Source organism: Phaseolus vulgaris, chromosome 3 (genome assembly GCF_051622355.1).
Source record: "Phaseolus vulgaris cultivar YP4 chromosome 3, ASM5162235v1, whole genome shotgun sequence".
Lineage (NCBI taxonomy): Eukaryota > Viridiplantae > Streptophyta > Magnoliopsida > Fabales > Fabaceae > Phaseolus > Phaseolus vulgaris.
In genome coordinates this window covers 50,037,241-50,106,845 of record NC_143500.1, presented here as the reverse complement: position 1 = coordinate 50,106,845, position 69,605 = coordinate 50,037,241, and the positions used below count along the sequence as shown (strand labels likewise).

The following is a 69,605-nucleotide window of genomic DNA, read 5'->3' as shown; positions in this document are numbered from 1 at the left end:
GATAGGAAATAAAAATGCAGGATTCAGAACAGCAAGTAGAGCTTGCTGCGGAAATGGGGGCCAATTCGCAGGGATAATTCCATGTGGGCCTACTTCGAGTATGTGCAGTGATAGGTACAAGCACGTGTTCTGGGATCCTTATCATCCAAGCGAAGCTGCAAACCTAATCCTGGCTAAGCAGCTACTTGACGGAGACAACAGATACATATCTCCTGTCAATCTTAGGCAGCTCAGGGATCTTTGATCTTTCATCTTCCATCTTCTCTTATTCTTCTCTTCTTTTCCGTACCTCTCTTTCTTTCTCTACCACTACAAAATTACACACACCCTTTTACTTTTCCTTTTTTTTTTTCTTTTCACAACCCCTTTTCTTGTGCCTCCCTTCATTATTTACTGCAATCCACATAAACGTAATTTACGACCGTGATTTCCCCTTTTCTTTTATTATTATTATTATATCTATGCTGTGATTCTGAGTTTTAATTACGTTGACATGTTACCAAACAACGCTTTACCATCGCTTGACGTGGCAAATTTTTTGTTTTCTTGATGCTCACCATTTTGCAATAAGTTTATTTGTATTTTCCACAACTTCCGCGCCTTGGTAGTTTAAAAAGTCGTCTAACCGAACCAACCTATGACTCGCATTATTATCAATCTATTTTTTCTTTTTCGAATTTTATATAAACTCCACTTCATCCATAGAGTTCCACTCACACATTTAATCGTAAATTTATACGTGCTTCATACTTATGATGCTAACCTATTTAGCTAGTTAATTTCTACAAATTATTATTAAAAGAAAAATTGCAGTTTGACTTGTGGTTTTTTTTTGTACCACCGACGTTGTAAATTAGTTTAACCTACGAAGTAGGCAGTTGGGGAATAAGGAGGTGGGTGAAGAGCTGCCATGTAGAAGGAGTGTTGCCAAAATTAAAAATAACAGACCCATAGGCAAAGTGCTATAAATACCATATAACTGCCTACATTTTAAAATTGAGAACCACAATTTTAGGGATATACAAGTGACTCAATAATGACATAAGAGTTCTTATTTTTGTGATTTTTTTCTTAGAAGGTGAACTCAAGATTCATCACTCATTGAGCATTTAATCGAATATACAAAAGATTATGACATTACGTACTCTCAATCTAAAACATTAAAATTAAGTTTTGGTGAATTTTTTTATTTTCTTTTTTTATTTTTTATTTAGTGTCGAACTTTTAACTTGGTACTTAAATTCTTAAGAGTCTCTTCTCCTAAAGATGTTTATCCTCCAATTTATCTCTAAAGTCTTTTTTCTTATATATTTACTTAATTTTTGCATTTCTATTGAATGTAAGATTTTAAACTTAATACTTGAATTCATACTAGTTTGACTCTCAAGTGAGTTGAGTTTTATCACAACTTAAAAAAAAACATGTTTATCTCTCATTTATTTCAACATACTTCTCTTTACTTTAATTTTTTTTATCTTCGGCAACACACGCTCGTGAAAAAATGATGACGAGTTTGGTTTAAGAAAAAAATTAAAGGAAATATAAAGAATAGAAAGAGTCTAAGGTAAATCTTTTAGGTCTGTTTTACTTTTAAAAAAAAAAGTTAAAATGATATTGTATAATAACATTTCTTATTAACTCTTTTTGCAAACCAAAACTTTGACGATTTTGTATTTTTTTTATCGATATTCTTAGTTTTTGAATAATTTTCTAGTTATTTTATGGACTTTAAAAAAACGATGATATGATTAATTGAAACTGGTCTCTTGATGAATTTCTTATGTGTTTGGTGAGAATTAACTAGCCTTAGTATGTTTTTCACAACTCACTTCTTCTTGGTTGATGGGTGGCGGAGTCATACTTTACCACTTCTCTTCAAAAAGATTCTTCCATTTCACCTCTAAATTCTTCTAAGTTATCAAGGTTTGTGTTAGTTTCCAAGTTTGCTTGCACAGAGCTTGACTAATAATTCCTCCACTTATTTTGTCTTTTGTTGCACGAATTTTCGGGCAAGGCAGAGGAAAGACACATAATAGTTCAATGAATGGGATATGTCCCTCAAATTCCATTAAGTTGATGTTTATTAACCATTTTTATATACGTTCTATGCTACAATCTATACGTTGATGAGATTGATTAGGTGGTTGTTTTGGGGTGATTCTAGATTAATATATGTGATGATTGTGATGGAAATTAACGAATATATGTGATTTGGTGAAGTGACAAAAGAAACTTCTTGGCTTGAAAATTTGTTGTATGTCACGAGCATGTGTAGGAAAGGAAAGTCTTGGAATCTTTTTCAATATGCCTATTCCATGTGTTTGAAGATCAAGATTCTAATAATTTTTAAAATTAACCAAGTTTAATATATAATTCGTGAATTACGATGCCTTAAGTGTAGAAATTGAAGAAACCAAAGTAATTAAGGAACTTGATTAAAGTAATTAAAACGAATAATAGATCTTGACTGTAAAACCTTATGTAGACGAGTAATTTGAATGAGAAAATAGTTAGAGTGAGGGAGGTACTTTAATATGTTGGAAAAGTTTAGTAAATCTAGAATAAGGTTTAAGAACAATAAACATGGTAAATAGTTAAAAAGGAAAACCATCTTTTTTGTAATTAGGTAGTGATGTCCGAATGCAAAGACGAAACCAACTGGGCCATTAAAAGATGATATATGTATACATTTTCATTTTATATTTTGAAATTAAATAATGATAAAATTTAATAATGTGTATACATAATATAATATATTCATATTAAAATTAATTTATATTTATTACAATTATTATGAAGATGATATTGTTTTTTTTTTACATAAATGCACTTATTTTCTTTTTTGTAGTTTTTCAAGTAGAGATATATCATTTGTTTACTAACCTTTTGAGGTTCGAGATTCAGTAACATCATTCCTTAGTGCTTTCTTTGCATCTTTCTTTGGTTTAGTTTTAGAATATTGATTACGATGTTTTTATTTTATTAAAATATATCGATTCAAATATGTTAGTATACAAACCTTAAAGAAGGAAACAATATTATCTTTTTTAATTATATATTTCTTAATTTTAATGCATAATAATCAATTTAAAATCTATTAATTAAATTATTCTGCGCTATCATTAAAAAATAACACGTCATTTTTTAATAATATACTTAGCATTACTTTTTCTTAAGAGTTTAGTAGTAACACATAATTTTTAATTAATTTTTTTAATATTTTATGAGCTTGAGGTACCTATTTTATTAGAAGAGTTGGTGAAATTCCTCAAAGATTGTAATTTTTGGTTTATGTACGTACCTTTTTGAGAAATTTAATGTTGTCCTAGATGCTGTAAGCAAAAATAATATTCAAATATTAATATTAATGGATGGAGAATTAGAATTAAATAAAGATGAGAATTATAATATTTTCTTACAACATGAGAATTATAATTTTTTTATGGTAATGGTTGGTTTTTTTTTACCAGCAATGGATGAATTAAATTAAGGAGATACTTTTGGAGTATCTCAACCCTTATACAAGATCGTACATCAAACAAACAGAGCAAACAGATTACAGATAATTATTTATCACCACAACAAGCACCCAAACTGAATCACATATAGCTCTGCTCATTCTGTTTTTTGCTCCATGAAATTTTGTGCAAACACCTTCTTTTCCCATCCTAGAGCACTGCATCGCATATACAACCCACTCCTCCCTATACAATTGTATGGTGCCTTACATAATCTATGAGTGCTATTATTCTCCCAAAACTACCGTTCTAAACCAACATTTTCACAATGGTTTTCCGTCACGCATAACAAAAAAGAATACAATGTTACCACACCAATCTGACATGAATTTTGAGCTTAAATTTAACTTATAAACAAGTCGTAACGATCAAATGATTTTTAGATAAATATCAATTGTTTGAAATTTTATTCTCAACATCTATAGTATCAATGTTTTATTAGAACCTTAAGGAAACAAACAAATCTAATAGAGACAAAAACACTTTAAAGATTCAAATCAAAACTTTCTTATCAAGCGTTTAAGCTATGAAAATTGAAGATTCTCGTTGAAGATTAAGAAATATCAAGTGTTAGATAAACCAAAACTGCAATGGTCATCTTCCAAACCTATGAGTTCAAGTTGAATATGAAGAGCACAACTGCAATATACAATTATTTCAATTATACATTAATGTTACAATATTTCTCGTGGGTGAGTGATAATCTTTATAATTCTTTATATGGTGAAGTATAATAGTGAACTTGAATAGTGCTATCTCTGACAATGTCTTTTCCTTTTAAGAGTTTTCAATCTTAAGGGAAAATTAAGAAGATATATAATCTTGAGTGATTTGTATACTCATCAGAATCATAAATGGTTTGTGTATTTATTTGTAATCAATTGATTCTTTAATGAAACCTCTTAAAAATAATCTTTTTGAAGAAGGAATGAACCAGTAAATTTGTTTGAAGTAATATAAATTTATTTTGTTGTAGTTCTATACCACAAGTTCATATTATATTCTAACTCTTTTTTAAAGTCAATTGTTATAGTAAATTCTTATTCCATTTTAAAGTTAAATAATCTCGTTGATATAAATTAATTTTAAAATAAATTAAATAAAGTCCATAAGATTTATGATGTAACCTAGCAATTATTATATTGTGTACAATTATATATTGATCTAGACATTTAATATTTTACTATTTTTAATTTATTGTATGTAGATGTTTATGCAGCTCCAACAACACGATCTTAAATGTCATGAATTTTGTGTTTAAGACTTTGAAATAAAGTAAATAAGTTATAGTAGTTTCTTTTTTTTTTAAAACGTTAATTATGTAAATTTTGTGGGGAGGAATGTGTATCTGGAATTTTGTTTTAAGACTTGTAAATACAAGTAAATAAGTTATATTAGTTTTTTTGTAAAACTTTAGTCATGTAAATCTTGTGGTGAGTACTTTGAATCTGATATTGAATAATTTGTAGCGGATTGAATAATATATATATATATATATATATATATATTTATATTTATTTATTTTTATTTTTTTAATAGTGAAATCTCTATTAGTACGCTAGTTAGATTATCTAGGATATGACACTACGTTCCCCAATATCTCTCTTTTATATCCTCGATCATTCAATAAAATTAATTACTTTAAGAAATAATTTCTAACTACTCCAATGTCAATGCGTATTTGTTTTTTCATTTTTATTCTGCTAAGTTTTATTGTTGGTTGAAGTAAATTAGTACAGATATGAATTTTGACTACAAATTACCTAAGTCATAATTTTCAGATATCGGGCACATATTGATTGATACTAAATTATTTGGTCTCCACTAGGTTTTCTTAACCATTTTGGTGCAAGTAAAATCTTGGCACGAGATACAACATTATTTTTGGCTAAAAACATAAAAACAAAATGAATGCAGGCTTGAAAGGCCAAAGTTGACCGAGATCTACGTTCAGACATGTTGGCATTGAATTGTAAAAGGGGATATATTTATTTTGTGAGAATGATGATTAATAATTGTTGTTGTAGGAGGAAAAACACGTACCCCACTTGAAGAGGAGAAGCGTGCAAAGAAGCAATTTGATTTTTGAGGGAGCGAAAGAGAATCATGTGCGTGCAGAAAAGGCCAAAAAGAGGTGATTACAGGTCTGAAGCCATGGCATGACTAGGGAGACGCAAGGCAAAGATGCAAAAAATGTCAGTGATTATTATTATTATGGATAAACACAACAAACACAAACACAGGCGCTGTGCGTCGAGAGGAGAGAGAGAGAGAGAGAGAGGATGATAGCGATGGTGGGTGTTTTGGGTGCTCCGAGAAAGAAACAAGGGTCACCACTTTCCAAGTTTCCAAGTTTTGTTTGGGGGAGTGACAGCGACCCATGATTCTTTCTCTCTCAAGGAAGGGAGTTGTGTACAGATAATTTTGAAATGCGCGTGCCTCTTCCGCTCCTTCTATCACCGACAACCACCGGTCTGTCGCTGACAGGTGTCTCTCCCCCTCCTACCCCACCGGACAGGAACACCACCGTCTGATCGCTATCAAACGGTGAGCACAGTGGTGCTTGTGCAGTTGCGGAAACCACACTGTTTGGTAATGGCTACAGTGAAGCGCAAAATCCGGTGGAAGATAGAAAGAATGGGTACGGAGGAGGAATCTGATGCGGACATGACGCGTCCGAAATCAGAGGGAAGACCCAATTATTGCTCCCCACGCTGCCCGACACTCATAATTCTGTCGCTTCTGTCCCCACCCACTCCCTTCTCCCCCCTCTCTCTCACTGTCTCTATCTCATGCTATTCCTATTCCTAATACTATTCCTATTCCTATTCCAATCCTATTCCATCATCTACAACACATTTTATTTTACCCGCCTTCCCCTTCAATTTTTGCACCACTCCCCAACTAAACCATACCAAAATCGCCCTTCCACTGGCCCACCCATCGCACAATCAAAGTTAGGTTTCCAAATTGAAATTCTCCGTCAGCTCAGCGACTAATAACATCTGCATGTCCCTTGCAAAATGAAATTATTCTTATCGTATATGCATTTCTACATGTGCTGGAATGACATTTCCCGAAATGAATTGGGTTACGTTTGCCTAACTAGACGGAAAATTTTGGAAGCTAAAACGAATGGAGTGTGACATTATCCATAGTTGTTAATAGCAACAAAAATCGAACTTCGAGGCATACAGACAGGAAGATGGGGTAGGTCATTAGCGTAGGGCCTAGGAGCTCTACGTCAAACCCGATTGAATAAGGAAAAGACAGGAGAAACGAATATATGCATATAATATTAGAAGATGGCATGATTAGCTTGAGAAGTTGGAAGAAGAGGTAATGGTGAAGGAAATCTATGTTTATTTATTTTTTAATGAAAAACAGTTGGGTAGTTTTGCATTCCATAATTATTACTCGTAGCTCAAAGGCAGAATGCATTATGCATGCATCTAAGTGGCCCTGCAAGCACTATAATACCGGACAAGATAATGCTTGAGCTACTTTATGTATAGTTGTAATTAATTAAGTCGTCCTAAGAAGAAAACAAAATAGTTTGATTGATTGGATTGGATTGGGGGAGAGAGATAGGGGTTTGTGTAAATTGTGTGTGTGGGTTGGTGGTGTGTGTGGGTGCAGAAGGCGCAGCCCTATTAGCCGACCCAAATAGAGAGAGGGTGTTCTGGAGCCGACTGAAATGTCGTGCTTAACAGAACACTGTAAAGCTGATCCCACTCTGCCTCATATAAGCCTCAGAAGATGTCTCTGTTTCCACCACAGATATTCTCTCTGACTCTCTTTCCTTTCTCCTCTCATTTCCTTTCCATCCCCTGTCTCTCTCCTTCCCCATAAAACCCCACCACATTCACCCTTCAACACCCCAACTCAACCCTTCTTCACTCACTACCCCCCACTCACTACCTAACCCCACATTCATCTTCACAAACCAAACCCACCACTCAACTCTTTTCCTTATTGCACAACATGCCATCGTCCAACTCCGGCGAGAGCCGCCGATCGGCCAAGCCCCAGAGCTCTGCCGGAGCGCCGCCACCGCCGGAGCAAGAGAACCTCCCCTGCCCCCGTTGCGAGTCCACCAACACCAAGTTCTGCTACTACAACAACTACAACTACTCCCAGCCGCGCCACTTCTGCAAGTCCTGTCGCCGGTACTGGACCCATGGCGGCACACTCCGCGACATCCCCGTCGGCGGTGGCAGCCGCAAGAACGCCAAGCGCTCCCGCACCCACCACACTGCCACATCCTCCTCCTCCTCCACCATGACGTCACCTCAGGAGCACGCTTTACCCGCATTGGCCCCTGTCCCAACGACCCAAGGAGGGTCCATGCACTTCATGGACGGGGACGTTAATAAACAGAATAACGTTAATGTTTGCGGGAGCTTCACTTCGTTGCTGAACAACACCCAGGGCAACAATGGGTTTCTCGCCCTCGGCGGGTTTGGGCTTGGGCTTGGACACGGGTTCGAGGACATGGGCTTTGGGATTGGCAGGTCAGGCTGGGGCTTCCCCGGAATGGTGGATGGTGCCAACATTGGCGGCGCCGTTCCGTCTTCTGGATTGAGCACGTGGCAGTTAGAGAGTGGCGAAGGTGGGTTTGTTAGTGGAGACTGTTTCTCGTGGCCTGGGCTTGCAATTTCCACACCGGGGAATGGTCTCAAATGAAATGCATCTTTTTATTTTTTGGTTTTTTTTTTTTTCTGGCTTGGGTGCAATGGTGGGTGTGTTTATGGTTCGAGTTTACGGTTACTTTTTCCTGGGTATAATCATCTGTGAAATTTGAACTACAACTATGACTTTCTTTACTATTTTATTTTATTTTTCTTACTTTTATTCCTTTAAATGGTCCAGTACTGTGTATGTCTACTGGCTTACTGTTAATTTTGGCTAAGCTGTGTGATTCAATTAGTGGCTGACTTCATTAGTGTTTTTTACTCTCTAGGTTTTCTAAACATGTCTGAAATTGGATTGATTTTCAAGCGAAATTAAAGCAGCCAATGCTACATGGATGTTTTATAAGGAAAGCATTATACCGTTATTGATTTCTTGTAAATACCAGATAAACGGAAGACACCAATTTCTTATCTAACGGTTGTCCTTTCTTGTTGGAAGAAGGGAAAATAATAGTATCACATCATCGGCTTAAACTTGTTAAGATTATAGATTTAATGAGTTTCCATAAACTTGGTAATTCTTAATAAACTTTGGAAGAAATATTTGAAATCTGTTTGTGTAAGTTTTGAGGCAGTTGAAACGAGAAGGAACCGCAAGCATTTGCTTTATTAGTAGGGAATGTGTAGGGAGGGAGGGGTGTAACTTTGCAGTGTATTTTGACTGTTTTGCTTTCCTAAAGTGTAGCTGAAAAATCTCTTTGTTTGCCTTGTCTTGTTTTGTTTGTTTTTTCAACTTTAGGACACTACTAAAGTTGCTTTTGTTTTCTTTGACAAACTTCTATCTTCAATTCTAAGTTTGGCTTTGGGGGTGCCTGGAAAAACGGCTACATATTAGCATGGGGAAGGGAACCAAAAACAGCAATCTTCATCGCTGTCCAAAATCAAGAAATTTCGTCTTCATTTAATTTTTAGTTTAATCTTTGAAATCTACAGGAACTGTTTGTTTGAAAGACTGAGGGGGGAGATTTAAAAAAAAAAACATTATTATAGTTTTGCCTTGTAAAATGGGTGGAAGAAAAGAAAAAGAAATAGAAAAAAAAAATTATTTTTCATGACTGAGAGTTTCATTGAGCGCTATTGTGTGCAGTGACCTACTCTGAGTTGCCTTGGGCTTCAAAGGCCTTCTTCACATGATTCAAGCACTTTTAAATGCTAAGCATAATTGGTTCTTTCTCAATAGAAGTCATTCCTCATTTTCTGTTGCTTAATTAGTCTTGGTGCTTGGTGTTGGTCTTGGAGCTTAAAGTGCTTAGAAAAACAATTTCTACTGTTTATTTTGACCAGACTAAAATTTCAGTAAGTATCAGAAGAGAAAGAGGAGATTCATTTTCGACATAAATGATTTTCGAGAGAATTGGTATTTGTTTAATGTATCATTATACTATGTTTTGATAAAAAAAAACCCTAAACATAATCTTCCATTCGAAATAATTGTATTGATAGAGATGCATTAAAAATTGTGTGGACAGAAACAGTTGTGAAAATAGATAGTCGACCCAGTGACTTCTGTACTGTTGGATGATTAAATCGTTTGCACTAATAAAAAACTATGTACAGAGAAAATTGAAGAAAATCAACATTATAAATTAGTATTTGCTATGGTTTCATCCTAGGATTATATATGGCATTTAATCTTTGGGTTTGATCAGTAGTCAGTGTTAATTCAGCTTTAACTAGCAGTTAATTTTAGTTTACTTTTGGTTTAGCTTTTATATTTAGATGTTAATGCACACGTAACTAGAATTATTCATATTTTTAGTGTCTACTATTCTGAATGATTATTAGAATTTACTTTGTCGTACATATATATATATTGTATCATTGATTTAAATTTATTTTAATTATAGATTGAAAATTGATAAAAAAAATTAATATTTAAAAAATCTAAATCTAACATAGTAACATAGATGTTCAAATTGATTTGAATTACTAGTTGAGAGATACACCAAACAAAAGTAATATTAAAAAAATGAATATACTACATTGATTACAGCGTAAAGTGATAGTGTATTGGGATTCTTCTATATCATTATGACTTAAATCAATCTTATATGTACTTCTTTACAATGGTTCAAGCTATTATCAATGTACGAGGGCTTTCAATGTAATTTTTGAGCAAATTTTGGTTTGTATATAATAATACATTACATTGTAACTCTAATTAAAGTTATATGTTACAATTTTTGCTATGAGTTTTGATTGATGTAACTTTTTTATTTATTTTTTTACATCAATGACATTTACATAGTGTATTTAAAATGTCAAAAATAACTTATGTTTAAAGTTTTTTGGTAGTAAGATAAATATGTTGTTTGGATATAAAAATTTAAAAAATTATGAAAGTAATTTAATTACTTAAAATAGTACAATTTTATATTTTTTTGATCGATAATATAAAATAATATTATCTTTTTAATAGATGTTAATTATATTTTTTTTTTGTCAACATCAACAATATTTTTCAACTAAGTTTAAACACATTTTTATTTTCAATTAACATCAACATATAACATATATTATGTATGATTATTTTTTAGTTTGGGTTGTTTATTTCATTTATATATGTTAGAACTATTTTTTCACTGTGATATTTTTTTATGTTGGTTAAAACTATTTTTCACTTGATATTTATATTAGTTTTCCTAACTAATGTTAATAGATTATTTTTTTTTTATGTAAACCAAATTTTTTTTAATTAAAATTTATAGTGATTATTTTTTTATTGATATGGCTGAAGTAGTAATGTTTGTATTTAGCGGTAATTGAATTATTCTATCTAAAAAAATAAATTTAATAAATTAAACTATTTTATTTTAAATGAATATTTTAAAAAATTAAAGAATTTAAAATAAAAATAATTCAAATTTAATGTATATATATTTTTAAAAATTATAATTTTTTCTATTGAAGCTGAAATTTTCTTAAGAATAAAAGAATTATTTTTAATTTGTATCACCTAACATGAGTGTAACCCCTTAAATAAAAACTCTGAATGAGCAATCGCCTTTATTTTCCTCTTTTCTTTTTCACGCGCTTTCTCTCTCTATTACTTTTTCTTCTCTCTTCATTTTTTTTCCCATAATTCATCTATTTTAAAATCTGATCACACCATGTTGTAGCTGAGGAGTTATGGTACATTTCTATCCGATCAGATTTTCAAACAGAATAAGTTCATTTTTATCCTAAAGACCCCTTATTCTCTGTTTTCTCTATGATTTAGTCATCATCTTGATGGGGACAATTGAGACAAGTGTTTCTCTAAACTTCTTTTACCATATACTAAAATTTGGTAATATTTGGATAATTTGCTATAGGTTCTTAAATTTTGGAGTGGTTCCTTGTTTGAGGTAGAATTTCAATCAGTGAAATTTTATTAGGTGAGAGAAACTAATTTTAACTTTCAATGGTATTTTAGGCTAAAAGATTTGAATGTGGAGAAAACGTGGTCTCAAGTTTCAATTTCTCTTGTAAGGATGTTAGTTGATAAAATTGTTTGATTTTATGTTGTGTGAACATGCATAAATATTATATTTTGATAGTTTGAAAGTTAAATATTATTTTTGATGTTGGGAAAGTTCTAGAATGGTATGAATTTTTAAATGTTATGTGATTGAATTATATGTATTATATATGAATGATAAAAATTGTATGAAATTTATGTCATACATTTGTGATAATGTATATGAGTTGTTGTTTGATAACATTATGTATGAAAAAACTATGTTTAACAGAGTTTATTTAGCTTAAGTGATGATCTAAGTCATATAAACTAATATATCATGTGGTGAGAAGCTGAGAGGGAGTTCATACACATCGGGTCCCGTTGTAGACACTTGGTATTAGATGTTTGAACTTACCCTGATCCTTTCTCTTGGATTCGCTAGTAATATTTGGATCAGGTGTTAGTCTCTAGTAGGAATATACTTAATGAGTCTTTTGGAAGACGAAGTGAGATTGAAATGAAATCCAATAATTGTGATTGAAAATAGTTCCATGTGTGATCTATGTGAATGATGGAATTGGTATTGAAATTTTATATGTCAACATTTAAAAAAATGTTCATAAATGATTAATTTGATTGATTCTTTTTGCATGAATTAAATGTTATGAAATTTCTTTTCATTATCTTACCCTTATTTTTCTTTTCTTGTTGTGTTGTGAACTACGATGATTGTACTATGTATACAAATAGATGATCATATTGGTGTTGAAGGGTATAGAAAGCTTTGGGATGTAATTTTGAATTTTTGTTAATATTTATATTTTTATAAATCATAATTTTATAATAGAGATATTTTGAAAACACTCTTAAGTATATATATATATAGAAATCGATAGAATATAGTTAGATTTTTTGGGAGGTATTTAGTTCTTCGACTGTAATTTTCTGAATTGTTTTTCATGTAATAAATATTTGAATTAGTAAAAAGATAGATATTAAAAAAAAATGATGTTGAGTAGCGTGTCGGCAAGCAATCGAATTGCTGAACTTTCAAAGTTGTAAACTGGTGAAGTCTATTTTTGTGCAATGATCTTCTGTTACCATCAATTACTTTTTTTCTCATTCATGCAGTAATATTTCTAAATTTCCCACATCAGATATTCTACTTGTTGGTCTTACTGCATGCCACACCTATTATTGTCTTTCTAGATTGCTATTTATAAAACAATGTCACCTAAAATAGTTGCAAATGACATTGCTTCTGTTCATACTGCACAACTACTGTTTTCCTTCATTTCAAACATAACAGGCATGATTTTAACTGTTTAGTAGACAAATGAAAGATAATAATTCAAAACAAAAAATTAATAAATTATTACTTCTTTTGACTTACTATTCTTATAAAATTTATATTTTTTATCACATTTCATGAAATTTACAAGAATTTGCCTGTGTTCAATAATATACAAGTTATGATGTCAATTTTTGTGACATGATAGAAATTTTCGGGCCAATATTTCCTTTTAGGTAAATTGAGTGGACATAGAGAATATTTGGATTTAGATTTGAATTTAATAAGTTAATCAGTTAATTTTATAAACAACAAAGATTGTTTGACATTATCAAGAGAAAAAAATATTTATTTGAAACCTCTTATAATAATAATATATAAATTAAAAAAATTACTATAATTATAATATTAATTTATTGAATTGTTTAGTAGTTGTATTTATTTTTTGAAATGTAAAAGTATGAGTAATTTTAGTTGTCCTTAACCTAATGTTAAACTAATTTATTGAGTTTTAGAAAGGAGCATGATACACTCATAATACATGTTTTTTTTTCATCTTATACCATTTTCAATGTTATTTTTTTAATAATATTTCATATTATTTAATTAAAAATTTATCTTTTATTATATATATATTTTTTTAAAATGATCACAGATGTTATATACAGGTTGTCCAAGTATCATTATTATTTTAGAAATTGTGAAAAATTAATATTTTATGATAATGGTATTTGATCATTTTATTAAATTAAGAGTAGTTGAGATTTAAGTTTTTTTTTTTAAATTTGAATATTTCAATTGAGTTTTTATTATTTTTTAATATAGTTAATATTTGTATTTTTTATTTTATAATCAAATTTCCCTTATTTTTAAAAAAAATTAAATGACGTGATAGCTATCTTATTCATCATCTTATTGACTTAATTTGTGTATTAAGAAATGCGAATTTTATGATTAATATAGAATAATATTATCATTATATTACTTTTAAAAATGTATTCAATAACAAGATACTCTCATTATATATACACTAATGATAATGACCTGACAATCCCTTAGTAGTTGTGAATAATATCAACACAAAAATAAAAATAATAAGGAGAAATTTGTAGAGTTAAATAGTAATATCAAACTCAACATGGTTTTGTTTCCAAAAGCAATTCTGCTTCATGTTCAACATGTCTACTGAACAGCCAACATATGTCAGGTGTGTGGTCTGAATTAATGACTTTACCATTATCCATCCTCTGTGCAAGATTTTATCACTATGGTGTTTTTGGAGGGTGAAAAGTTTTTTTTAACAATATAAGTAGACAATAAAATTTTGTTTATTTAATTTTAGACTATGTTTTTAAGATGTGAAAAAGAAGAAAAAGACAAGAGGTGATACTTTTTTTAATATTTAAATATTGAATCAGTTTTTGCACTAGCTAATATGATAGGAATATCATGGTCTTGCAAAGATATTATCTTAGTCTTAACGTCACTCTTAAGCCACTTTCTCCTAAAAAAAGATGTGAGGATCAAGTGACACTGAGACTCAATAGTGGTTAAAAAAAATAAGGGTGAACAGAACCAGATAACTCATTTGGAATAGATAGAAAAGAGAAGAAGTCGAAACATGCTTGAGAGAAAAGTAGAAAGTCTTTTTTAAAGAAAGTGAGGAGAAAATAGTTTAAATAGGTAGACAATAAGTGATTCAGCACACTGAGTTATAACTTGTATTCTATTCTACTCCCTTTATTCTTGGTTTTCTTAGATTTTACTAAATATTTATATAAGAATTTTCTCATATCACTAAGTCTGTGTTTGGATCAGGGGTAGCCCGTAGCGCGGACGGATTATAGGATGGTCACCCCGTTTGATTCTGTGGGAGGGAGAGAGTGAGGGTGAGGGTGAGTAAAAATGAGAGTGTTTTTTGGGTCATCTGAAATATGAGGAGAAAGGAGAGTCGAAAGCATGAAAAGCCACGTAGGATTAGTTGAATGACAATGGTGCCCTTATTCACGTTACACAACATTAACCTCTTTTACTTTGCATTAGAAGCTAATGAAGCAAATACCACATCTGTCTAGCCTTCACACAAAGAGTTACATTGATATAGGGTGCTTGGAGAGGATCTTCAGTGAGAATAGAGGTAGGAGAGTGAGTTTGGTAGTTCATGTTTGCCTGGATTACATTTTTTTTTAATTTATTCTAGTTTGAAGCATAATCGATTATTATTGAAAAATAAGGCACTACATAATCGATTATGTAGTTAAAAACAGTTCATAATCGATTACAGTGATCACATAATCGGTTGTTTGAGAAGTTTTGGGAACCATAATCGATTATAGGACGTGTGTTATTTTGACCATAATCGATTATGTATTATGCATAATCGATTATGTTAGTTTTTGAACTACAAGCATAATCGATTATGTGACTTTTTGAAGGGAAGTGATAATCGATTATGTTCATAGTTTTCCAGATTTATGATTTTTTGATTTTTTTTTAAAATATTTTTCAGAGACAATTTGACAACTACTTAATATTCATTCTAAATATCTATTTTCTTTTTAAAATATATTCATTTTGTTATTCATAATAATGAAAATCATTATTAAAATTATTTTATATATATATATATATAACATAACATAATTTAAAAAATCATATATAATATTAAAATTATGTAAATAAATTAACTTAAATAAAAAATAAATTTAAATTATTAAAATATTAAATAATAAAATTATACTTAAATTTAAAATTATAATTCATGATTTCTTTCAATTTTACATTTTTTTATTTATAAATGAAACTTAAAATTATTTTAATTAACTAAAATATGAAAAATATTAATCATTATTTTTTTTTTATATACAAGGGTAAATTTGTAATCTTACAAATTTTACTATTCAAAATAATTTATAATATTCTTATAACCATCATATCACTCACAAATTTCAATAAACTTTTCTCACACATTCACTCTAACATATCCCAATCCAGACAACCTCAACTTTCTTTACACTTTCACTCCCCGTCACCCTCAACTTTCCACTCCCTCACACCCTCTAATCCAAACAAAGCATACACTTAGCAAGCACGAGAAATGTACTTGTTGATGACTTGTGAATGAGATATACTTTTCATTCTATTCCTGAAACTCATTTGGTAGTGATATGGGCATAATAAGAAATTATTTGAACATTTGGTAGTGATATGCGCATAATAAGAAATTATTTGAACATCAACACGTCTTCTCGAAGATTCTTGTTGTGAAAAGATTGCGCAAATTAGATTCTATAGGACATCGTGATTATTTATTTAAGGTTGTGCAACCTTGTCAGCCTAAAAAATCCGTGACCTGTAAATTCTAAAAGCTTATGAAGGGAATTAATATCTGTTAAAAAACAAAGAACAAAGAACAAAGAACAAAATTTCATGGAGTGTGCGAACAACAAAGAACAAAGATGTAGTGAAAAAAACAAGTCTAAATATCGCCTCATGAGTTCCAGCAATGTTTGATTATTGTTGGGTTGATTTAACTATTTTTTTGTAGTAGGTAACGAAGGGATTGATATGAAGATAAATAAAATTATCTTATAGGGGTGTTTGATAGAGAGAAGAGAAATATGGAAAATAGAAATAAGTAGATAGAACAGAAATAGATGATAAATAAACTGTAGGAATTTTTAATTTCTTTTTCAGTTTGTTTCATTATGATTCATGATCTCTCCTTCCAATCTAAGTTTCCTTGTAAATACTATATTTTAAGACAGGTTAATTAAAAAACTTATTTTTTATTTTGTTAATTTAAAATATTACTATATTATTATAATAGGTTTTCAAGTAAATATATGGTTTATTTTTACGTATCAAAGTAATTTTTTCATATATATATATTATATTATAAAATATACCTTAAAATATAAATATATTAGACTTTTTTCATTTCTTTTTTTATGCCATCTGATGTTCTTTTGTAAAAGTAAAGAAAATAATATATTTTTTTGATCTTAATATAATATTATAAAAAGTATTTTATTTTTTACTATTTGTACATTATTTATAATTAAATTAATTAAAGGTTAATTGAAGAGTAATATATAATTGAAAAAAATGTTAAACTTTGGAATTTACAAATAAAGAGAAATGAAATGTTTAAAAAAAATGGAGAATTTAAAAGAAAATAATTTATTAAAATATTGAATTGATTTGGCCTTACTACATAATAATACCCAGTGCAAGTTTGAATAAATGATGTAACTAAAATATTTGATTGAATAAAACAAAAGGGAGTTTTTTTTTAGTCTGAAGCTAACCTCATATGGCAATTGCTTTCTGGATTTTCATAATTTATTCTCGTAATTCTCCAATGCAAAACTTTAAAAGATTATTTTTAATTCCAATTCCAATGTATTGGAGGAGTAAGAAGCAATTAATGAGGAATGAGGGAGAGGGGGAGTTGTGCAAATATCGGCTATTGTTTCTAGTCAGTGCAAATTACTCGCCGAAACGGCAGCGTTCTGGATACTCTCTTCGACAACATCGTGCTGTAGCTAGCTGCCAGACACCGCAAACAAATTCAATTCTGAAAATTGCGCCGGTGAGATGTCTCCGGCCGCTGAACTTCGGTGGCTCTGCCGCCTTCTCCACGATTATCTACGCCCCTACACAGTGTGTTTCACTCTTCCACCTCCAACTCTACCCTTTCCTTAGTCTTTTTATTTTATTTTTATAAATCTCAACTCATTCCATTAACCAAACACGCTTTCCTCGTGCCTCAGGAACCATGGGCTTCTGTTGCCATTTCCAAAGAGAAGGAGAAGGAGATTCTAATCGCTTCTTCTCAGGTTTTGCATTCATATATTCAAAACACTGTTAAATGTAGTGCACCTGATTTTTTTTTGCATTTTAGGTCGTGACGAAAATTCAGCTTCGGATTCGTGAATTTGAATTTGATTCTCGTGCAGAGGTGAAACGTGCTCCCAACGAAGAGCTATTGTGTGGTTCGAACCAGCATTCGTCCGTCGATCAATGTCTGCCTAGAATCGTCAGCGAGATGGTAAATGTTAGGACCAGCTTTTGATCGACACGCTTTTGTATAACGTCGTTGTTGCTAATATTATTCCTTGTTATTTTCGGTGGCGTAGATGGTTTTGTTGACTGTCAAGAGCGAGTTTGTTCAACATGTGGCTGTCAATGCTCTTGCCTTAACTTCACAGTTTGTGCACACAACGGTATGAACCTAGAAGTTGGTTTTCCTTGATGAATTTAGGTTACGCATTTGAGTCTACCATGTGATTCCCTGTTTTGTTTATCCTTGCGTGTAATAATGTGCAGGGGAACAATTGGGCGGGGTTCATTAATTTTTTGTGCTGTTGGTTGGAAATGCCGATTACTAAGATGATCTCATGTTCGTCTGGGTCTTCTTTTGGAACTGAAAATAGTGAATTTGATTGTTCTGATGTTGAGTTTCTGATGCAATATGGGATTAAGAATTTTGATTGGTCTACTCTGGCTGGTGTTGTTCGAGTCCTGCGTGTTATATGTAAATATTTGGAGGAGGACTATGACGATGGCCTTGTCAAAGTGTACCATGATTCTGTCAATTCTTGTCTCCTAAAGATGCCGTGGGATTTGTTGGACAAGTACTGGAGTTGTGAGTTTGGTAGCAAGAAAACCAGCTCTTCTATCAATCAAGTGCATCTTAATATGTTCAGTGTTATGGAGCCTGTTATGAATTTTCTTGGGACTTTTCTTCAGTTTCTATGCTCCTTGGTTGACCGGAATGATCTAGTGGAAACTGATTGTGATTCTATTGATAAACATCCACTTTTTGTTACAGTAGTGAATTTTGTACCTAGACTTGCAAAATGGTGTCTCAGCAAGCAAGAAGATAATGCTGATACAGGCATCATTAATTACTTGAATCACAAGCTGCTGGTAAGGTTCATCCACTTGTGCAATGAATGAGCTTGATAATTGAATTTTTTGTCACTTGTATGATTGAATGTTGATATTGGTCATTGTTTCCTCTTTAAATTTAATGGAAGAGTAGGTCGTTACGTTATTATAAAAATGCTTTTTGTCATATGGGGTTGAACAAGTAAAATCTTATTGCTGACAGAGCTTGACAATATGTTCCATTTTAATTTCAAATCTAGTTTTTTTTGGCATGATATTATATAGAGTTGATATATAGTGTCAGTATGCTGTTTATGTTATTAGGACAGATTTGTACTAGTTTTATTGTAATTGACCTTGATTAGTGAAATGTACTCAGAGGCTAGGTTAATCTTTTGGATGGCTATTATTCAGAGTATCATTAGTGAAATATATTCTCCTTTTCCATCTGAACTCTAAAAACTCAGTAGTATGCCTAGTCTTCGGCTATATACTGTTGGAATTTTATGTTCATACATGGGTATCGGTGTCTAGGAAGTTGCACTCAATTAATATTGTCCTAGGAAATAGTCTCCCACTGAGTCTATATGGACTATATGGAGATCGTGTCTACTGAATTATCCTGAAAATAAAACACTCTTATTATCTAACTTTTCTCAAAAAATTGTTCTAACTTATTCTAAACCTCTTCCTCTAATTACAACATATAACATTGGCATAATGAATAGTTGAGTCATCCCCACATTCCAGTGTATAGAAGATATGTTGCATCAATTGAAGCTTCAGTGTGCAACTAGAAGAAAGGTTGTAAAAGCTCGGGCCATTTGGTCTGAGAAAATGCTTTTTGGATTAATTTTTGTTTTTATTTTGAATTACAAAACATCTTGTTTTTATTTTCATTTTGTTTCTTGTTTTCAAATTTTATCTTGGAAACAATGAAAAGAAAAATTGACAAAAGAAAACTTCAAAATTTTCACACTTTTCCTGTATAAATTTTTGAAAATAAGAAAAAAAAGTGATGTTTTTGTAATTAAAGGTGAAAACAGAAATTGATTTTTTTTTGGAGCCAAATAGTCTTTTAAGTTGTCATTCATGTTTGGCAAAAATAATGTCTGGCAAAATAGATTGACCTGCACTGCTGTTGATCTTTCAGAAAACAGTTGCATACCGAAGCCTTGTTTGAAAGTTGGTTGAAAAATAACTCTTAGAATTTGGGTTAAGGGTCTAATTCAACCTTATATTAATTTGTAAGGTGAGGATTGTTCATACTTTATTAATTCTATTCAAGCCCCTTAATAGGGGTTGTTTTGCTGTCAAATTAATATGATTCTAGCGTAGACTTGTCTAACACTAGAGAAATGATAATATAGTTGTGGTCAGATGAGCCCAAGTCGTCTCCCAATGAATCCAATAGTAATTTCAGTGAATAGAATTCAAAACCTATCTGCAAACAATGAAAATTAGCAATAATGGTAAAGAAATAGGGGTTGTGATCGCTTAGCAAGAAAATATAAATGATAATTTGAATCAGTAAAGAATGCAGATTGACTCCCAAGTTCTTCCACCAATGAATTCTTCACAGGCTCTCTAAAGATTATTCTTTTCTCAATCCTCAGCAGAGCTAAACTAGATTGAACATGTGCCAAACCTAATTCAACTGAAGCTCACCAGTAAAGCATGCGTCTACCGGTTTAATCAATACCCACTTTGTTCCATGCGTATACTCCATGGGAATGCTTATCTCCTCTCTCTTGAATCATGCGCCCAAGAAATTAATTAGAACAATACGAACTAACTAAGAAACCAAAGTTTAAGATAAGGAAGACTCTCAATCATGCGTTCAAGTACAACCTCTCACAAAAACTAGTTTTTCAGGAGATTAGACAATAAAAACAACTGCTATAGAGAATTAAAAATAGAAACTTTTATTGATCAAAACCTGAGAACTCAATGGGGAATCACAAAGGAATCAACCAAAAGGTTTAGCTTTCCATGCGGAGGCAAAAGAATTACAAATAAGAAAAGAAACTAAGAAAACCTATGAAGCTCCTTCTTTCTCCTTGATGCTTGTGTCCTTTTATAGGCTTTTCTGCTCCAAGGATCTTGAGAAAATATTGCAGTTTAGATTTTGTAAATAGTTCCCACTTTCCATAATTCTTTTTATTTTGCAGAAGATTTGCTTTCAATTCTGTTTCTGGAATCTTGTAGCTTTTATTTTCTCTTTCTTCTCCTCAGAATTTGTTTTCTGTTTTGATTCAAAGAAGCAACCTGGACTTTTGCATATTTGGCCCATTCACAAGGGTAGATGCTTCAGATCATTTACCCTAAAAACACAAAATTAACAATAATAATATATAAGGCCCAAATAAACCCAATTATAAGAATATTAATTAAAACAATGGATTTATTTATTATTATAGTCCAATAATCTATGATTAAGGCTATTGAGTGTGAATAAATATATGCTCATCACCCCTCTAGTTGATATGGTACTGAATTCGATGCTTGAGGCTACAATTAAATCAATGCCTAAAGAGGGCGCAACTAAGCCTGACTAGGGGAGATACAATCAAGACTGTCCTAAAGCATGCCCTAGCTTGATCTTATAAAACCAACTTGTAAGATAGGATTACCCAAGGTTTATGAGCTCTATTTCAGCCATATTCTTAGTTGATTTAAAACTAAACACCACAGTTGAGACTGCAGTTAAGACAGTCTCCATAAATGCCGCAACTAACAAAGGTTACTGGTGCTCACAATTTAAGACTGCTTTCCAACAATAACCACTTCCCCATTTTGGGTTGGTTGGTGGGTTCACCACCTAACAATTTAAAAATTAAAAGTTATTAATTAAATGAAAAAGGGACAAAATATTTAAAATAGAAAAAAATGAAAATGAGAGAAAAGCTTTTCTTTTAAATATGACAAATCAAATTGGCTATAATAAAATAACAATCAAAGTTATACATCTTTTTAAATTTTTATTTATAAAACTCCAGAAAAAAAAACACCTGAGGTTCAGTTGTCCTGGCCTACTTTGGATGGCGGGTTGGGTGGGGCAGGTTAAGTGGGTCGTAAAACTCGACCCATCTTGCTAAAATTGATGGGTCATGCTGTTGACCTGTTGGGTTGGAATTGTTCTGCTAATCCTATTACTTGTTTGAGTAACTGGTCTGGTATTGGTAATTTATCCTATATCATATCCCTTTCAATATTTCTGTCAATTATGGAGACTATACTGCTAAAGTATTCCTTTTGTCATTTCATTAGCAGGGAGAAATATCTTTATTATCATAAGTTGCTATTCATTATTGCTTTGCTTTTTCAAGACTTCTATAATTGGACAAGTTTAAAGTGAAAAATAAGTGAAATAACTTTAAAATTTAGAATTTTGTTAAAAGACATTTTCTAGGTTGCTATGTTCAGAGTGGAAGGCTCTCTTAAAACTATTTATTTACCATTTTTTATGCAGATCCTTATGATCAGACTTGGTTCACTCACAGGTCTAGACCATCGAATCCGTTTTTCTTGGATTGAACTCCTTCATAACTACTTTGAAGAGTTTTTGCAGCTACCCTTAACTCAATTTCACTCTGATCAAATTAATTGTCTGGAAGGCTCTCCATTTTTATTGAGTTTGTCTGATGGAAAAGCATCTCTGACACATTCTGACCACCTACAAAGACAAGCTGTTTACCTCTTACTGGCTTGTTCTTTCAGTTTGATCAGTCAAAGAGGAGAAAATGCAAACCACTGTAATTGTTCAACTTTGTGCTCCTGTTTTCCCACTAACCCATATTCAGAACATGATTGCTTCTGCATGAGAAAGGGATTTCTAGAACTTTACAAGTGGATTCAAGGACATCTTCCTACTGCAATCTCCATTAACCATGAGAACTACTTGGAGATATGTATGAACTTCATGTCATCTTTTGTCAAGCTATATCTTCGTGAGGTTTGTCTATCCATACTGCTTGCTTGTGTTTATTATTTTATGAGTATGATGCTTGTTTGATATGGCCATTGTTTTCAAAACATTTTTAACTTCTGTAATTATAGGATTTTGTGACTACTATCGGGTATTTGATTTAGTTAACCAGGCAAGTTTGGGTAGCTCATCATGTATTATAAACTGTTAAGCTCAGATAATTTGAAAAAGAGGCTGTGTTCATATCAAATCACTTCAAATCTTAATGGGACGTTTTGAGCCTGTCTCTATCCATACTTCTTAGGTTGGAAGTATATTTGTGAAACTGAGTTACGATGAGAGTCTGAAGTCTTTGTTGTTTTCCTTTATAGTTTTGAAACTTCTAATGACAATATCTTGAAGTTTCTTTGGTTTTATTTATCACTTGAATGGCAGGATGATCTATTGTTTGAAGTGCTTTTGCTATTGTTTAGCATATCATCCTGTCTCCAGCAACAGTAAGAAATTGCATTCATTGTTTTGCTATTTTATCAGCCAGTTAATGGAAGGATCCCCTTTAATGAGATTTGGATGATGTAGGTCTGAAAGAAAGGATGCTGTTTATCAGGATGTAATGAAAGATTTTCCTTTGGCGCTGTCAGACATTTTTAAGCCTGTGTACCTTTTCCATCTGTTCCTTTGCGAGGCTAGTATTATGCACTACCTTAGCTCATGAAGATTGACACCCCATTGCTATCCACTTTATCAATTAGTTTATTTTGTAAAACTGAAAAAGGCTTATTATCTGGTTCTTATTGATCTGCAGATACATTATGATCACCAAGTGCTTCTAGATTATCTCATTTCAAAAGATACTGGAATAAGCTGTGCTAAATATCTTTTAAGGTAGTTCATTGTAACTTTGTTTCCTCTTTCCGTGATTACAAGTAAACTTGAAAGGATTTAATCAGATCTGGTTGTATTGACTAGTTTTCTGTGAGGGCGATACCTTTTGAGCATATTCTACTTTATTTGTGGATATCCCAAGGTTATAGTTTGGTCTCATGTTTTTCCATGATTCATGTAAAAGAAAACTTTGGTCAGCTCCACATTTTACCACATTTTTCCATATGTTCAGGGTTCAGAATCATCTGTTTACATTGTTAGTTGTTTTACTTATCCCGAGTTATTGTTACTTAAAAGTTGGCTTTTACTTTTTCTCTTTTGCACGTTGTAGATGCTTGCATTTGATATGCAACTCATGGAAGTTATTTGTGGAATTTCCATTATTTGGAGAAATTTTGGATCAATCATCTTGCAAGAGAAGAAAAATTGTAGGGGATGGTGTGCAGTTGCTAGCAGCAGATGGAATGCCTACGTCAGTTGACAACAGCGGAAGTACCATGTTGCATATCAAGAATTATAAAGAAGACAGTGGAAGTGGCTTCAAGTGCTACAATATCAAACCATTCAAGAAAGCTGCAGAATGTTTACTATCTTTGAACAATTCTGTTTATAATCTTCATCAAAAGAAGTTGTTTCCTTATAATCCCGAAGTGCTTTTGAAACGGTATGTTTCTTGACAATGTATTTATTGTTCAACAAAAGGGTCAAGCTTTTAGAACTATGATTCTGTGTACCCGAAGAAAAACTAAGTGATGAACTTATTTCTTGTAGTCTAAGAAGATTTCAAGAGTTCTGCTGTCAGGAAAAGGGATTCCACGGACTAAACACTGAGTAATTACCAAAACTGCATCTCTGACCCGCTTGGCTATCTTGTGTTTATTAATGGCTACAGAACTACATTTTTGGGTGAGTAGGATGCTCATGGAATAAAGGCAGGCCTTATCTGCTTGAGTAATTTTAATGTTATATGAAAAATTTGTCTGTTATGTCATGATTAAATTTTTAGTTTACTTGTTGAATAGACTTCTTGCTGTAAACAGGTATTGCTGGCACATATGGGGCAGAGAAAGTGGAGAGTTTTTGTGCTGGTTCAGAATTGTGTGGGTGTCATATGGCCACTGCACTGGCATAGATGGGACTTAGTGCCTCAGCTTTCGACATTTTTGCTGCTTGTGTCATCTGGTAACAGACCGGATTTACTCCAAATCTATCAATTATTCTATGGGTCTGGGGTTACATGTCATCTCCGTAGAGTCTGGTGACCAATGTCATCTTGAATTTATGAAGGTACTGTCCATTCTCTCAACTTTTAGCCAGCAGCATGATCTTCCTTTGCGAGACCTTTTGTACTATATTCTCAGTAATCCAAGCAATTCTTGTGTTGTAGGATGTCTTTCTTGCAGATGCCTTTCTCTCGGTACTTGGAGCTTGCATTTCTTCTTCAAACAAGACCAAAACTGGAAAACATAGTTTCTTTGCTTAAGGTAGTGCACCTTCACTTCAAGGTTGGCGCGAAAATGGTTTCAAGTGCCTTATGTTATAATTTCTTGAAGCATATTAAAGGGCGGGATAAAAAAGGTCAGGAATATGGAATTACGCGAAACGAAGCACGAAAAACTGTGTTCAGATTGAGAAAGTCTCTTGGCCAAATTTGTTTTTTCCAGTTTTGAGAAAGTTTGGATTGAGGAGATCTCCTCCCAAGTCCGTCCTTAGACCGTGATATCGTGGCTGTTTCACCTATTTTTTCTTAGAGAAGACAACAAAGGTTGGTTACGCCGGTCTGTTTAGGTCCATTCTGATTGCAATCCGACGGGCCAATCAAAAGGTGGGACGGATTAGTCTACATAATTTGTAAAAGAAAAAATCTACTAAATTATAATGTTCTTGAAATGAAAGGATACTAATGATGTTTTTAAAATCAAGAAGTTAAGATAATAATTAATTACTATAGCTTTTTAGTTGTTTAGATAATATTCTTTTATTTATTTTTTCATGAAAGATTTAATTTTGACATTTATTTAATTAGATGTTAATTTTATTTTATGTAGGTTATTTAAATTTTATTGTTAATTATAAATTTGTGAGATGTAATAAAGAAGTGAAACATTAAATAAAATTATTGTTGCAATATCTACCTAAATTTTTAAGATTTTTCTTTGTAGGCTAGCTCGTAGGTTACTGGCTAATCAATTAAACTAACTCGAACCCTCATGAGGTACTGAAATGTCCAAAATACCACCGGTTCAGACCTCATTGCCCCCAGCGAGATTAGTTTTTATGGATCTCTTTTCGCTGTGCAGGTTGGTGATCCATTCGTGATCCAGGAAAGTTTTTGATTGCATAATGTGAAATCTATTTTGAAGTTGTGTACATTTTAAATTCATTCAGAATGCTGGAATGTATGTGTTTCTTCTAGACTAGAGGAATTAAACTTTCTGTCATCTCCCTTTTCCATCTGATCTTCATTTGGGTCGTTTGGTTTTCGGGTGTGGCTAAAGATGTTGGTAGCTGATAGCTTTGATCTATGGCGAAAGGACGCTTTTTTCTCTGCGGAAGAAGTGGTTCAGGAATCGGCTGACTGTCAGGCTAAGCTACCGACATCATGGTGATGACAATACATGCAGCAGTAGGCATAGGTAGTTTATTTCTGCCGTTGAAAGCCAAATTATACAAGTTGAAGAAGCACAAAGGGTGGGTAAATCTGGATGAAGAAGAGATAATCTGGTCTGGTTGCGTTTCTATTCGGAACTTGTCTAACCACAAAAAGCACTAATGATGAATCCATGGCGGCTACCTTTGGAATACATATTCTTTATATTTTGGAATGTAAATTCCAACAAATTAAAAATTTAATTTTTATAGGGTGCAATATAAATATATATAGAGATGTATTTAGGATAATGAAATTGGAGTTATTGTCTTTTAGGATAAATACTGTTTTTATATAACTGTTTTTTTTTTCCTTATTTTGCTTAAAATTTGTGTTAATTTAGTGATATTTTAACAATTTATTTATTTATGTGTAATATTTATGTTTTTTATTATTTATATTAATTTTAGTATGTGCATTTTTTTTTATCTGATGTTTATTTCTTATATGAAATTTTAGTATGGTCCAAAGTTTTTTAAAATATTCAATTTTGTCTCAACATATGTAATTCAATATGTATTAAGAATAGACATTGAGGTGAATTTTTTTTATTTTTTTATTTATTTTCTTATTTTAAATTACATATATATATATATATTTAATTATAAAAATTATATTTTTATACACAATAGTGAAAGAAAACGTATCAAATAAATTAACAAAACTTAGAGTGAGATGGAAGAATTTTTGTAGGTTAAATGACTTCAAACAACACTAAATTATTGTATTTCCTACTTAAATAATAATCTAAAATTTATAAAATTTATAAAATTTATAAAATTTTCAAAATCCTAAATAAATATAACCTAAATTATTTAATGTTCTACTGAAATAAAAATCCGAAATATATCAAATTCCTATATTATTCAAAATTGTTAAATAAAAAAAACCCTAAATGTTTAATGTCACGTGTAAATAAAAATACAAAATAAATAAAATTTTGAAATTATTCAAAATATTAAACAAATACAAATCTAAAATATTTAGTGTTCTACCTAAATTAAATATGAAATAAATAAATCAACAAAACATAAGCGAGATAGAAGAATTTTGGTATAATAAATGACTTCAAAGAAGGCGAGAAAATTGTTGATAGTTTTTCTTTTCTTATTACTTACTTTTTCTTAAAATTTGTGTCAGTTTGTTGATAGTTGTACAATTTATTTTGTTTACGTGTATTATTTATGTTTATGCATTGTTTATATTAAGTTTAGTATGTGTAGTTTTATTTATTTATTTGTGTGCTGATGTTTATTTCTTATATATTGATATTTGCTTTTTAATTAGTTAATTTATTTTCTTATTTACATTTACATTCATATATATATATATATATTTAATTATGTAAATTATATTTTTATACAAAATAGTGAAAAATGTGCCAAATAAATCCACAAAACTTGGAGCAGGATGAAAGAATTTATGTATGTTAGATAATTTTAAAGAAGATGGTAAGATTGTTTTTGAAGCAGAAGTTAACCGTAATAAAATTTCAGTTATTCATCTTTTAAGATGAATCCTGCTTTTTACATAACTGTTTATTGTTATTTATTTTCCTCAAACTTTGTGTCAGTTTGTTGATACTTGAACAATTTATTTATTTACGTGTATCATTTATGTTTATGCATTGTTTATATTAATTTTAGTATGTTTAGTTTTTTTTATTGATCAAGATATGTTAATGTTTATTTCTTATATATTAATATTTACTTTGTAATTTTTTTATTTAATTTCTTATTTACATTTAGACTTATATATATATATATATAATTATGTAATTATGTAAATTATATTTTCATACAAAATAGTGAAAAAAATACGGCAAATAAATCAACAAAACTTGGAGTGGGATGAAAGAATTTGTGTATGTTAAATGACTTCAAAGAAGACGATAAAATTATTTTTGAAACAGAGGTTAACTGATGTGAATCAAAAAGATGTTATCAATAGAAGAAATGGACAAGGACCAAAGCATTTAAAGTTCTTCTTATTAGTCTTTGCAAAAGATAAGGCCCAACCCCACAGCCCAAGCCCAAGAAGACCAAGTCCAAACCATGAGGGGCAAGGCCAAGCATTAAATAAAAGAGCATCATTTGAATTACTCTTGTATAGTTGTAGGAGGTGTGAATATTAAATAAAGGGGTGTGAATATGTAAAACAAAGTCACATTGTCCATGTGACTTAGGAGAGTAGGTGTAGGTGTAGTTTTTAGGAAGTGTCATAGTAGAAAAATGTCACATTGTCATAGTAGTTTTGGTAATGAAATTCTATTTATTTGCCTTTTATGATGATTTTTTTTACATAACTTTTTATTGTTACTCACTTTTCTCAAATATATATGTCAGTTTATTAATATTTGAACAATTTATTTATGGCAGTTTCTCCCTGCACCATATTATTTTAAACATGTACCCAACATAAATTTTAAAATCAATATTGTCCTTAACTTTTTTTGAAATGCTACAAAGAAGTATTATCTTACCGTGGTGTGCGTTTTGAAACCTTTATATTTTTTGAAATGCTATAGAGGAGTGTTGTGTTAATGTGGTATGGGTTTTGAATGGAAGTGGTGATGGTGTAGTGAGTTGCAACAGTGACAATGGTGTAGTGATTTTTTTTTTTGTAACAGTGGCAATGGTGCTCACTTCTCCTTCTCTCTAAGCAACCATCTTCCTCTTTGCTGCTACCTTGCAACAAGCTTAGTGATGGGTTGGGTGCAAATACAATGTTGTTGGGGTGTAGGGTTGTATGGTTCATACAATGTTCATTGCTAATGGGTTGGGTGCAAATACAGTGTTATTGAGGTGTATGGTTTTATGGTTCATACAGTGTTCATTGCTAATGGGTTGGGTGCAAATACAATATTGTTGGGTGTAAGATTTTATATCATTAAGGACAAATAAGTCTTTTAAAATAATATTATTGGGTGCAGTCTTAATTGATAGGGTGCAGGAAGAATCTGCCTTTATTTATTTACGTCTATCGTTTATCTTTATGCATTGTTTAGATTAATTTTAGATTAATTTTAGTATGTTTAGTTTTTTAATTACTCATGCTGATGTTTATTTCTTATACATTAATAGTTACTTTATTTATTTAGAATAATTTATTTATTTATTAATATATTAATAATAGTTTATAAATAATTAATACATTGCATTTCTTTGCACTGGTTAAAAAATCTAGTTTCAAACAAATGTAAATTCATTTTAATTAAAATTAATTAAAAAAGGTTGTATAAGTTTGACTTCCAGCATTGACAAATATTTTTTGGAAGTTAATTATACAACTTTATTTATATATATATATATAACTTTATTTATATATATATAGGACATTGTAATAAGAGTTCAGAGTTTACCAGTGAGATAAATTTTGTGTGTTTGTTCAATTTTTTTTATGAATTTTTTATTGTGGATGTAGACTTGATTTAAGTCGAACCATATATATTTATCTGTGTGATTCTTGCTTTATCTTTTCATATTTATCTTTGTTATCGGATAGAGTTTGTAAGTTTTAGACGGTCAAATGAATTGTGAGTTTTTTCCTTACAAGAAAAAAAGTAGTTCAGAAATATCCCTTTATTTATTTATTTGGTGGAGCAGTGAGATCTTATAGTTCTTAGACACGTCAAATTCAAAGCAAAAAGAAGTAAAAGTAAATTAAAGCTTGCGTGATGGATTTATACATATTTAGTTACTATCTTCTGGAGAGAATCAAGTAGTTGGCGAGGCTTGCTATTCATAACCATATGATTTGCGCCTTCGATATGTACAACGTTATTGATTCCAGCATTTTGGATCATCCAGCGTTGATAATCCAAAGTAATTGCAAGGTCTATAGTGCAAACAATATAGGAACGTGGAACTGACCCATATCTCTCTTTCGAGAATTTCTTTTGCCTTGACAAGTCTTCCAAAAAGAGTGATGATGGCCTTACTAAAGTCTTGGCCAATTCAAGATCCTGAAAAATCCAATTATCATATGATTTTCCTTCATGACTTGAAACTTCGAGGGTCTTTCACCAAATATAATATACTTTGTTTTATGAAATTTTCATAACTAAAATAATTATGTAATTGATATCTGATCGTAACAAGTAATTACCTGAGTTGGGGAGAGTTGATAGAGCTTGTTGGCCAAAAACTTGGGACCAAATAACAGTGTTGTTTTGTTTCCACTTTGTTCAAATTCAGTGTCCATCCATGCAGACGAAGGGGTCATCTCACCGTACTTTTCAAAAAAAATAAAAAAAATATTTGAGAATTCTTTGTAACATCAATGAAGTATTTGACAATTTAAATTTGATGAAATTTCACATTATATCTTTGATGAAATTTGACACATTGCACTTCTTACTATACTACGTAACACTTTTAGTTTTTCATCATCCCGTTAAAATTATTATTTTGCAATCTTTAAAGCATCTTAACCAAAATATCTCTTCACGATATTAGGAACACAATTATAACTGTAATTTAAAATTTTAGATAGATTTCTCTAATGTTAGCCTGTTACATAAGTTCTGTTGTCATGAAACTATATAATTTGTACTCACAAAAAATAACTTATATACCGTCTATATTTATATATATTATGATAACTGTGCTCAAGGAGAAATTTAATGTTTGACTAATTGTTCCTTTCCTTTTCAAGTTCCTTATGTTATTTTTTTTATAACTTTTGAGGTCTTTTTTCTATTCCTAATAGCATCAAATTTATTTGATTTTAAATTTAAATCTTTTAAATAATATTTTAAATTGAAACAAAGTTAAATCTAAATCTTATAGTTTCTATAATTAAAAAACATTTCTTTTTAGTTTTTCACGCATACTATTTTTAATCCATTATAATTTTTGTTGAAGAGATTAAAAAAAATATTAAAAATATATATGAATAGATTAAAATAAATTAAAACTAATATATATATAAACTAAAAAAAGTTAAGTATAAACTAAAAAGAAATCTTGTTATATCGATATGAAAACAAAAGGTGTAGTTAAGACTCACCAGCATATACCTTTTCTAATACATAAGAAGGGTTGTGTTCAGTATCTGGAACAAAAGCTGTTACGAAAACACCAGCTAGAATTTTTTCTGGGAATTTCTCCATGGCAAGTGCTATGTTGAGTCCCCCAGAGCCATGACCCACTAGAATCACCTTCTCATTAGGGGGAATTTTTGCCAATAGCAGCAACAAAGGCTCAGTGTACTGTGAGAAAGTATGAACATCTTCAATTTTCTGCATGTTAATGCCAGATGCTGCAAGGTCGAGTGCTGTGACCTTGTGGCCTGCAGATTCCAAAAGTGGCTTGAGCTTGTACCAACTCCAAGCTCCATGGCAACCCCCATGCACCAGAACATAATGCTTCCTATCTTTACAATGTCCTGAACTTATCAAGCTCATACACAAAATAAAAATGAACACAATTTTTTCTGAACTCATAGTTGTTTTCTTCTCGTGGTTCCTTCTCGTGATTCCTTCTCGTGATTCCTTTCTCGCTATATATAGACTGAAAAGGGTTTGGTTTATGTCTTGTAGGCGAAAGGTTATTAAGTACAACAGTTGTTTTTTTACAGAGTCAAATTACTGCTTTTTTATAATTAATACACTATTCAACTATTTTACATTTTAGGAAAATTTGTGGAGACTGACCGATGTTTCTGAGAGTAAAAAAAACTTATTTCAACTGAAAACTTAAATTATTTCTTATATTCTAGAAAAAGTTTTACAAAGAGAAGTACAAATACAAATTGTAAAATGACTTTTTTTTTTTACAAGATAATAGAATTAAGTTATCATATATTGTGAAAGGGCAAAATTATGACATTATAGTTGGGACATGATTCAAATGATTCTCTAGAACACACTTTATTTTTTTTTTATAATGATACTTCAATTTGTTTTTCTTACGATGATGTATGTCACTTTGCAAAACAAAAGAAACAATCTTTTTCTCTGAACAATACAAAGCTTACAAAATTTATTAGAATATTACATGTTGATATTTGAATAATTTGTTCTTAGCTACTATATGGAGGACTTTACTCGATTTCATTGGATATGTTTCTTAAAAGGAAAATACTAAGAAAAATAAGTTTACAAAAACTTTATATGAAAGCAAGTAAAATTCGCAAGAAGGACGATTTTAATCGGATATAAAAAAATTACAATAATTAACAAAAACAACTTCTGATATGGTAAAAGAGATTTTTAAGGTTAATGATATATAGAAGACTGTTTCTGTGTTGATTTTCCCGTACTTAGCAAAAATCAAGGAGATAACATAAATAGAAATAACCCCAGGGTTTGGTAATGGTTAGACATAGAAAATAGGTAATCGTAATGGTAATGGTAGTAAACATATCTGTTTGGCAAAATAACTTCTTGGAAGACATTTTGAATTTCCAATATCCAGAGCCGAATTAATTTTTATACTGTTTTGATAGGTCTGCACAACCGAGATTATTATTCGGTATCCAATCATTATGTTGATCAACACCACAAACTATCATGTTTAAGTAGAATTAGTGAGGTTAATCAACAATCAAGAGTTAGGTAATATACCTCTAAACATGACTCAACTCCTTAGCCTGACCCAATAAGAAATGATACAACAATAATATAAATAGACACAAAATCCAAGAATAAGATACGTCATTATACAGTGCTCAGAATACCGAGTACTGAATACTCAATTCTGACTTCAGTGCTATAGTGCCTTTTGTAAATACATCCGAGTTTGAACTTGTGGAGACCGAGAGACAGAGAGATAAGAGAAGAGTAAAGAATTCGCTTGGAGAAAAATAAAAGAAGTGTAGACCGATCGACCAAAGAAGTAGAGGAATAGTTCGAATAGTTCTCTTGATTCCAATTCCGTTCAAGAACATATGCAATAAAGTTGAAAGATATATGAAAAAAAATAAAATATGCAATAAAGTTGAAAGATATATGAAAAAAAATAAAATTAATTGTATAACCGTATGCACGTATATTAACGAATATTCAAGTGGAACATAAATAAGTAAGGCTCTAAAAAAATCCTTGATTGAAATAAAATAATTCTTAGATAGTTATTTAAGTTAAGGGAGGGAGCTATAGTCTTAAAAGTTTGGCAGTTAATTAATGTTGGTCCCAGGGTTAATTGAAGTTATTGAATGACCCTTAATACATTATATAATATCTTCTTTGTTAGTTTGATTTCTCTACTTAAATATGATTATTGATCGAGATTGAAACAGTTTTAATTTTATCTTCTCTTCTAAAGTATCTTATTTGTGACCCGTTCTTTTTAGGACAATTTTGTAAGCAATAAAAGATTCTTCAAAATGGAGAGAAAGGTCGGGGAATGTTCTTGCATGGTTTGGAACGTGTTTTTCGAGTATTTCAAGTTAGCAACGTATTTTAGCTTTAGTTTTTGATAGGATACTTGCAAAAAAATACTTCAATTTTTAAATTAAATCTTGATATATGATAGATAAGAATAATAAATATTGTTTGATGTATATTTTTGTCTTGATTGATATACATATTTATAAGATTATAAATATTTATTGGATCGTAATTAATTTTTTATGTTAAATTTGAATTAAGGTAGTGGTGGATGGCAATGGAAGAAGAGTTTTTTTATCAGCAATAAAAAATAAATAAATAAAAATCACTTTAGAGATGATCCAACTCATACACAAACGAATGAAGAACTCCTTCTTCCCGAAATTTGTTATTAATTTCCTACTAAAATAAATACAGTCTGACCAAACTAAATAATAAAAGAACAGTAACTTTATTTGTTTAAAAATCTCGTGTTTGAATTTTATGCTTTTGTGTATTTTTCTAATCACATGCACTTGATCTAGTTTTCCTATTTTATAGATTTTGTTTTGGTGCAAGGTTTTTTTCCCCTAGTATCGTTAAACTAGAAATAGTACATATTTAGCATCCAGAGAGTACAAAAGAATCTTGTAAATGAGGAAAAATACAAAGTCTTTTTAATCGGTTCTTTAAGCACTGTGAGCACTTTACGTGTCATAATGATGGTTAAGTTTATAGGTAATCAAGCCGCAATGCGTCGTGAAGCGTAAATAAATACTAACAAGTTATGTCTTTGGTAAAAAACCGTATACACTTTCGCGGAGCGTAACAAAATAATATCGAGTTATGGATTGGTAAAAAACTGTAAACGTTTCTCGGAGTGTAATGAAATTAATGATAACAAATTATGGATTAGGAAAAAATCGTAAACACTTCGCGGAGCATAATGAAATAGTAACAAGTTATGGATCGGTAAAAAACCATAAACACTTCATGAAGCGAAATGAAATAATAAGTAATGGATCGATCAAAAACCATGAACACTTTCGGAAGCGCAATGAAATAATATAAAATATTGGATCGGTAAAAAATGGTAAACACTTCGCAGAGCGGAATGAAATAATATCGTTATGGATCGATAACAAAGTAAACTCTTCGTGGAGCGTAATGAAAATATGCTTTCTTTTCTTTTAAATGGCTTTACGTTCATTGGTCAACTACTGATTCCAAAAGTTTTAGGTCAAGCTCAATCACTTAGTGATTCCAATGTTTTTTAATCACGCTCATGGTCAACTGGAGATTGTTGTAATAAAAGTCGTTAGTGGGATAGACTTTATGTGCTCATGATCAACTGAAGATTGTTGTAATAAAAGTTTAAAGTTCCGTAGTGAGATAGACTTTATGTTGTAATCTCACAATTTTTGTCGACTCAGTTTCAGCTGAACTACATATTCGTTTATTTTTTTATATTTATCTTTTATCTCTTCTTATGATTATTTTGTTATTATGTAACGTTTATGAGTGTTAGATGGTCTAGTTAACAAGTTCATTCATGATAAAACAAGAAAAAAATAGTTCAAAAAGTAACAGATAACCCTTTATTTATTCGTTTAGTGGAATAGTGTGATCTTATAGTTCTTAGATGCAACAAATTCAAAGCAACAAGAAGTAAAAGTAAATTAAAGTTTGGCTGATGGGTTTATGCATATTTAGTTGCTATCTTCCGGAGAGAATCAAGTAGTTGGCGAGGCTTGCTATTCATAACCATATGATCTGCGCCTTTGATATATACAACGTCACTGATTGCAGCATTTTTGATCATCCATCGTTGGTAATCCAAAGTAATTCCAAGGTCCTCAGTGCAAACAATATAGGAACGTGGAACTGACCCATATCCCTCTTTCGAAAAATTCTTTTGCCTTGACAAGTCTTCCACGAAGAGTGATGATGGCCTTACTAAAGTCTTGGCCAATTCAAGATCCTGAAAAATCCAATTATCATATGATTCTTGTTTATGACTTGAAACTTCGAGGGTCTTTTAGCACATAATATACTTTGTTTTATGAAATTTTTATAACTAAAACGATGTTGTAATTGAATATCTGATCGTAACAAGTAATTACCTGAGCAGGGGAAAGTTGATAGAGCTTGTTGGCCAAAAACTTGGGACCAAAGAACATTGATGTTTTGTTTCCACTTGGTTCAAATTTAGTATCCATCCATGCAGACAAGGGGGTCCTCTCACCATACTTTTCAAAAATAAAATAATAATGATGGTAAATATGAATGCAATTTATTATATTTATTTTTCTTCACGTGTCTATTCTTTATAACATCAATGAAGTATTTGACAATTTAATTTTTAAGAAATTTCATATTATCTTTGATGAGTTATATAAAGTTGAGAGTCATCGGCTATAGTTCATCTATATTAATATTAAGAAAAGTATTTTTTACACATTGCACTTCTTTCTATACTACGCAACACTATTTTATTTTTTCATTATCCCGTTAAAATTATTATTTTGCAATCTTTAAAGAACCTTAACCAAATTATGTCTTCACGATATTAGGAACACAATTTTGACTATAATTTAAAATTTTAGATAGATTTCTCTAATGTTAGCCTGTTACATAACATGTTTTTATAAGTTTTTTTTGTCATGAAACTATATATATACCTTATACTCACAAATAATAACTTTCAAATATATAACATCTATATTTATATATATATATAATAATAATAATAATTGTGCTCAAGGAGAAATTTAATGTTTGACTAATTGTTCCTTTACTTTTCAAGTTCCTTATGTTATTTTTTTTTATAACTGTTGAGTTCTTTTTTCTACCCGAACAGCATCAAATTTATTTGAATTTAAATTTAAATCTTTTAAATAATATTTTAAATTTAAACAAAGAAAAAAATTTGTATAAATAAATATATTAAAAAATATATCAAAATCAATATAAGTATAAAATAATAAAAACTACAATAATAATTATAACAGTTAAATTTTAACTCGACAAAAATGCGGATAGTCATACTAGTGCTTTTGCTGTATATATCTAACTAGCATCGCATACAAGTTTGTTAATTTAAGTAAAAAATATATAATTAGTATATTAATTAATATAAATAGCTTAAAATTATGTTAAAAGAGAAATAACTTCTAAAAAAAATACAAGTAACAGAATTTTAAGATGGAGAACACATGTTTTAGTGATCAAGTTTTTCAAACTAATTAGTGTTAATGTTTGAGCTCAAAAATTAAGGTAAAAACAAAATTTTACATATAGTTAATAGAGAAATAAGATATAAATTGATAATATAAAAACTTTTACGCTGTCAATACATTCCTATTAAACTTCAGTTAATAATTTAAAACTTATTTGAGATATAAAATATTAAATAATGATAAATTACATATTACAAAAATAATAAGATCAAATATACTCTTACGTTTACGACAAAGTTTTCAAATTTAATTTATAATATAAAAAACAATATAATTAAAATTAATTTCTCGATAGATATAATACTTTGATATTGTAGTTTCTATAAATAAAAAGCATTTCTTTTTAGTTTTTTACGCACACTATTTAATCCATTATAGTTTTTGTTCAAGAGATTAAAAATATATATGTATAGATAAAAAAATAAATTAAAATTAATATACAGACGAAAAAAAAAACATCTTCCAATATAGTGGTATGTTCCAATATTTTGAATAATTTTGTATCAATAACTTTTTTATAATATTTAGTTGTTTTATTATACTGTGTTTTTTTAACTATTATTATTATTATTATTCATTTGTGAATTTGTACTTTATTTTATTGGAAACTCAACAAGTTTTATCTATGTTACATGTCAAATATGTTTACTCTTTTAATTGCTGAGATATATTCTGATAAAGTTAATCAATATTATAGATTAATACTTTTATAGGTAAATGTTTTATTCAGTCTGTTTCAAGCACAAGTTCAAAAATTTTAAACTCATATTCATATTACATTGTTCTTAATAATAGGAGTCTTAATAATAATAATCAATTAAAATTAGAATATAATGATATAAAAAACAAAATATATTGATTAATGAATAAACAATTTCCAAACAACAAAATTACGATAATCCATATTATTTTATTTAAAAATTTATTATAATAATAATTATTATTCTAAAATTATATAATAGTAAATATTTATATATATATATATACTATACATGTTATTTATTATTATTATTTTAAATCCTTTTATTTTTATCAAACGAAACTTGTATAATTAATATATTATATTTTAAATAAATTCTATAAATATATTATATTTTCAAAGTAAATTTCATGAATATATTATATTTTAAAAATAAATCCCGTGGACGGTAAAAGATACTAGTAAACTACAAAGAAAACTTGTTATATCGATATGAAAACAATAGGTGTAGTTAAGACTCAGAAGCATATACCTTTTCCAATACATAAGAAGGGCTGTGTTCAGTATCTGGAACAAAAGCTGTTACGAAAACACCAGCTAGAATTTTTTCTGGGAATTTCTCCATGGCAAGTGCTATGTTGAGTCCCCCAAGGCTATGACCCACTAGAATCACCTTTTCGTTCGGGGGAATTTTTGCCAATAGCTGCAACAAAGGCTCAGTGTACTGTGAGAAAGTATGAACATCTTCAATTTTCTGCATGTTAATGCCAGATGCTGCAAGGTCGAGTACTGTGACCTTGTGGCCTGCAGATTCCAAGAGTGGCTTGAGCTTGTACCAACTCCAAGCTCCATGGCAACCCCCATGCACCAGAACATAATGCTTGTTATCTTTACAATGTCCTGAACTCATCATGCTCATACACAAAATAAAAATTAACACAACTTTTTCTGAACTCATAGTTGTTTTCTTCTCGTGGTTCCTTCTCGTGATTCCTTTCTCGCTATATATAGACTTAAAAGGGTTTGGTTTATGTCTTGTCAGCGAAAGGTTATGTTAAGTACAACGGTTGTTTTTTTCACAGAGTCAAATTACTGTTTTTTTTATAAATACACTCGTTAAAATGTTTTACTAAAATATAATTGAAATAACAATTTTGTAAATCATACTTCTTATTAATAAATTTATCGAACAGTAGTGTATGTTAAAACAAAAAATCTCTCAATAACATCTTTCACGTTTAATGCATGTTTGGATTACACTTTAGAAAGCTATAATTTGAGTACATTATTTCTTTAAATTTAAGATAAATAAGAATTTAGAAACTTTTGCATGAAATTCAAAAAAATTATTAGTTATTTAATTACATTTTTCATAGAATTATTAAATAAGTAATTATTAAGCATAAGATAAATTAATTCATGCATATACACTTAAATTATTTGCAAATTTATGAATGTGTTTCACAAGTCACTCTAATAACTTAAGTCTTGAATTAATTTATAAATTTTTATGTTTTCTTTTATGTTTGTATATGAACGCATTCTCTTCTCTTGGATATTTAGAAATTAATATGAGAAAAATAATAATTCATACTATAAGAAAAAAAATGGTTTTAATAGGAATTATTTTTACATTATCATAGATTAAAACCTCAATTAAGTCATTTATTCAAGGTTGTAGTTTCCCGCTAATTTTTTTTTTAAATATCGAAAAAAGTCTTTCAGAACCCCTGTTAAATACCATGAGTTTAATAACTTCCGTAAAATACCATGAGTTTCAAAACTTCTGTTAATTACAATGTGTTTAAAACCTCTGGAAAATACCATGAGTTTCAAATTTTTCATAAAATCACTTGCCGTTTGAAATAATCTTCAACCTCATTTTCCACCATTCTCTCTTTCATTGTAGACACACTACTCTCTGGCTCAGGCTCAATGGCCACCGACGATATTCTTAACAAGGAATCACAATTCAATCATACTTATATCTATTATATCTAAGGAGAACTAAATAAGGCTTTATCTTCTTCTTACTCCAATATTGCTTCTTCCATCAACTTATTTCCCCAATTTGGGTCACAAGCCACTGTTACCTAGCCCAACAACAATTGATGTTTATCACTACTTTATATATCCTAAATAATTGCATTATTTGATAGATGTGGGCTTCAAAGTCATGTGTGTTCTTGGCTAAAGATTGCAAGAACATATTACGAGGAGAAATCAACTTTATTATTTCTCACTTTTACAGTTAATTAATTATTATATACATTTTAAAATAAAAGCCTTAATTTAAAATAGGTTTAATTACCTTTTTCGTCCCTATATTTATAGCCAATAGTCAATTTGGTACAGTGGTTTTTAAAAAATTCAATTTGGTCCCTAAGTTTTTTAAAATGCATTCAAAATGGTCCTTTCTGTTAAATATCACCAAACGGCGTTAAGTGGTGCTTATGTGGCAGACACGTGTAAGTTACGTGGATTGTGCTTACATTACTTTGGTGAATACTGAATTAGAGTTTAGGTTATTCAAATTGGGGATTTCAAATTTCTGATTTAGGGTTTCTGATACTAGGATTGCTCCCCTGGTTGTATTCTGTGGTGCGCTTCCCTGCTTCGATTCCATTCGGAGGTGTGCTCCCCTCATTCGATTTTGTGGTGTGATCGTGAGTTACGATGGTGAGCTGCGTCCCATGGTGAACTCACTCATTTCTAAACATATGTATTTTGAAAAACAATTATTATAGGACCAAACTGTGGTAGCTCTTATGAATTCATTAGTGAAGAAAATCTGCTTGTGCTTTATGTTCTAATGTATTACATATCTTTTGTATTACTTTTACATACTTTACCTTTATATTATTATAACATCACAATTTTTCTTCATTTATTTAGTCTTTGATGAGATTGGCCTCTGCTTGCTCTGAATTTTCTTGCTGTGTTGTCCAAATCAAGGTTCTTAATTGTTCATGATACTAATCTGTTTGCACCATCCACGTAACTTACACGTGTCTGCCACATAAGCACCACTTAACGCCGTTTGGTGATATTTAACAGAAAGGACCATTTTGAATACATTTTAAAAAACTTAGGGACCAAATTGAATTTTTTAAAAACCACTGTACCAAATTGACTATTGGCTATAAATATAGGGATGAAAAAGGTAATTAAACCTTTAAAATATTTCAAAATTATGAGAATTAAATATTAACAGTTATAACTAAAACTAAGATTGCATAAAAAATATACGTACATCAAAAGGTAAAACAAAAGAAGTCAGGTTTTTTTTGAAGTATGAGCTTGTAAATAAAAAACACTAGGAATTATGTAAACAAACTATCATCAATCATAAAAAATATGTAAATACTACTGAAATACTTATTATCCAAGATTAGTTGTTGAAAAACTTATTATCAAAAATTATTTTGTTGAGTTTTTAAAATAATTTTTTTAAACTTTAGAAAACTTATTTTCAAAATTTTAGATAATTTATTTATAAATATATTAAACTATATATTCTTTTAATTATTTATTTATAAATAGATTTAATTATATTTATTTATTGAAGTTGTAAAATATGAAGTGTTTTATTGAGGTTCTACAATAAATCTTTAGAATTTAACGAAGGTTAAAAAAGTCTACGTTATTTTATAGAGATTTTAGAATAAACATTTGAATCTAACGAAGGTTAAAAAGACTTTCGTTAATTTTCTAAGTTTGTACAATAAACCTTTGGAACTTATTGAAAATTAAAAAATCCTTTGTTATTTTGCTGAGATTTTAGAATAAATTTTTGAAATTTAATGAAAGTTAAAAAAAACATCTGTTATTTATCTGAGGTTTTAAAATAAACCTTTGGAATTTAACGAATGTTAAAAAAACCTCCGTTATTTTTCTAAGGTTTTAAAATAAACCTTTGAAATTTAATGAAGGTTAAAAAAACCTTCGTTATTTTGCTGATGTTTTAAAATAATCTTTGGAACTTAAAGAAGGTTAGAAAAATCTCCGTTAATTAAATCAATTCTTAAGACTATATTAACCTCCGCTAAATAACCTTCTTTTAAACTGTTTCTTCTAGTGTTATATTTGTTTTATTTTCTACTTGGTGTATTGACACTTAATTATGTGTGTGTGATAAAGAGCACGTAAGACCCCTTTATATGTATATTTGATGATGGATAGCACAAAAGTATTTCTATATGTGTATGATGAAGAATATAAAAAACCCGTCTAGAGAACATTTAGTAATATTAAGATTAATTAGATTGTCTATTGTCTACAACCTAGATGATGTTTTGTTTTAATTTTCTTTGCAATTTTCTTTTATTTAATTTCCATAGTTCTAGATACAAAGAACTCTATGTATCTACTTGATACGTTGCATTGCAAATGTACTTTACCTATAAAACCTTATGATATAAACAATTGTTTTCTTTCATTGTTTTTGTTTTATTCTTGTTATTGATGAAGAAATCTAACAGTTTCCTTCTTATTATTCTATATTTTCTATGAGTGATGGATTATTAATATGATATGAAAGCTCTATTTAGAAAAATAATTAATACATTTTTATGCAATTATTTCTCTTATGTGATTATGATATTAGTCAGTTAAATGGAGTCATTGAATGATCCATTACACAGATTCGAAGTCAAATAACTTGAGAAATGTCCAAATAAACTTTAACTATTACACTAGTTAAGTTTTATTATTAGGTTAGGATTATTATTATACTTATTAGTATGATTATCAATATTAATATACTTAATAATATAAACATTATTAACAATATTCATATATTTAATATCATTCATATTATTAATTTCACTAATATTGTTATTATTAAAATTAATAACATTATTAATTATTATAATAATATTATTAAATATTATTTAATATTATTAGTATTATTAAATATTATAAATAGTTTTAATATTATTAATAATATTATTATTAATTTTATTCATATTATTATTATTAATTTTATTCATATTATTAATATCATTAATACTATAATATTACTAATACTATTAATATTATTATTTATATTATTAATATAATACTAATAATATTATTTATATTAATATTATTAATTTTATAATATTAATAATATGTATACCTATTAGTTATGATTATTATTCTTTATGAATATTAGTTATGATTTTATAATTATTTATATTATAATAATATTTTGAATATTATATATATAATTATTATAATAATAGTCGGTAAGTAACAAAGATTTGTAAATAATAATTGGTAGGTAATAGAGATTTGTAGGTAAGAGTTGGTATGTAATAGAGATCCATGGTAATAGTTGGTAGATAATATAAATCCGTAACTAATAGAGATCCGTGGTAATATCCATAGATAATATTAAATTTATCTTCGAATTCAGATCTATGGGTAAAAATTCATAAATAATATTAATTTTTTAAGTAACACATTACTTTTTTATACTGAGAAAAATAAGTTTACAAAAACTTTATGTGAAAGCAAGTAAAATTCGTAAGAAGGAAGATTTTAATTGGATATAAAAAAATTACAATAGTTGACAAAAACAACTTCTGATATGGTAAAAAAGGTTTTTACTGTTAGTGATAGAAGACTGATTCTGTGTTGATTTTCCCGTACTTAGCAAAAGTTAACGAGATAACATAAATAGAAATAACCCCAAGGTTTGGTAATGGTTAGACATAGAAAATAGGTAATGGTAATGGTAGTAAACATATCTGTTTGGCAAAATAATTTATTGGAAGACATTTTCAATTTACAATATCGAGAGCCGAATTAATTTCTATACAATAAAGTTGAAAGATATATGAAAAAAAAAAGAAATTTAATTAGATAACCGTATGCACGTATATTAACGAATATCCAAGTGGACATAAATAAATAAGGCCTAAAAAAATCCTTGATTGAAATAAAATAATTCTTAGATAGTTATTTATGTTAAGGGAGCTATAGTCTTAAAAGTTTGGCAGGTAATTAATGTTGGTCCCAGGGTTAATTGAAGTTATTGAATGACCCTTAATACATTATATAATATTTTTTTTTGTTAGTTTGATTTCTCTCTCTATGATAATTGATCTTGAAATCAGTATTTCTTTTTATTAACAATAAAATTATATATATATATAAAATTTGTAATGAGTGAAATTCAAAACAAGATTGATTTAGTAATCAAAGAAAATTTAATTACTATACTAAACAATTTTTTTAATATTATTATGATTTTTATTATACTTATTATTATTAACAATATAAATATAATATTAATAGTATGAATATTCATGTTCTCTTTCTGCTTTGTTTTTGTACTTAAATTTGTATATGCTGTGATGGGAACTTCTAGAGAGATGGCAATTGGTCTCGTGGCAGTGGTGTCTAGACAGATATGTATTTAAACACACAACAACAATAAACTAACAATAACTTTAACATTGAAAATGGAAAAACAAAAAATATAACAAAACAACTAAAATAAAAGGTAATAGTTCATTACATTTACTTGTTCTGATTTTTTATCCACCCAAGAGTTGTCCTTACGTCGTTGGTGCGTGCGACAAAACAATTCTAATATAGTGGGAGGAATTCCATTCATCTTTGTCTGAAAAAATAAAATTCACACATTTCCCATATTATATATATATATATATATATATATATTGAGATGTTATAAAAAGAAAATAGTTAGAAAACAAATTACCATATTATATTTATGCTGAGATGTGCTAATAGAGCCACATGTGTGACGAGATCCTCCAAAACCTCCACATCCAGAGACTTTATTTATTTTCCCGATCGTGCTTTTCTTTTGGAATTCTTCAGATGCCCATTGCTGACATAATATATCCCATGTACTATCTCCAATCCAGTTTGGCTTAATCTTTCTCTGTCGAGCCTTATTTAGATTATTTTTCATGATTACAGCACCTCGCATTTCAAAATTCTTTCTTGCCCACCAATGATCCGGTGGACAAATCGAAAACTTCTTCTGCATTAATAAAGAAACAAAGTTAATTATATGTAAGACTAACATAGATAATAAAATTAAACTAGATAATTAAACAAAGTTAATTATATGAAATCAACCAAAAACTCCCCAAACCACAAGTCTCTTGTTCTAATTGGTATCTTCTTCCAAGATGGCCATGGATCGGTATAATGACTTTTAAAGATATTTCCAATCCCATTAGCTGTAGGGCGTGAAGGTAAGAATCTGCAAAATGACATGTAAATTATCATAATTCCACAATTTATTATTAATTTGGTTGTTCTAAGAGTAATTATTACATTGATATACATACCCTTGCCCATCAAGGTTTAAAACTGACTTGACATAATTGCCATGTGACTCTGATGTAGAATTAGTTTCATCTGGTGTTGAATTAATTTCATTTGATGTTGAATTAACTGCAAACTGAGATGTTCCGAATGATTGATCAACATTTGGTTTAGAATTTGAATTAGAAGCTCCTGGTGCCAAAGGTTGAGCTGCAAACTTAGGTGTTTTGAATGATTGATTAACATTTGGTTTTGAATTTGAACTAAAAGCTCCTAGTGCCAAAGGTTGAGCTGCAAACTGAGATGTTCTGAATGATGAATCAATGGATGGGAAAGCAATTGGTCGAGAAGCACAAGTAATTTGTGAAGGACGTCTTGAACGTTGTTTGGTCGAATGTTCACAAAAAGTAACTTCTTTACCATGATTTTTATTTGACATCTGCAATAATTATAAAACAAATTAGAAAATTGTTGAAATCAATAAAACATAATAGAAAAAATTATAAAAAATAGAACACAAATACAAATGAAGCCTCACCTTTACAGTATCATAAAGAAAGTGATTTACTCATCACTATCATCACTATTACCATTAAAGTAATCATCAAGTCTATATTGATTTAAGCTTTCATCATCTTCAGAATCATACTCAAATTCACTTTCAAAAAAACCTTCTTCTTCCTCTTCTTCCTCTTCTATTTGCTTACTTTCTTTCGAATTCTCAACAACTCTCATGTCTAGTTCATCTATTTCCTCATACTCGTCTTCATCCATCAAATGACCAAGTAGCTCCTCATTTGTTGTGATATTAACGTTAGTTGTTGACTCTTGATAAGCAACCTCTAATGTATATCGATCATCCACTGTACATATTGGTTTGGTTTTAATAACCACCCACCAATCGACCTTTTCTTTTATTTTTTCTGGATAAGGTACATAATATACTTGAATTGCATTTGTTGCAAATATGAAAGGATCAAAATTTGAATATCTTCTTCGACAATGAACCTCCACAATGTCATATTGAGGTTGAACTTTTATACCATGATTAATGGTATTATCAAACCACTCACAGTTAAATACCACCAATTGTTTGGTTGGTTCTCCTGAGTATTCTACTTGCATAATCTCTTTGATAATACCATAATAGTATTTTTCATTATCATCCTTCACACAAACTCCACAATTGATTGTTTTCTTACCAATACTCCATTCTTTCGTGTGAAACTTGAAACCATTGACAAAGTATATGGGCCAAGTATGAACCTTTTTTTGGGGACCCCATGCCAAGTGATGCAAATGTTGATTTTGTACTAAGTTATTTCTATCATGAACCTATAAATAACAATCCCAAAATCATTATTTTTCATAATTAATAAAACTATTCAAAAGAAAAGTGCATAATACTTACATATGTTCGAAGCCAAAATGGAAATTCGGATGCAATTCTCCCATCAATATCAATTCTACTTATATTTGGAATAGATGCTTCCAAATATTGCACAAAGTGTCTGTAATTGTATACATTCATATATAGATTAAAACTATTAAAAAAATAAATAAATGAGATATAAAATTAAAATACTTACTCAATATATGGTTGAACTTCCTCACAATTAAGCAGGACATGCAAATGCACAATAGCTAATTCTTTCTCATTCAAATAATGACTCTTACAAGTTCCTCCTGGACGACCAACATGATTGAAAACTGATAAAGTTGTTTGGCTCGTGTCATTTTGACCTCCAAAATCATTTCGACCAACTTTAGTTCTCATTGATTGGACATGTGACTCAAAATAATATGAACAAAAATGAGAAGTCTCCAAGCTTAAGTATGCCTCACAAATAGAACCCTCTACATGGGATTTGTTTTTAACCATTCATTTCAACCTATTCAAGTACCTATACAAAAGCATTTTGTTAACTACTAAACTTACAAGTAACATATACAATTGTGTACATTAAATGAAGTAAACAATTACCTCTCAAATGGATACATCCAGCGGTATTGAACAGGACCTCCTACTCTAGCTTCATAAGGTAGATGAATAGGTAGATGCTCCATGGAATTGAAAAATCCAGGAGGAAATATTTGTTCCAACTTACATGTCGTAATGATGATGTTTTTTTCCATTAATAACAAATCATCCACTCTCAAAATTGTTGAGCACAAATCCTTAAAAAACTTACTTAATTCAGCTATAGGATTCCACACCTGATGGGGAAGTGCACGAAAAGCAATAGGTAATAACATCTCCATTAACACATGACAATCATGACTTTTCATTCCAAACAACTTCCTCTGATTTAGGTTTACACATCTACGCAAATTTGAGGCATACCCATCTGGCATTTTCAACTCACTAATCCATTTGTAAACAATATTTTTTTGTTCATTGGACAAAACAAACTTTGCTTTAGGCTTTAAGACTTTTCCACTAGATTGAACTTGTAGTTCTAGTTCTCTTCGCTTACAATACTCCTTCAAGTCCATTCTCGCCTTAACATTATCTTTGGTCTTATTTTTTATATCCATCACTGTGTTGAAGACATTATCAAACACATTTTTCTCTACATGCATTACATCAAGATTATGTCTTATCAAATTGGTTTTCCAATAAGGCAACTCCCAAAAGATGCTTTGTTTTGTCCAATTATGAGACCGACCATGTTCATCACAAATACAAGGACTAACTTCAGTTGTTTTTGGGAGAAAACAAACTTGTTCCCACAATTCATTCCCAGTCAAAAATTTTGGAGGTTGAGACTTTTCAATTTGATTTTTATAAAATGCATCCTTATTTCTTCTGAATGAATGATCCATAGGCAAAAATTGACGATGAGAATCAAACCAAGAAATTTTCCCACCTCTTTTCAATCTAAAAGCTTTTGATTGGTTCATACAGTATGGACATGCTAATCTCCCTGATGTACTCCAACCCGACAACATTCCATATGCAGGAAAATCATTAATAGTCCACATTAATGTAGCTTTCATCATAAAATTTTGCTTTCTTGAAATATCATATGTCAACACTCCATTCCATAATTGTTTTAACTCATCAATCAATGGTTGCAAATACACATCAATTTTACCTTTTGGACTATGTGGCCCAGGGATAATTAATGTCAAAAACATAAAAGGAGTAGTCATGCATAATTCTGGAGGAAGATTGTAAGGGGTGATAATTACCGGCCAACAAGAATAAGGTGGATTCGAATTATTAAAAGGTGAAAAACCATCAGAACATAAAGCTAACCTTACATTTCTTGGTTCAGATGCAAATTCAGGATACATTTTATCAAAATGTTTCCAAGCTTCACCATCAGATGGATGACACAACACCCCAGGTTCTCGTCTATTTTCATGATGCCACCTCATATGTGGAGCAGAACTCATGGAGGCATATAATCTCTTAAGCCTAGGAATGAGAGGTAAATAATGCATTCTTTTAACAGGAACCTCTTTGTATTTATCTCTACCAACACCTCGTATCTGAAAACGTGGTTTGTGACAAAATCTACATTCTCTTAACTTCATTTCTTCATCAGTGTAAAATAACATACAACCATCAACACAACAATCAATTTTTTTTGCAGTTAAACCAAGTTTTGAGACTAACTTTTTGGCCCTATAGAAATCTTTAGGAATAAGATTACCAATAGGATGTGTCTCTTTCATAAGGGCTAATGTTTGATCACAAGATCTTTGAGACATGTTCCCCTCTGATTTAATTGTCAAAAATCTAACAGCAAAAGATAATTCGGTGTGATTATTACATCCGGGCCATAATGGTTTTTGGGCTGCATCTAATAGTTTGTAAAACCTTTGGGCTTCTATGTTTGGAGTCTCATTCATACTTGGAGAGTCATCCATTTCTTGATCATGATCTATTTCATACTCTAGACCAGCAACATCATAAACCATGCTCTCAAATCTATTGAGGTATCCTTCTTGTGTACTCAAAATCTCAAGACTAGTATCTATGCATATGTTTGGGTCACTTTCTCCATGACATGTCCAATACCAATATTCAGGAATGAATCCTTTCTTATAAAGATGAACTTTAACTTCTTCAAAATGGAAGAACCTTAGATTTTTGCACTTAGAACAAGGACATCTTATTTTTCCATTTGACAAATTTGTTTCTGCACATGCATAGGACACAAATTCATCTACTCCTTTTAAAAATGCATCTTTATATCCCCTTCTATCAGACATAAATCTATCATACATCCAACTTCGATTTTGACGAATATCCATAATCTGTCGTATAACACAATGCATCATTCAACTATAAAAGAAAGTCTTATAATCTATCATTATTTAATTTATTTGAGAACAATCAAATATTCCCTAAACTATGAACATACAATGACTAAAAAAAAAATGTCTAACCTTTTTTTTTTGCCGGAAGAACAGGAGAAACTTGCAGTCCCACAGGTACTAGTATTGGACTAAAAGAATTCAACCTATTTACTCACCTACCACACACATATTAATACACATATTAGCTACGTAGACATTCAACAAAACAGTTTCATATATAAAGCCTATGAATAAATATAAGACTTCTAAACAAATCCATCTCAACACATAGAAGAAATTAAGTTATCTTGGGCGGTTCTGGTTTAATTTTCAGCTTCATGCAGATGGTAGTGCTAAACAAATCCCATTTTTCAAAAGGATTGATAACAAAGAGGATATCCAATTAAAATCCTAAATCCAATAAGTAGAAAGGAAACTCATAAAAAATTAGGTCTGGAACTAGATCCTATAGGTCTGTAACTAGATCAAAAAGTGTGTGCAAGATTATAAGACCAATTTCATACAAATGGATATCTTATTAATGTGTTCAAGATGCATAAATTTAAAAGCGATGGAGACTTTTGTGAATAAATTAATGGATTGATTTGCATTTTATACCACACAGCAGGGAATACTCTATTCAAAAAACAAAAACTAACACTATTATGTTATAAGGATTCTGTACATAGATTAAAAAAACTATCAACTAATATAAAACTAACATTATTATCTTATAAGGAACAACTGTGTTATTAGTTTATAGTTGAGAAGTTATAAATTAAGTATTTACGCAATCTGAGAAGATTAAAAAGAATTGCTAAGTTTTGAATTTCTGAAATGGTAATAAAAATGTGTAGGAGGACCATTCTATGGGAAAATCAAATGTTGAAACTCCACATTGGAATATAATTGTTAAATTTGAGACAAGGGAAAACATCATACTCTATTGCAATGACCTAAAATCTATAAGGATGAGCAAGCACAAAAAATAAAAAACAGAGTAAGAATAGAGCACGAAATGAGACAAGGAGAAGCATACTACTCTGCTGTCGTCGTGCGTTGCTGTCGCAGAATCGCTGCCGTCGAGCGTTGCGCTGCCGTCGCGCGTTGCTGTCGCGCGCTGCTGTTGCGGGATACGCTGCCGTCGCGCGCTGCTGTCGCGGGATGCGCTGCCGTCGCGCGCTGCTGTCGCGGGATGCGCTGCAGTTGCGGGTGCTTTGTTGTCGCGAGTGAGTCGCCGTCGGAGGGCGTCGCCGTCGTGGATGCGTCACCGCCACCGGTTGGAGAGTGTGTTGTGGAGATTGAGAGATGAGAAGAAAAAGCTACAGAGAGAAAGATAGATTAATTTTACCCTAGATTAATTTTACCCTGCAACCAATTTGCTCAAGTTAAAATTTTTTTAAAAAGTAATTAATTTTACCTCCTGCACCCAATTTGCTCAAATTAAAAAAATAAATAATTTTATAAAAATTAATTACTCTAAAATTAGTATCTAAATTTAAATATCTAAATTTAAATAATAGTGACTAAAAATTTAAGTATCTAATTATGTGATGATTAGAAACTAAAAAATTAGTTTTTAATTTTTTATTTTTATAAACAAAAAAATCAGTTTCTAAAATAGATTAAAAGTGACTTAAAAATTGGTTTCCAATTACATCTTAACAAAGAGACTAAAAAAATGTCTCTAATTTTATTTTATTTTTTTTATTTATTATTAGCTACCAAAAATGTAGTATCTAATTTTATTATATTTTTTATTAATAATAGATACTATTTTAGTAACTAATAATTTTTAGTTTATAAAATGGTATCTAAATTAGTTACTATAGAAACTATTTTTTTTTTTTCTAAATTAGTTGCCATTTAATCATTTTCTTGTAGTGTATAATAAAATTGATAATCTAATAAAGAACTTGTCTGATCTAATGGATAATGATATTTGATATAAAAAAAATCAATTATTGTGCTCTTTCAACTACCAACAAAGTTTAATTATTGTTGTTTGTATGTGCTAATAGATTGATGATAGCAGCAATGCTTTTATGCAGACTTTGGTCTATATGGAATTGGAGCTGGAAGGATTGGTGGAATTGGAGTGCCAACTCTATGGTGTGTGTGGTGCAGAGTACATTTAAAGGAGGCTTTCGGTGAATCTCTCCATTTTTTGGGAATTGTTTTCTCTTCCATCCAGATTTGCGCTGCCGTAATCATGTATTTGTGATGCATAATGTGGCTTAAGTGTTGTTTAGCAGCTGCTAAATTGTGGGGGACTATGGGGGAGCATAGGCAATGGTGTTTGTTGATAAAAAAAAATGGAAATAATAACCCAATCATTAAACTTAAAAAATAATCTAGTCATGTATGGAAGAAATATAACATCAAAGTGCGATTTTATTTTTTTAATAGATCTTGAAAGGACGAAGAAATCAAGTTTGTCCACTTGGTGAAATCCAAGATCAAATCACACTTATTAGTTATAAATGGATATTTGTTGTTATATGTTTTTGAAGGTTATATAATAGTTATATCAATTCAATAAAATTAAATTATATTCTATGTTACATATTTTTTTTTTATTATTCTCCTTTTCTTTTGAATGGTTTGGTTAGTGCGTAAGGGAGTGCATAGTAAATTTATTTTAAGTTTGTTTTGGATTTTAATTGTGAAATATGGTCACCTTGAAGGCTATTGATGTGACATGGATAGCTTTAATTTGTGAGTTTTTTTCTTGCTTTTGCAGATTGAATTTTTCGTATCCGCTTCTTCAACAACCGGCTTGTGTTGACAAAGACAAAAGACATAACTGACATATAACTGGTACATTCAATCTTGATATTGGTTTTTTTATTAATAATACAAAAATAAAATAAATGAGAATGTTTAAGATATACTCCAACTCTTATTAAAAAATAAATGTTGGTTCTTAAGGTTTTATAAGAGATGATCCATTGACAAATTCATTTTTTTTTTTTTCATCCCTACTTTGAAAATCATAGTTTAGTAACTTACCAAAGCATAATAGAAAGCTACTAGTAATTTTGACATTTTATAAAGTGCTCAAGTTCTTTTAAATTAATCTCGGGACCTTTTAAGATAAATTCATTAATTGAAATGGAGTAAATATTTATTGAATATATTATCTTCTCTATCCTTTTAAATTTTGTAATTTGTCTCAAAATAATTTATATTGTATTATTAATTATTTCTTAATTTATTTTTCATTGATGAATATTGGAATAAATATAATATATTATTTCAATAATATATATTACTCAATCTATGAATAAAAACCTTGAAATGCAAATCATTTAGAATAAAAACAACGTAAATTTTCACGATAATACAACTTTATTACAAGAATTGGAAAAGCCATAGAAGTTGCTGGGTTGCCCAGTTATTGGTTTGTCTTATAGTTTCAAATACGATCTTATAATTGTAACACAAGTGAAATCGAAACACACAACAAACAAGAGTAATTAAAGCATGTTCATGAGCTTATTCATATTTAGTAGCTATCTGGTGGAGAGAATCGAACAGTTCTTGTGGCATGCAAAGCATAGGCATGTGATCTGCGCCTTTGATCTCCAGAACGTCATTTAATGCAGAATTTTGGATCATCCATTGTTGATATTCCAAAGGAATTGCAAGGTCTTCGGTGCAAAGAATAAAGGCACGTGGGACTGACCCATATCCTTCTTTCGAGAACTGTTTTTGCTTTGACAAGTCTTCAATGAAGAGTGACGATACCCTTGCTAAACTCTTGCCCAATTCAAGATCCTGCAAGATCCAAAACTCGTCAATTTGTTTTTATTGAAAACCTTTCAAAAGAAAAACAAAGATGTTTGATGTAACTGTGATAAATCTTTAACATGTAGTTACCTCGATTGAGGTGAGCTGATAGAGCTTGTCGGAGAAGAACTTGGGACCAAAGAACATCAATGTTTTGTTTGCACATGGGGAAAATTCTGTGTCTATCCATGCCGCCGACGGAGTCCTCTCATTATACTTTTTAATTAGACAATCAATTGTTAGGTTTTGAATTTAATCTTCATATTAATTATCTTTAAAGAAGTTACGAAATTGATGGTTGTGCATATTAACATTGTAATACAAAGCAACAAGAAAAGAAAATATTTTTCACTTGTTAATAATGATCTTGGCAGGAGTGTTCATATTTTACGATTTCTCTATACTTGTTCTCTCCGATGAAAAGTCAAAGACAAGTCATATAATCGTAATTTCTGTATATCGTAAACGGAAACTGTATACTTAAGATGTATTTGAGACACTTTTACAAGAGCAATGACAATTGTTCAAGTTTATGGAGAGATAAACAGTGACCAGGAAGAGAGATTAATATAAAAAATTTAGTATCTAAAAATGTGATATAGAGGTGATGTAAACAAGAGTTCTCTGTTTCAGAAAGATTGATTCACGTCTGTACTCGGGTTATGTAAGAAAAAGGTGTGAAAACGACACATAAAAGTGTTTTCCCTTCAATATTAAGTTATTGAATCTATTAATATAGAGACTTTTGTCCGTCATAGGCATGTATTAATTGGGCAGCCGTTTCACTTTCCTGAAAGAAAGTAGTTCAAAATTTGCACTAGTAGTATGAAGTCTCAGAAGCATACCTTTTCCAGAACATAAGATGGTTGATGTTCAATGTCTGGAGTAAAAGCTGTTAAGAAAACACCAACCAGAATTTTTTCTGGGAATTGCTCCATGGCAAGTGCTATGTTGAGTCCCCCAAGGCTATGACCCACTAGAATCACTTTTTCATTTGGGGGAATTGTTGCCAATAGCTGCAACAAAGCCTCAGAATACTGTGAGAAAGTATGAACATCTTCCATTTTCTGCAAGTTGATTCCAGAGGCCGCAAGGTCCAGAGCTGTCACCTTGTGGCCTGCAGATTCCAAGCGTGGCTTCAGCTTGTACCAACACCAAGCTCCATGGCAAGCCCCATGGACCAGAACAAAATGCTTCTTTTCTAAACCCATGGTGTTTTCTTGAGGCGTGTAGTGATTACTTCATTTCACCTTTCTACATATAGTCAGTGAAATGGGTCACGTTTTGTCAAATTATTGGATTTGAAAAGTCAAATGATTTACACGTCGTTTTCATCTACCTCTTTTGTTTCCAAAACACTTTTTTCACGGAACTGGATGTAGAGAGAATAATAATGTTAAAGAGAGTGGCCACAAGTCAAGTAATCTTGTGGATGTGGATAGATGGAAAATTCAATATTGAGGAGGACGAATTTCCTTTTGTGAGATGTGGGTTGTTGGCACAAATTTGTCTCTACAAAGACCCCATCAATGACCTTAGAGCTTAATCCATCTTATTCAGTGTCCTTCTTAGATTCTTATTTGACTTTTCCCTAAAACGAATTTTCGTGACAATTAAAATTGATTGAATCATGTCATATTCACTATTCTAATCGTTTTTAGAGCTTTGAAGTTGATGTCATTGCACTTAATAAGTCCGTTGATAACTATTTTACAGAAACTCTATTGAGTTAGAAGTATTAAATTCTCTCTAAGAATCATGTCATATTCACTATTCTAATCGTTTTTAGAGCTTTGAAGTTGATGTCATTGCACTTAGTAAGTCCGTTGATAACTATTTTACAGAAACTCTATTGAGTTAGAAATATTAAATTCTCTCTAAGAATCAATATTAAATCTACAAGAAACAGTTTTAAAATCTCAAGTATGATTTGGATGAGTCAATTTAGAAATTTGGAATTGAGGTCATCTTTTTTCACTCGTTTGTATTTTCAATTAATTAATAAAAACATATAATATTTCATCTTGATTGACATTGATGCACATATAAAAATCATTCATATCGATTTTTTCCATACAAAATTATTAAGAATGTCTCCTAAATATCAATTCCTCGAATATTTATAAAAATTTCTTATCGAACAAATGTTATCAAACAATTAACATTTAAAATAATTTATTCATAGCATAAAAAAATGTTAAGCATTATCGTTTAGGTTAGATACTTAGAAGTACTTTCCAGTATACAAGGTGTTTCTCCTTGACAGATGCCTCCTCTAGGGCTTTTTATCTCTCAATATCATCTCAATGATGTCTAGGGTTATGTCTCACGTCTTTTATTTAACCTAATTGGGCTTGGGTTAAGTGACATCTCGCTCAAGCGAGTTTTACGAGAAAAAGCTCAACTTCAATGGAGTGAACTCGCTTAAGCGGGTCTTGGGCGTGTTCCTCTAGAGTGATCTTGCTTAAGGGAGTTTCACGAGAAAAAGTCCAACTTCATTGGAGTGAACTCGCTTAAGCAAGTCTTGGGCGAGTTTAAACGAGTTTTCAATGTGACAACTTTGTCTTTTCATCTTGTCTTTAACTTGTTTATTCTCCTTTAACCTTTTTATCTCCATTTTCCCCTATAATCCTGAAATTAATACAAATTTGGGATTAAATCGTTTATCTTATAATCCAAAAATATGTAAAAATGTTCAAATTCCTCAATTAGGGGTTGAATTATAACTATTTTATCAATTAAAATCCATAAGTGCCTATCTTTTTGTATGAAGTATTATTGAATTATGACACTTATCATCATGCGTCCAACTCCTCCGCAACCATTTCAGGATCACAATGTCAAACTGAAATTTTCCAATTTCAATGGTGTGTCTGGTGTCATGGGTTGGTACGGGTCTAATTAGTTAAAGGTTTATGTAGATTGATTAAAAGTTAATCTATAAATAATTTTAATGAAAAATAAGTATTAAATATAGTAATTATGTTATTTTCCCCTTATATTATTATAATAGTTTAAATATTAAAAATTAACATTTAGTATTGAAGAAAGAATGAAAATAGAACCAAATACAAAAGGGTGGGAGAATAGGCAAAGCATAAAAGGAACGTGTATGATCGGAAAAAAAGAACACAAACTCAACTAGAAATTCTTGTGTTTTTGGCTAAAGGTGAATGCTCTAGTTGAGATTCATCCTTCTTGGCTAGAACTTTTTGGTGCCCACCATGGAATGAGTAAATCAATCTTGTGTCCTTTTCAGAAATACAACTGATAAGAAAGACGATGACACAAAAGGAAGGAGAGACAATACAACAAATCTTGGACATGAAATATTGTAAACCTTCGTGTTTAAGTTATGTACTATTTTTCTTATAAGTTTTTTACATTTTGATTTTTCCTATAAGATTTTTAATGAGGCATAATGAAGATAATTGTCATGTATTTATTATATGTTCGGTTGATATTTTCAGGAAATCATATCACTTTCGTGAAGTAGTAGGAAGAAAAACATATCTTTTGGAATCATTGGACGGTGACCGTATACCTAGAATAGTGAATTTGACTAATCTTTATTTTTATTTTAATTTATTATGCACCTTTTTTTTTGTTTTTTTTCTCAGCAATGACTTTTTTCTTTTTTGTGCTTCACCGTTTTTTTTTTCTATTTTATTATAATCACCATTTCTTTTCTACTTTATTATAATTTTTTCTTTAACTATTTGAATAACAATCCCTTATGTTTTAAAGTATTATTCGATTTGTGGTGGTTGACAATCAAAAATTTTTCAAACCTATCCAATTTTTTTATTTAATTAATTTTGATTTTTTTTTTAAATTAGGGTAGTTATGATTTTGGTCTTGATTTATCTCTTATATATGATGATAGCCAAAACACACAATCTTTTGAAAGAAGTTCTCAAAAATCATTTTTGATTCTAGTTAGTGTATTTCAGAATTTTAACCAATTATTTTAATTTTCAATCTGTTGTTTGCTTAAGAGATTTAAAACTGTTTTACAAAATTGTTTCAGTTTTTACTTAAAATGACAAAATTAGAATTTCTTCATACCACCCATCTAAAGTTATATATTTAAATAGATTGTGAATATATCATTTATATTATATGAGGAAATAAAAAAAAAAGTGCGTGTTGTGGTGGATGTATATCAATCTTTTTCAATATCCTTTATTTAGTAATCAATGTTTTCAAAATCTTGATTTGTTGAAATCTCACCAGCTGGAGTTCACTCGGGTTTACTAGATAAGGAGAACATGGCCACCCGCATCATTTTTCAGCTTCTTTTAATATAATTAGCGAAACCTTTGTGGAGGTGTGGTGGTGCTAGGTGGGGCCCAGCATGATTTCATTGAGATCTTGGAAAAGATTGTATTGGAAAGGCTTTTTCATAATTGCAACCCTTTCTCTTTTATAGTAACTTCTTTTAAGTTCTAAATTTCTGCCTATCAATATTGCAATCCAAGTGCCAATAAGAATTACTAACCTTAATACAATGGTTTTAAAAATGGTGTGCAAGGGTAACTGTGGCTACAATGTTAAGGTTTAATTTAATACCAACGCCTTTTTTCTACAATTTTTCATGATGTTTAGAATTTTGGTAAACAGCGATTAAAACTATGAAAATTTGACTTGCTTCTGATGGAAAACAATGAAAAGATCGAGGATTCAAGAATACAAGTTCTCAATTTAATAAATAATTATTTAAAAATATATTTAATTAATGTAGGTTATAATTTAACACTTTAAATAAATAATAAAATTAATCCAATTTTTCCTAAATTTTTATATAATTTTAATAAATTTCATTTTTAATTAATTAACTAAAAGAGAGTATTAGTTTTAAAAAAAATTATTTTGTTTTTTTCTTCAGTTTTGTCGACATAAAAGTGAAAGTCAATGTTGTGTTGTTTTTCGTCGACTGAGGCCGACCGAATTAGGCTTTGTTTGCTTCTATGGATGTTCACAAGAAAAGAAGTGAGGGAATATCAATAGTTTGTACCAGAGTTTTGCAGGAAAGATGAGGAGAGGATATACCTGTGAAGGGTAAATATCCTCTCCTCTCAAAATGAAGAGATGTAGAGGGAAAATCACATCAGCATGTACTATTTCCGAATTTATCCTCATTCATCTACAAGAATTTTTAATATTACTAAATTATTGTAATAATATTAAAGTGTTTTGTTAGAATAGGTAAAAACAAATTTTATGGTGATTTTTAATAATGTGTTTCATCTGATTAATAATGAAAAAAAAAATCCTTTTAATGTGTTACAAAGACTCATAATTTATTTGAGAAGTTCCATTGATTCACCAACAGGTGAAGAATAAGACTGATATATGTCTGGTGGTTGGAAGAATGTCATTTTATTGATGCTGCTGTGGTTTCAAACGAGAGATGAGAATTAGATCCAAAACACAGCAGATAAAGGCTTCATGAATTCATGCATATTTAGTAGCTATATGGAGGAGAGAATCACATAGTTCTTGTGGCTTGCTAATCATAAGCATATGGTCTGCACCTTTGATCTCTACAACCTCAACATTCGTTCCAACATTTTGGATCATCCAGAGCTGAAAATTCAATGGAATTTCATTGTCCTCAGTGGAAACAACAAAAACAAGAGGAACTGACCCATATCCCTGCATAGAGAAGCTCTTCTGTTGGGACAAGTCTTCCATAAAGAGGGATCCTGGTCTTAGTAAGGTCTTGGCCAACTCTATATCCTGCAAAATCCAATCATTATTTGTATTTTCATACACACAAAACCAATGTCTCTTAGTATGGACAAGAAGGTTTTTTACATGTAATTACCTCAATGGAAGAGGCTTGGTAGAGTTTCTTGGACATGAATTTCGGACCAAAAACAACTGTTGTTTTATTTCCACTCCTAGAGAATTCAGTGTCCAACCAATTCTCTCCCAAGGTACTCTCAATCAACTTTTGTAGCAAAAAAAATGACTATAATAAGTATAAAATTCTCAATTTTTTTCAAAAAAAATAATAAGATGTAAATGTCTACCCAGTCTATTCACAACCACAAATTAATAATATTGATTTCATTAGATCTATGCTTTTAACATAGGTTTTATCAAATAAACAGTATAGGTTGGCATTTACACAATGATATATTATATAACAAATAGTTGTCAATTTAATAGATACTAATTAATGAGAAAATAAATATTATAATAAATTTTTTTATTGCTTATATGAATAATTTTTTATTATGACCTTCCTCTCAGTAAAAAAAACATTTTTGACTTATTTTAATTTGGTTAAAAACTTCGTCATGAATATGAATAATAGTTTGTCTTTCTTTAAGTTTTATAGAAGTTCGAGAATTAAATTTAGACTCATATAACTAAATCATTAATTCTCATTTTCAAATCAAATGAATTTGAACTTCATAAGTTGTTGTAAATGGTTTGTAAATTGTAAAATGGGTAAACAAATGTAGATAGTTGTAAATAATAAAACAAACAATAATGATGTGATTATAAGGTAGTTAAAAAGAGTTTGAAATTCTTCTGCGATTCCACCATCAATCATTTAATTTAATTGGATATAATATTGACCACCAATCATTTAATTTAATTTAATTGGGTATAACATTGATTGGTTATTAACCAAATTAGAGGGTTGTTATTTCTTAAAGATCAAACTCAAAAGTTAATCAACTGTAACTTTGAATATGACACATGATTACAATTTTTTCATTTTTTTTAAGGTAGTTGTTTCTTCTTGGTGGTGTTGATGTCTTGCTCATAATATGAAATTTGCTTTGATCTCTCATTGCACATATTTAATCTCATTGGTTGCAGTAAGTGGAAGAAAAAGAGGATAACTCCTTCAAAATAAAATATTAAACATCATTTTGTAATATAGACTGAATGAGTCCATATCAGATACTTCTAACTCACATAGATCCTGATACAGGGTGTAACTATTTTGGTGTAAGTTTTAAAATTAATTTATAAAATAAAATCCATTTATAAGATGAAATAGATTTTAAATAATTCTATATATATTATATTAAGAAATAAACTTTAAATATAAAATTAGATTTCTATTTACTTATATATTATTAAATAGTTTTATTTCTAATCTATATAAAATTAAAGCCTAAATCCTATCATAAATGGTAAAGCCTAAACATTTCCCTTGTGAATAAAGACCGTGAGAGAATAAAGAGGAAAAATAAGCATTGCAAAGAGGCTGAGAAAGTAACCTTTTCCAAGACATAGGACGGGTTGTGTTGAGTGTCTGGAATTACAGCAGTTACGAAAACACCAACTGCTACCTTTTCTGGGAACTTGTCCATGGCAAGTGCTATGTTGAGCCCTCCAAGACTGTGACCTACTAGAACTACCTTCTCATTTGGGGGAATTGAGGCCAATAGCTGCAACAAAGGTTCAGAATAGTCTGAGAAAGTATCAACATCTTCAATTTTCTGCATGTTGTTGCCAGAAGCTGCAAGATCCAGCACCGAGACCTTGTGGCCTGCACATTCCAAGCGTGGCTTCAGCTTATACCAAAGCCAAGCTCCATAACAAGCCCCATGCACCAGAACATAGTGCTTCCTATCTATACACTTTTCTGAACTCATTCTCTTTTCTTTTCGGCTTCAACTGATTCCTTTCTATTGCATTTGGACACTGAAATGGGTAGAGGTTACTGTGTCGTCCATAAATAGGGGAATTTATTGGCTTTTAACAGTGAAGGTGCATCTTTAGTTATTATTATTGCTGGCAAAAGGACCATTGCTGTCGGTATATTTTATTCTTTTAAATTTAAAACAATATTGACTTATTATTAAATATTTCAATTAAAGAATTACAAAAAGAAAAATAAGTTTTTAAAATATGCTTTAGTTGATTTTTCATTTGTTCAATATATATAAAATATTAAAAAAGAAAATTAAATAAAATCGGTAAAAAAGTTAATAATTATATATCTTTTAATGAAACAATTATTATATTTAAAACTAAATAAAACAAGCTCTATTATATATTTATTGTTGAAACAATAAATATTTTTCAAGTTTTATACTCTTATTTACTTATGATTTCCAACTTTCTTTTCCGTTGCAGGGTTTCTTCTTCGTGTGTTCTCTCTTCTTTATCTGCTATGCTTTGAAATGTTTCCGTTCAATCACTTTATTTCTCACACTCTAATAATGAATAGATCAAGAAATTCATAAATATAATCTTTCTTGTTTTTTAATATAGAGATGATGTAAACCTTTAACACTGAAAAAATAATGTTAAAATTAAATATAAAATTATTTTGAAAATTAATGAAAATATATTTATAATAACCAAACTTGTAGAAGTGAAATATAATTACTAGAAACAGTTTTACAAATATCCTTATAATTTATTTAAAAAAAATTAACTCTAAGCCTTGTCTAGGACTTCGCAAGACATGTCTATTTATACAATTTGTTCCCCATCCTTGTTACCTTTGCATCAAGTCATTAGGGAGAAGAGATATTTATAAATCTAAACAACATACAACTTTTTTATTTCTTAAATTATCCTAAATTTAAATAAAATTAGTATACAAATAATTATTAACAAAATTTAATGTTAAATTATTTTTTTATTTCAGAATCATTTAGATAATAATTATTTTAAATGTCAGAATAATTTATAATTATCAGGTAAATAATTTTAGTATTAAAATAAGTTGATTCAAACACACACTTTTCTTTTTTACTTTTATGATTCAAATATTACATATTAATTAAATGGAATAATGAGAATTTTAATAGAATAAAATTTATTTTTAATTAAAATTTTATTTCTCTAATTTCTCTTTTAAAATATTTATTTTAAACTTTTAATGATTAAATTTAGACCTATGTAGCACATATACGGATACGGACACTAACACGACACGGATACAAATACAGAGATACTATAATCTCTAAAATGTAGGACACGGATCTATATATTATATAATTTTGAATTATATAAATTAAAAATAAATATTTATATGCAAAAATATGTTTCAGATTCTTTTGGAAGCAGTAAAATATTTTTCATGACTCGTTCAAAAGAATTTGTTCCTTATTTAATAAAAATTTATACAATAAATTTGAGTTTTTAGAAAATTATTGTATTTATATATTTTAAAATTGTGTTAAAATTATGTAAAATTTTCAAAAATCCAACAAATATTTTTTAAGTGTCCTACGAGTGTTGTACGAGTGTCGACACCGATACGTGTGTCCGACACGAATACACTTATTTAAGAGAAGTGTCCGAGCCCATAGATTTATACCAATGTTGTTTTGTTCAAAGCAATGCATTTTTTGTCATTTTTAATTATTTTTTTATCAATACAAAGCTGAAAATATTTTTTTTAAAATAACACAGTTTCACCTTTTTTACCCAATAAGATACCGTGTCAAATAATTACCTAAAAACACATTTTATTCTAACAATACAAAATTAGGTTCCTCGACAACCAAATTCTTAATCTGATTGAGTTTAATTTTACTAAAATAAATAATTAAAATTTCGGTTAATTCTGAACTGGGTTTTATTTTTCTATTTTATATTTAAAAATCAAAGAAGGACAATTTTAAATATAAAATATGATCTTGAAAAATAAATATTTTTAAAAAAATTGTAGAAAAATATATTTTTTAAAACATAAACTATATGGAGGAATAATATTTTAGAAATAAATACATTAAAAAACATTAATTTAGAAATAATTATATCAAAAAATAATTATGTAAAATCATTATAATTTAAAAAATAATTATTTTCGGACCTAATTAATTGGAAAATTAAAAATGTAAAAATTCATCTGTTTAAAAATTAAATATTTAGAGAAGTGATTAATTAGTTTTGTATTGAATAAAAAAATTGTAATATTAATAGCTATTTATCTACAAATAAAATACAGATTAAATAAATTTTAATGTAAAAAAAATCTTAAAGTAAATCCTATATTAAGAAATATTCTAAGTTAATTTCCAATTTTTCATGTATTCATTTTTAAAATTTATTTGTAATCATACATATAATTATTAAAGTAATAATGACAATAACAATATGATAAAAAAAACTAGGGAATAGTGTTTTTTATAAAAAATCGTTTTTATAATTTTTTTTTTATTTGAATAATTATTGTAAAAAATAATTATTACATTTATATATATTTTAATTGTTTTATTTATTATTCACATACCAATAATTTAAATTATATAAAACACGTTCCACTGTTTTTTTTAATTCTTTCCTTTTTTTCTATGAAATTTTCCAAACCAAATAAAAAAAAAAATTATTACAAAATTTATAAATTGTAATATTGTTAAAAAAAATTATTCTTTACATATTTTTTTTAAAATATGATTGCTTAAAATATATTTTTTGTAAATAACTATTTCTTTAAATAATTAATTTTATAAATTATTGGAGATCCCACATCGACTAGAGATAAGGACCTTTCATTGTATATAAGTGGGTGCAAATCTCAAGCAAACCTCACACCATTGAGCCGGTTTTATGGGGTTGAGTTAGGCTTAAATCCACTTCGTAATATAAATTATTATATTTTATATAACTATATTTTTAAATAAATATTTTTTTTAGAATTTATTTTCAATTTTTTTTAAATAATTAATTTTTAAAAAGTAAAAATTATAAATTTCCTTTCCTTCATTTCCAAATAAAAATTAAGAGCCGGTTCAGACTTTGATTTCTCGATGATGGAATTCTGAACTGGTTTTGTTGACGAAATTACACCAAATCATATTGAGAATTTGGTTCTCCAAAAAATAAATTTTAAACTGTTAATAGTATATTTTGTTATTTAGATAATTATTTGACATAATATGTTATTTGGATGAAGAAAATAAAAATTACAATTTTGGAATAAAATTCTTCAAACATTAATAGTAAATTACATAAAAGGTGTGAAAATTAATAAATATACTAACTAAAAAGGAGTCATAAACATGATGAAAGTTACCGTATTAAACAAATGATATTAAAAAATTTAAAACAAATGATATTAAAATTTTCAAATATTTGTGAGATTCAATTTGTACATAATTTTTATTATATTTATTTTATTTGTCGTTTGAGCATTAATTGAACATTATAATTTCATATAGACGAATTTAATAAACCACTAAAAAAATCATGAAATAGAAACTATTATTTTTATTTCAATTTGTACATAATGCTGATTTTTTTTTAATTCTATCAATTCTATCATTTTTTTAAAATTATTGTACCGATTTGAATCATTCAATTCACTACAAGAAAATCATGAAATAGAAACTAATTTGTAGATACCAAAATAATTAGTTGCAATAGTAACTAAATTAGAGAAAACTAAATAAAAAGTTGGTTTTTATATTAGTTTATATTATTATTAAATAGTTTCTAAATTGATATCTAATTAGTAATCGATATTTTAATGTTCAATTCCTACTGGATGCACGCCAATGGACCCTCCCTCCAAAAAGTCTATCGGATTTTTGTTCAAGAATGAAATCTTATTGGAACTGTCCAATTCATCCTTTGGAACCATATCACATCCTCGATAGGATGAAATAGGATGAATTGAGACGGTATTTTGTAAGTACATAATTATCTTGAATAAATTCACTATTTCTTTCTTTTCCGATCGCCTGGAAAGAGCAAGATGTTTCTTTTGTTCTTTTTTCAACAATTTCTGATCTCTAGTAGACCTATCAGTAGGATTCGAACCCAGATGAAGTTCTGACCATCTGTCAGAGAAAAAAGAACGAGTGGCTCTGTATCAATGGAATCTCATCATCCATACATAACGAATTGATGTGGTATATTCAAATCATAACATATGAACAGTAAAAACTAGTATTTTAATTTACCAATTATTTAGTTTCTAAATTTGGTCTCTAAAACTTTGGTTGCTAATTAGATACCAATTTAGAAACTATTTAACAATAATAAAAATTAATTTAGAAACCAAAATTTTATTTAGTTTCTAAAATGGTCTCTAATTTAGTTACTATTGCAACTAATTATTTTGGCCTCTAAAAATTAGTTTCTATTTCATGATTTTCTTGTAGTGAATTGAATGATTCAAATCGGTACAATAATTTAAAATTGTGTCTCAAAATTAAAAAACCATTGTTTGAAAAAAAAACATTAACTCGAATTTAAAATTAAAGAATATCAAAATGGATATTTGAAATGATAAACAATCGAAAAACATAAAAGTATATTTTATTCATTATATAGAACTGATAGAATTAAAAAAAAATCAGCATTATGTTTTCAATGATCAGTTTATTCTTATATTTCACATAAAAATTAGATTGAAAAATAAATAGAATGGAAATAAAACTTATGTTTTATTTTAAATCGTTAAAGTGAATAAAATATTTATTCCTTGACATATCAAAAGATGATGGTCATTTTCTTTACAGTTTTCTAGAAAACAAGTTATTCATATGTTTTTCATATAAGTTTTGATGTCACTGCTCACTTTCGTATATTTTGTTTGCTAGTGAAGATATCAAGAAAAGTTGTTTGGCAATTATTTTCTTGTTTTGATTACAGTTATTATTGCAGCAAAGAAAAAGACTAATGCAAGACCACAATAGAGGCTCAAATATTTAACTATGCATGTTTTTGAGTGGATGATGTTTAATGTGTGGAAGTATTGTGCTTTGATTTGTTTTAGAAATTAAGGTTGCTTTATACTTCTTGTTTTATTAAGAAACAAACAATTGGAGAATCAACACAATCTTAGCTTTTACTTTTGCAAATAGTATTTTATCAATTCCTTAATTAAGTAACCATGAAGCATATCTACATATCAAAATGATGGAGCACATATTTCATACACCTTTAGATCTCATAATCCATTCTTGGTTGTGTAGGCAAACCATAAACCATATTTATATTTATATTTATATTATATATAATAAACACCAATGCATTATTTATATACCTATTATTAGGTAGATAGGAGTAATGTTGTCCATAATCTTCTTAAAGACTTAGACTATAGGAAAATTTATGATGTAATTTAAAAATGGATAGATTTTTTTTTTTAATTTTAAAAATATGTATAATTTTTTAAAATTAAAATTGTGTAAAGTTTAATGATTGAAATCGTGAGAGAGGAGAGGATAGAAAATTTTTAATTAAATATTGAAAATGTATTATTTTAATTAATATTTAAATCATGGTGGCTATAATTTTTGAGATTGAATAACTTTTCAAATGGGGGGCGTACACATGCACTGATTTTAATTCAGACACTATAGTTTCTTAAACTTAAAAGATTTGGTGTGATTTTAAATCTTGACATTCAACAAAGCGTGGTACTCGTGGAAAGGTAGAACATAAAAATGAAGAACTAGAAAAATCAAAATTTGCGTCTTTATATAATCATACTCGAACGCGTTTCACAAAAATTCCAAAAAAAATTGGTCAAAACGAAAATAAATCCTAAAATGTCTAGGAAACAAAAAAAAAAGTTATCATATTAAAGGATACGGATAATAGAGTTATAGAAGGATCATAATATTAATTAGGTAATTATAAGTTGTTTCTCTTTACTGAGGAGAATAATGATCAGTTGTTTCTTTCTATAGAGGTGAATAACCTTTATTTTGTCGGGTGTGTTATGATTTTAGTATTTAGATATTGATTCTTCTACTCCTCTTTAGTTAAATTTAGACCATTTGTTTTGATTTCAATAACAAAAAAGAAGAGATATTCATTCTCATATCGGACCGCTATCGGACCACCTATAATATATATAAGTTAGGCTTAAAGTCCACTTTGTAATATAAAGTCAAAAGAATGAAACAAGACAAAGGAAAACTTTTACCTATGAAAAGAAAATGAAAATTACAAAAGAGGAAAAACTATGAAACACCTAAACTAGGTTTTATATGGTGCAACCAGGAAGAAGGTGTATGAGGAGAAGGGATAGGGAGAGAACAACAGCCAAGGAGTTTCTTTTATTTTTATTTTTTTCTTTATAAACAATATTAACATATCAACATAATAGAAATGAAAGAAATGAGAAACTGAGAAGGGAGTGGATTTTAGGCTGGGAAAAGTTTGCTACAAACGTGCAATATAAAAGATAGAAGTTTCATTATTCTTCACCAACGTAACAGGAATACAACTTCGTATGTATATATGGAGGATGGAACAAGATCATTTTATTGATTACTCATTGGAGATAAGAAGCTATAATTAGAAGAGATGTTAATTTCAAAAGGGCAACAAATAAAGCATGCTTCGTGAATTCATGCATATTTAGCAGCTATTTGTTGCAGAGAATCGCACAGTTCTTGTGGCTTGCTAAGCATAGCCATATGATCGGCACCTGTGATCTCTACAACGTCATTGACGCCAGCATTTTGAATCATCCATAGCTGAAAATCCAATGGAATTCCAAGGTCCTCGGTGCAAACAATAAAAGCCATAGGAACTGACCCATATCCCTCTTTAGAAAAAATTGTCTGCTGAGACAAGTCTTCGATAAAGAGGGAACCTGGCCTTAACAAAGTTTTGGCCAACTCTATATCCTGCAAAATCCAATCCTTGTTTTTATTTTCATAAGAAAAACATATTATTACTTTTTCCCATGCAATGTGGAATAGAATGTTGCAACATACCTGAATGGAGGAGCCTTGGTAGAGTTTGGTGGATATGAATTTGGGACCAAAAACAACTACTGTCTTGTTTCCACTCTGCAAGAATTCATTGTCCGACCAGTTCGGAGCTGGAATACTCTCATTGTACTGTTTAACTCAAGAAAATGTCCAAGGTAAGCGTATTTTCCCCCATGTTCTTTTATTCTTCTTAGAAAATAATAAGATGTAAATGTGTAGTGTAACTATTGTGAAGATAATTTTTTATTAATATAGATTTTATCTCATGAAAACTCTAGTTTGATGAATCTAAATGCATTTCTTATTTATGAAACTATATTTCTAAAAGGAAAGACTTGTGCAATCAAAATGTAATGTTTTATGTATAACATAGTTGTATAGTTGAGAAATTTAGCCACCGACATGTTGTTAAAAGATTTCTATGAATAATAATAATAATATATGGGTCCTTATTTTGGTGGACCTCGTTAAATCTATAAGTCCTTTTTGTTGTGGAGCACTCGCAACGATTCTAGATATACTCATCAAAAGCGTAAATTTGGGACCATGGTAACACTTTATATAATATTATTTTTAATATATATCTAATTATTAAATTAATGATATATTAACAAACAACTTAATTTAAATATATAATCACACGATAATCCAACTTAATTCATCAATCATTGTAATGTATTAACAACTTTATTGAAATATATATAAATAATTTCATTTAATTCGTTCATTATTGATTTAATTATAATAGTATAGTTATTGAATGATTGTGATGATTGTTAAAAAATCAATTTTCAAATTGTAATGGTTGATTATATATTTTTTCATGATAAAAGGAAAGTTAAAATAAAATAGTAATAATAATAGAATGAACTTTATTTTACTTTTATATATATAACTTTGATTTGAATATATATTATTCAAGTAGTAAAAATATTTAAAATTGATGGGATTTTTTTGAACACGATCTATTAGAAAGTAGGAAAGAAACAAAATATTATGAAACTCCGATGCATATTTTGCATGGGGTGAAAAGATTGTGGAAATTTGTTGGAAGTATATATGGTGAGAAGAGGGTGAGAAAGAAACCTTTTGTAAAACATAGGAGGGCTTGCGCTCAATATCTGGAACTACAGCTGTTAAGAAAACAGCAACCTCAACTCTTTCTGGGAATTTCTCCATGGCAAGTGCTATGTTGAGTCCTCCAAGGCTATGACCCACTAGAATCACTTTTTCATTTGGGGGAATTGTTGCCAATAGCTGCAACAAAGGCTCAGAATACTCTGAAAAAGTACCAACGTCTTCAATTTTCTGCAGGTTGATTCCAGACGCAGCAAGGTCCAGAGCTGTCACCTTGTGCCCTCCAGATTCCAAACGTGGCTTCAGCTTGTACCAACACCAAGCTCCATGACAAGCCCCATGGACCAGAACAAAATGCTTCTTTTCTGAACCCATCATGCTTTTCTATTTTTTTTTCCTACTCCTTTCTACTATGTAACCTAATATATATATATATATATATATATATATATATATATATATATATATATATATATATATATTTATATGTGTGTGTATACACACTCTTGTTGACAAAATTTGAAATTGCTGGCACTAAAATGTTGATTATTTTGTCTCTGCTGTTGATCACGTGAGAAGAAAAACATTCACACGAGGATTCCAATTTGCAAAGCTCTATCATGATATGGAGAAAGACTATTTCTTATGACTTCGGCGGACGAATTTAAAACAGAAAATTTTCTTCCTTTCATATAAACTTAAATGTTTATTTCAATCATTTAAATTTGATTTTTTTTATTCTTCAAATTGATTTTTTTTTAATTTATAAATTTCAGAAGATAATTTTTGAACATTAATGGTGTTACAGTACTAGCATATGAAATAAATGTGTCGTGCAAGCAGACAATGCGGAAGACTCAATGCAAGAAAAAGACAAATCACAAATACTTTTTTTCTTCAGTTGTTAAATTCACATTT

The 69,605-nt window shown here is 29.5% G+C and overlaps 9 protein-coding genes and 1 pseudogene across 21 annotated transcripts in view; 3 read left to right on the top strand and 7 right to left on the bottom strand.

Moving 5' to 3' along the window:
- Window positions 1-432, top strand: part of LOC137808347 (GDSL-like Lipase/Acylhydrolase superfamily protein) — a 1,934-nt gene extending 1,502 nt beyond the window's left edge. Inside the window, exon 5 of one of the 2 annotated variants that reach the window (XM_068609416.2) lies at window positions 21-432. In XM_068609416.2, coding sequence (XP_068465517.1) covers window positions 21-244 — 224 coding nt within the window. In that variant the 3' untranslated portion in view covers window positions 245-432. Of the gene's footprint in view, window positions 1-5 lie in introns of both variants that reach the window. The other variant, XM_068609415.2, reaches the window with a different exon arrangement.
- A 6,610-nt stretch (window positions 433-7,042) lies between these two features.
- On the top strand, window positions 7,043-8,344 carry OBP1 (OBF binding protein 1). The gene has a single exon (XM_068609414.2). The coding sequence runs from the start codon at window positions 7,503-7,505 to the stop codon at window positions 8,202-8,204; it is 702 nt and encodes a 233-aa protein (XP_068465515.1). The 5' UTR covers window positions 7,043-7,502; the 3' UTR covers window positions 8,205-8,344.
- Window positions 8,345-17,367: 9,023 nt separating this feature from the next.
- Window positions 17,368-26,094, top strand: LOC137808344 (golgin). Of its 9 annotated transcripts, none has more exons than XM_090299725.1 (15): window positions 17,368-17,610; window positions 17,721-17,786; window positions 17,907-17,998; window positions 18,087-18,173; window positions 18,277-18,879; window positions 22,313-22,795; window positions 23,204-23,265; window positions 23,348-23,453; window positions 23,574-23,653; window positions 23,985-24,317; window positions 24,425-24,559; window positions 24,694-24,940; window positions 25,041-25,137; window positions 25,207-25,478; window positions 25,816-26,094. In XM_090299725.1, the coding sequence occupies exons 2-11, from the start codon at window positions 17,726-17,728 to the stop codon at window positions 24,486-24,488; spliced, it is 1,971 nt and encodes a 656-aa protein (XP_090155851.1). In that variant the 5' UTR covers window positions 17,368-17,610; window positions 17,721-17,725; the 3' UTR covers window positions 24,489-24,559; window positions 24,694-24,940; window positions 25,041-25,137; window positions 25,207-25,478; window positions 25,816-26,094. The 9 variants fall into 9 exon arrangements, with proteins under 9 accessions (XP_090155851.1, XP_090155850.1, XP_068465514.1 ...); XM_090299724.1 differs by having other exon boundaries at window positions 17,852-17,998; XM_068609413.2 differs by having other exon boundaries at window positions 25,041-25,478.
- Window positions 26,095-29,837: 3,743 nt separating this feature from the next.
- On the bottom strand, window positions 29,838-31,776 carry LOC137808343 (salicylic acid-binding protein 2). Of its 2 annotated transcripts, none has more exons than XR_016519269.1 (3): window positions 31,314-31,773; window positions 30,411-30,536; window positions 29,838-30,267 (listed from the first exon to the last, which is right to left on the bottom strand). XR_016519269.1 is itself a non-coding variant. In XM_068609407.2 (3 exons), exons 1-3 carry the CDS (start codon window positions 31,747-31,749, stop codon window positions 29,986-29,988), a joined length of 834 nt encoding a protein of 277 aa, XP_068465508.1. In that variant the 5' UTR covers window positions 31,750-31,776; the 3' UTR covers window positions 29,838-29,985. The 2 variants fall into 2 exon arrangements, 1 of the variants encoding a protein (XP_068465508.1); XM_068609407.2 differs by having other exon boundaries at window positions 31,324-31,776.
- A 3,414-nt stretch (window positions 31,777-35,190) lies between these two features.
- Window positions 35,191-38,529, bottom strand: LOC137808342 (salicylic acid-binding protein 2). Its single transcript, XM_068609406.2, has 3 exons — window positions 38,087-38,529; window positions 35,739-35,864; window positions 35,191-35,596 (listed from the first exon to the last, which is right to left on the bottom strand). The coding sequence occupies exons 1-3, from the start codon at window positions 38,510-38,512 to the stop codon at window positions 35,315-35,317; spliced, it is 834 nt and encodes a 277-aa protein (XP_068465507.1). The 5' UTR covers window positions 38,513-38,529; the 3' UTR covers window positions 35,191-35,314.
- A 5,436-nt stretch (window positions 38,530-43,965) lies between these two features.
- On the bottom strand, window positions 43,966-46,571 carry LOC137805688 (uncharacterized). The gene is made up of 7 exons (XM_090299977.1): window positions 46,431-46,571; window positions 46,253-46,352; window positions 45,380-46,176; window positions 44,865-45,280; window positions 44,650-44,776; window positions 44,264-44,551; window positions 43,966-44,164 (listed from the first exon to the last, which is right to left on the bottom strand). Exons 4-7 carry the CDS (start codon window positions 45,278-45,280, stop codon window positions 44,033-44,035), a joined length of 963 nt encoding a protein of 320 aa, XP_090156103.1. The 5' UTR covers window positions 45,380-46,176; window positions 46,253-46,352; window positions 46,431-46,571; the 3' UTR covers window positions 43,966-44,032.
- LOC137805687 (uncharacterized) lies at window positions 46,427-50,493 on the bottom strand (annotated as a pseudogene). Its single transcript, XR_016519386.1, has 4 exons — window positions 50,192-50,493; window positions 49,243-49,328; window positions 46,826-49,110; window positions 46,427-46,745 (listed from the first exon to the last, which is right to left on the bottom strand). The product of XR_016519386.1 is annotated as an uncharacterized LOC137805687 (transcript).
- Window positions 50,494-52,462: 1,969 nt separating this feature from the next.
- LOC137808341 (salicylic acid-binding protein 2) lies at window positions 52,463-54,493 on the bottom strand. The gene is made up of 4 exons (XM_068609405.2): window positions 54,284-54,493; window positions 53,790-54,198; window positions 53,035-53,160; window positions 52,463-52,932 (listed from the first exon to the last, which is right to left on the bottom strand). The coding sequence occupies exons 2-4, from the start codon at window positions 54,153-54,155 to the stop codon at window positions 52,651-52,653; spliced, it is 774 nt and encodes a 257-aa protein (XP_068465506.1). The 5' UTR covers window positions 54,156-54,198; window positions 54,284-54,493; the 3' UTR covers window positions 52,463-52,650.
- A 3,814-nt stretch (window positions 54,494-58,307) lies between these two features.
- LOC137808340 (salicylic acid-binding protein 2) lies at window positions 58,308-60,722 on the bottom strand. 2 transcript variants are annotated; one of them, XM_068609402.1, is made up of 3 exons: window positions 60,192-60,722; window positions 58,775-58,900; window positions 58,308-58,686 (listed from the first exon to the last, which is right to left on the bottom strand). In XM_068609402.1, exons 1-3 carry the CDS (start codon window positions 60,567-60,569, stop codon window positions 58,402-58,404), a joined length of 789 nt encoding a protein of 262 aa, XP_068465503.1. In that variant the 5' UTR covers window positions 60,570-60,722; the 3' UTR covers window positions 58,308-58,401. The 2 variants fall into 2 exon arrangements, with proteins under 2 accessions (XP_068465503.1, XP_068465504.1); XM_068609403.2 differs by lacking the exon at window positions 58,775-58,900 and having other exon boundaries at window positions 60,192-60,672.
- A 6,340-nt stretch (window positions 60,723-67,062) lies between these two features.
- LOC137808339 (salicylic acid-binding protein 2) lies at window positions 67,063-69,107 on the bottom strand. The gene is made up of 3 exons (XM_068609401.2): window positions 68,697-69,107; window positions 67,614-67,739; window positions 67,063-67,523 (listed from the first exon to the last, which is right to left on the bottom strand). The coding sequence occupies exons 1-3, from the start codon at window positions 69,063-69,065 to the stop codon at window positions 67,242-67,244; spliced, it is 777 nt and encodes a 258-aa protein (XP_068465502.1). The 5' UTR covers window positions 69,066-69,107; the 3' UTR covers window positions 67,063-67,241.
- Window positions 69,108-69,605: the final 498 nt, after the last annotated feature.

Excerpts from the sequence above, each read along its gene's own strand:
- LOC137808342 (XM_068609406.2), bottom strand. The coding sequence starts at position 38,512 with ATGAGTTCAGAAAAAGTTGTGTTAATTTTTATTTTGTGTATGAGCATG. Across the intron at positions 35,865-38,086 it reads CTTCTTATGTATTGGAAAAG|TATGGTGAGAGGACCCCCTT; the intron begins GTATATGCTTCT and ends ATTTTTGAAAAG. Across the intron at positions 35,597-35,738 it reads ATCAACTTTCCCCTGCTCAG|GATCTTGAATTGGCCAAGAC; the intron begins GTAATTACTTGT and ends TGGATTTTTCAG.
- LOC137808339 (XM_068609401.2), bottom strand. The coding sequence starts at position 69,065 with ATGATGGGTTCAGAAAAGAAGCATTTTGTTCTGGTCCATGGGGCTTGT. Across the intron at positions 67,740-68,696 it reads CCTCCTATGTTTTACAAAAG|TACAATGAGAGTATTCCAGC; the intron begins GTTTCTTTCTCA and ends TGAGTTAAACAG. Across the intron at positions 67,524-67,613 it reads ACCAAGGCTCCTCCATTCAG|GATATAGAGTTGGCCAAAAC; the intron begins GTATGTTGCAAC and ends TGGATTTTGCAG.
- LOC137805688 (XM_090299977.1), bottom strand. The coding sequence starts at position 45,280 with ATGTCAAATAAAAATCATGGTAAAGAAGTTACTTTTTGTGAACATTCG. Across the intron at positions 44,777-44,864 it reads TTAAACCTTGATGGGCAAGG|ATTCTTACCTTCACGCCCTA; the intron begins GTATGTATATCA and ends GTCATTTTGCAG. Across the intron at positions 44,552-44,649 it reads TGTGGTTTGGGGAGTTTTTG|AAGAAGTTTTCGATTTGTCC; the intron begins GTTGATTTCATA and ends TTATTAATGCAG.
- LOC137808341 (XM_068609405.2), bottom strand. The coding sequence starts at position 54,155 with ATGGGTTTAGAAAAGAAGCATTTTGTTCTGGTCCATGGGGCTTGCCAT. Across the intron at positions 53,161-53,789 it reads CATCTTATGTTCTGGAAAAG|TATAATGAGAGGACTCCGTC; the intron begins GTATGCTTCTGA and ends CTAATTAAAAAG. Across the intron at positions 52,933-53,034 it reads ATCAGCTCACCTCAATCGAG|GATCTTGAATTGGGCAAGAG; the intron begins GTAACTACATGT and ends TGGATCTTGCAG.
- LOC137808340 (XM_068609402.1), bottom strand. The coding sequence starts at position 60,569 with ATGAGTTCAGAAAAGTGTATAGATAGGAAGCACTATGTTCTGGTGCAT. Across the intron at positions 58,901-60,191 it reads CGTCCTATGTCTTGGAAAAG|TTGATTGAGAGTACCTTGGG; the intron begins GTTACTTTCTCA and ends TTGCTACAAAAG. Across the intron at positions 58,687-58,774 it reads ACCAAGCCTCTTCCATTGAG|GATATAGAGTTGGCCAAGAC; the intron begins GTAATTACATGT and ends TGGATTTTGCAG.
- OBP1 (XM_068609414.2), top strand. The coding sequence starts at position 7,503 with ATGCCATCGTCCAACTCCGGCGAGAGCCGCCGATCGGCCAAGCCCCAG.
- LOC137808344 (XM_090299724.1), top strand. The coding sequence starts at position 17,545 with ATGTCTCCGGCCGCTGAACTTCGGTGGCTCTGCCGCCTTCTCCACGAT. Across the intron at positions 22,796-23,203 it reads TCAAGCTATATCTTCGTGAG|GATGATCTATTGTTTGAAGT; the intron begins GTTTGTCTATCC and ends CTTGAATGGCAG. Across the intron at positions 23,654-23,984 it reads TGTGCTAAATATCTTTTAAG|ATGCTTGCATTTGATATGCA; the intron begins GTAGTTCATTGT and ends TGCACGTTGTAG.
- LOC137808343 (XM_068609407.2), bottom strand. The coding sequence starts at position 31,749 with ATGAGTTCAGAAAAAATTGTGTTCATTTTTATTTTGTGTATGAGCTTG. Across the intron at positions 30,537-31,323 it reads CTTCTTATGTATTAGAAAAG|TACGGTGAGATGACCCCTTC; the intron begins GTATATGCTGGT and ends TTTTTTGAAAAG. Across the intron at positions 30,268-30,410 it reads ATCAACTCTCCCCAACTCAG|GATCTTGAATTGGCCAAGAC; the intron begins GTAATTACTTGT and ends TGGATTTTTCAG.